Source organism: Hypanus sabinus, assembly GCF_030144855.1.
Source record: "Hypanus sabinus isolate sHypSab1 chromosome X2 unlocalized genomic scaffold, sHypSab1.hap1 SUPER_X2_unloc_1, whole genome shotgun sequence".
Lineage (NCBI taxonomy): Eukaryota > Metazoa > Chordata > Chondrichthyes > Myliobatiformes > Dasyatidae > Hypanus > Hypanus sabinus.
Genome location: NW_026778979.1, coordinates 1058046 through 1130134, shown reverse-complemented (window position 1 = coordinate 1130134; position 72089 = coordinate 1058046). Strand labels below are relative to the sequence as shown.

The following is a 72089-nucleotide window of genomic DNA, read 5'->3' as shown; positions in this document are numbered from 1 at the left end:
GATGGAGAGCAGAGATTTCCTGATCAAACAGACACAAAATCCTGGAGGAACCGAGCGCGTCAGGCAGCATGTGTGGAGAGAGATGGACAGTCCACGTTTCAGGTCGACATCTTCCGTCAAGAGCAGAAATGAATAGGGGAGAGAGACAGCAGAAATGAGTGCGGGAAAGGGGTGGATTAAGATGGGAAGGGGGTGAGTGAATGGATTTAAACAGGCCGCAGAGGCTCTTCGGCCCAACTTGTTTGTGCCGACCAGCTTGCTTTAATGAGCTGGTCCCATTTGCCCATTATTCCTTTCCACCTTTGTTATCCACGTCCCTGGCAAGATGTATTTTAAAACATTGTCACTGTACCCTACTCTACAGTTGATCAAGAGCCCGGTGTACTAAACCATGAATTTTAGTGTCACCCACAAACCTACTAACTGTGTCAGCAACGTTCTGATACAAATCATTAACATGAATGACAAACAACCCGGCCCCAGCACCGACCTCTGCAGGTCACAGGCCTCCAGTCCTCTGTGTTTAAGAGACACTTGGACAGACACTCCAACAGGCAAGGCATGAGAGAGACTGACCTAATGCTGGCCAATGGGATGAATGTAGATGGGTAAATTGGTCAGCACGGAGGTGATGGGTCAAAGGGAACATTTCTATGCTGTACGCAACGCCGTGCAGATAATTCCAAACGGACAGTGACCCCTGACCTTTAACTCCTCAGACAGGGGAAACATCCTCCCTGTATCCTGCCTGTTGATCCCTGAGAGAATTTTGTGTTTCCCTGAGATCTGCTCCCATTCTTCTAAACAGGGAACAGAGAACACAGAACAGTACAGCACAGGAACAGGCCCTTCATTCAATGTTCACATTCATTGAGTGTGAAGTGGGAAGTTGAAGGTTCAAGATAGTAAAGAAGGTGATAATGGGAACCAGTAGGGGAGAGATGAACGGGGGATTGAACCAGAACCAGGTGGGCGAGGGGTGGAAAGCCTGTGAGTGAACTGTGTGTGTAGACGTAACAAGAAGTTTGAGGGGAACAAAGATGGGGGATGACCTATTTTTTGTCGACAGACAAAAGTTTGTTTCCTTTGTCCCCTTTCCCACAACCCAATCGCCCACAACCCCTCATTAGGACACGGGATGGAAATGCACAGATCCTTAAGCAACACAGGTCCAGATGAAGGGTTTCAGCCCAAGCCGTCGACTGTCTACTCTTTTCCATAGATGCTTCCTGTCCTGCTGAGTTCCTCCAGCATTTTGTGCATGTTAATCTACATTAAATATACTCAATTATTTGTCCTCTATTCTCTGGCGAAAGGAATTCCTCCTCGACTCTGTTCTAAATGAGCATCCTCCAGTCGGAGGCTGTGCCATCTGGTCCTCGACCCACCCACATCCCCCAGAAATCAACTCTCTCCAGACAGGAGACCAGGCAAGACCTTCACCAGGACCTGTGTAGCTCGGATTACCAGCATCCGCAGATTTTCTCATGTGTGCAGGGTGCCGAAGCTTCACTGCCGCATCAGACAGCCTCCAGGCCCGAACTCCATCCTCGGCCTGCCCGCCGCCAGACGCCTTGGCCAGGTGTGGCTGGTCATGGGTGGGGTGAGAGGACAAGGTCAGGGCCGGAGGTCCCTGTGCCAGGGCCGCGGCGGTCGCAGTCTGGACAGAGCGACCGACCGAGAGGCCCGCGCCTGCGCCCTTTGTAGGATCTATCGACAGACAAAAGTTTGTTTCAGCAGATCATAGCGCGGTAGCTGCTCTGATACTTACGAAACCTTCAGCCCGAATTAGGTTGGCTGTGAATATTTTAGCACCGGATTCCCCAAGAAAATTCGGTGTGCTAAACAATTTCAGCGGCAGCACCCATCTGTCCGAGTTCGGGGCCAGCAGCATCGGGTATTCCCGCCGGCCGCGCGTTTAAGCGACTGATGACCTCACGTAGGTTCAAGTTCAACAGTGGCTGTGACAGGGAACGAGGAAAGGTGCAACTAACTCGTATTGTTTCCTCGCGGCCCGGTGGTTGGGGACCACTGAAGTACACCGTGTGGGCACAGTGGATTCTGAGTGGGCTGGGTGTAGGGAGAGATGTGTTTGGTGGTAGAATCCGGCTGGAGATGGTGAAAGATGTCAGGATAAGTTGGATATAGAGGATCGTGTTGCTGTTGTTTGGACTTTGGAAATTCACTTGACGGTGGGGTCAGTATCGAATTTAGGTTGATTTTACCATGTACATTTTAACAGCTTCTCTAATCGGCATGAAGCGGTGCTCTCTGTGTTCCTGCGCATCTCTACAGACCAGACAGATCAATGTCTTGTCCGTTTCACAAAACAGCTTCAGTTCTTCCTCATGTTCCTCGCAGTGACGTTTACTTTCCTTCCCTTTCGGGTTCAGGCTTAGATTCCGAACTTTTTGTGTCAGATTTGCTAAGGCCCGATTCACCCTGAGGGTGCGGTCAGCAAACACCTCTCTACATTCCGGGCAGGAGTTTCTCCCCTCCCTTTCCCAATACTGTGTGATACAAGAGCGACAGAAGTTGTGTCCACACTCCAGTGACACCGGATCGGTGAAGAAATCCAGACAGACGGGACAAATTACCTCCTCGGTCCAACTCTCGGCCGGTCCTTTCGAAGCCATGTTAACTCCAGCACTTTCCTGATTTAGAATGCTTCCACTTTCGGGGAGCTGCTGATCCCCTGCACGCTGCAGTGTCGGGCACTGACCGTGGTTTTGCTGGATGTGTACATTGGGGAAAAATGTGGCTATTTCCGTATCAGGGTGGGATCAGAAAAATGTTAAACAGGTGGGAACAGTAAAGAAAACGTGGCCCTGGACTGCCTAAGCCCGGCTGTGAAAGGAGGAGGGTTGGGCTTGTGAAAAAAAAAACAGTGCGACAGAAACGTCAACTGAATCTCCAAAGGCCTCATCCCTGGGATCAGACGGACCATCCCTGGGATCAGAAGGACCATCCCCGGGATCAGAAGGACCGTCCCCGGGATCGGACGGACCATCCCCGGGATCAGAAGGACCGTCCCCGGAATCAGAAGGACCATGCCCTGGGATCAGAAGGACCATCCCCGGAATCAGGACCATGCCCTGGGATCAGAAGGACCATCCCCTGGGATCAGAAGGACCATCCCCGGGATCAGAAGGACCATCCCCTGGGATCAGATGGACCATCCCTGGAATCGGACGGACCATCCCCGGGATCAGAAGGACCATCCCCGGGATCAGAAGGAGCATCCCCGGGATCAGAAGGAGCATCCCCTGGGATCAGAAGGACCATCCCTGGGATCAGACGGACCATCCCCGGGATCAGAAGGACCATCCCTGGAATCGGACGGACCATCCCCGGGATCAGAAGGACCATCCCCTGGGATCAGAAGGACCATCCCTGGGATCAGACGGACCATCCCTGGGATCAGACAGACAATCCCCGGCATCAGACGGACCATCCCTGGGATCAGAAGGACCATCCCCGGGATCAGAAGGACCATCCCCTGGGATCAGAAGGACCATCCCTGGGATCAGACGGACCATCCCTGGGATCAGACGGACAATCCCCGGGATCAGACGGACCATCCCCGGGATCAGACGGACCATCCCCTGGAAGACGATTGAAGTCGTGTGGTGAAAAAAGAAGCCACAGGGCGGATCAACCCAGGCCCTGGATTGGGGTCTCTGGCGAGCTGCTGTTGGCGACCTGTAGGCGTGATGGGCTGAAGAAGAAGCAGAACAGAAATGAAGCCGGAGAGAAGAGCCTGGTTCAGTCTGAGGCAGGACTGAAAGGGAGAAGTTCTGAAAAGAGAGGCCCAAGAGACTGCACATGCTGGAACCTGCAATAAGAAACATGATCCTGGAGGAATTGTGTTGAGAAATGTACAGTCGCCCTTCCTGCTCGAGATCCTTCATCTGGAATGTGGATTGTCCACTTCCCTCCACAGATCGCTGCAGTTGCTGCCTGACCCGTTGAGTTCCTCCAGCGGCTTGTTTGTTTTTTGTTATCTTTCTCGGAAATAAATAACAAGTACATGAAATAACTGCAGCGGCTGCTGATGGATCTGAGGTGCTCTCACCGCAAAGGCAAACTTGTGCTTTAGAAAATAAGAAACAGGAGGATGCATCGCCATTCGGATCATGCCTGACCTTTCACCTCAGCGCCACTTTCATGCAAAGTTCCCAACATCGCTGAGACACCAAATTTGCCTTTTCAATTCAGAAACCTTGTAGGGAAAATTCAAAAATATTTGCCGCACTTTGGGTGAGAATCTTTCTCCTCATCTCTGTCCTGCTGAGCTGACCTCTGATTTTGAGTCTGGATCCCTGGTTCCAAACCACAGCCGGGAAACATCATACCTACCGCTACCCTGTCCATATAATCTCTCTAAGGACACCTCCCCATCCTTCTCTCCCCCCAAATCAATCTGGGAAACCTTCTCTTCATTCCCTTCATCCCACAGACTGACTCTCTGGGAGGGAGAACAGACCTGTGCACAGTGTTCCATGTACGCTCTCATCAGGACCCCATATACCTTCAGAGGAGATCTTTATTCTTCTATTCAAACCTTACTTCCCATTCAATGCTCGTCATTTAATATCGAACTCAAACAGTTAACAGACACAACACAGCCTCAGCCATGAATTTAAAGGGCAGGTGTTGCAACAGTTTGAGCTTCATACCGGGGGCCACGGAGTAACCAGGGTATCACAAAGGGAGGAATTTGGGAGTGTTGTATGTCTGAGCCCAGCTGTGCATGTTTGTGTATCAGAATCAGGTTTAATATCACCGGCGTATGTGGTGAAATTTGTTGTTTTGTGACAGCAGTACATTGCAATACATAGTAATAAAAAGTATAAATCACAACAAATATGTACAACATTATATTTAAAAAGTAGTGCAAAAGAGAGGAAAAATACTGAGATAGTGTTCATGGGCTCATTGTCCATTCAGAAATCTTATAGCAGAGGGGAAAAAGCTGTACCTAAAACAGTGAGTGGCTCTTTAGGACCCTGTACATCCTCCTTGATGGTAGCAAAGAGAAGAAGGCATGTCCTGGGTGATGAGGGTCCGTAATGATGGATGCCACCTTTTTGTGGCATCATCTTTTGAATCTGTCCTGGATGCTGTGGAGTCCAGTGCCCATGAAGGAGCTGGCTGAGTTTACAACTTTCTGCAGCATTTTCCGATCCTGTGCAGTGGCCTCTCCATACCGATATATCACCTTTCTCACTTTTCATTGTTTAAGGATGAGCACATTACACATGTGCTGCATTTACTGAAATTATGCAGCGTATTAATTTAAAATAAAGGACCCAGTGATTTCCCGGCGTTGATGATGTTTAAACTCTTCTCAGGCTTCCAACCGGGTACAGGTATCTATTTCAAACAACTTGTCAGTACCAAACTCTGCGACTTTGTCAGGGACGACGCCTGGGCTTGTCTAATCGGGGCGGCTGACGGAAATATATATACCGAGGGAGATGGAGGGTTAATGTAGAACTGGCTGGTCTATGGTGAGAGATGTTTACATTCCAGCAGCCTTTCCCCGACCGTTTCAAGTTCAAGTTCCAGTTTGCTGTGATTCAGCCGTACACCCGCATACTGGCTGAAGCAAAACAATGCCCTGGGTAAATTTCCTACTCTCCCTCTCTAAAACCTCCACGACTTTCCTATCAGGAGGAGACCAGAAATGGCACAAAACTCTCAGTGTCGTCTGACTAGACTTTCAGAGAGCTCCACATTGCCCTTGAGACTAGTGAAGTCCAACACACCACTCGCATTCTTAAACACCCGACCAGCTTCATTGTAAGGATGGGATGATGTGGGCAGCGGGGAAAATATCCCTCTAGGTTTGTCAACCTCCTCGTGGATACACCACATCCCTTCACTATCCCAACTTTGAGATGGCCCACGTCTTCATTATCCAGGTCCCCAAAGTGTCTTTATTGGGATCTTTCTCCTCGTTAACCCCATTTTAAAGTTTTAAGTTACCTGTATGTTCAGCTGGTGGGGTTAATTCTAATGGACTGGGGGAGACAACACAGACTTGCCCCGTCTTGAGGCTTTCTGAAGGGAATCTGCATTTCGGCCCTCAGCCGGGCTCCGTTTAAAGTTGGGATTCTGTGCCTCCCCCTCCCGGAGTGTTCTGCCGAACCCCCAACAGTCCTCGGCTTTGTTTTACCAAACCTGTCTGTCTGCAAGTCCTGACTGTTGCTGGGATACCGGCCTGTGTGTTTGTTTAGTTTGCTCGAGGTATGTAACATAGAAACACAGGAAACCTCCAGCTCAATACAGGTCCTTCGCCCCACAAAGCTGTGCCGAGTAAGTCCCTACCTTAGAAGAAACTAGGCTTACCCATAGCGCTCTATTTTCCTAAGCTACATATACCCATCCAGGAGTCTTAAAATACCCTATTGTTTCCGCCCCCACCACTGCCGCTGGCAGCCCATTCTAAGTATTCACCACAATCTGCGTAAACAAGCTTACCCCTAACATCTCTGTACCTACTTCCAAGCAGCTTAAAGCTGTACCTCTCGTGCTAGCCATTTCAGACCTGGGGAAAAAGCCTCTGATTAACCCCACGATCAATGATTCTCATCATCTTGTACACCGCCATCAGTTAGAGGCATTCCTCAGGTTCAGTTTTACGAGAATAGTTGCCCCTTGCAGTGATTCAAACACTGTGGGAATTATTGACAAGTGGGAGTGATTCACACTGTTATTTTTGTTGAAGCCACTATAATCGATGCAAGGTGTCAGACTCCCATCTTTCTGATCACACAAAGAACCCTGCTCCCGCTAGGGAAGTGCAGGATCTGAAAAACACTGCGGAAAGAGCCTCTTGAATATACTTGTCCTTGAGCGGCATTTCGGGTCCTGGGGAAAGAAGGAGTCTTCCATGCGCTGGGCAGGTCCCTAAAATAACTTCATGACACAAACATAGCGCCGATGGTTTACTGGAAACCCCGAGGAGGTCGGAATACTCCTGGGAAACCTCTTGGGATCGTCATAGGTCGGAAACTTGGGAATGTCAGATGCAGGAACGGACAGTCTCGGGAACTCCGTGAGCTTCTGGGAAACGGCCCAGGATAGAGACATTCCCATGTTTCTGATCGATGATGATCCTAGGAAGTTTCCCGGGACCATAACGGGACCATGCTCTGAAAACCACAGAAACCCTCAGCAGAAGCGGACCCCAGGGGAATAGATAAAGTGAAATCTGTCAGGACCTCAGAGATGTGACAAACGTGCCCTGACACAAGTGGTCTCCCGTCAAGAGCCCTGGTAATCAGGTGATGGTCTAACTCAGAGACTGGGACTCCTACTGGTCGGGTCAACCGCAGATCGTAAAAAAAATACCTGTAGGTCTGGAGTCTCTAAATGGCCAGGGATGTGGGATCTTGGGGACCGTCACGGAACTCCATCCAACAACCAGTAGGTCTTTGGACTGTGGGTGGAAACCCACACGGTGTCGGGGAGAAAGTACAAACTCTTTACAGTCAGCGTGTACTCTATGATCACCTGTTCTGTAAAGTACTGTGCGAACCACCACGATACCGTCCCGTCTCGTACACAGGAGTACGGCCGGATTACAATTATACTTCAAAATGAACTTGAGGATTATTGACAGTACCCGCTATCAATCGGACAGGGGGGTATTTCCACCTTGTCTCTTTCTGCACCGGAATCACTCCGTCTACTCACACTCACGTCCCAGTGGGATTTTGTACCGCTCGGTAAAATCGGCAAAGCTTCTTCTGGACGACTAACGGATCCGGAGCAAATTGTTTTAGTTGTTTTTGTTTATAAAGAATGAATCTCTGTTGGAGCGTTTTTAATGTTAATGTACTGTTCACTTCATGTACAGTGGGTACCGAGCCATAATCAATATTAAAATTCCGCCTCACCCTCATCCTGTCCAATTGTATTTCTAAATCTGAACCACTAAACAAACACACAGGCCGGTATCCCAGCAACAGTAATAACTTGCAGCCGAGGCAGACAGACAAGTTTGGTAAAACAATGCCGAGGACTGTTGGGGGTTGGGCAGAACACTCCGGGAGGGGGAGGCACAGATTCCCAACTTTAAACGGAGTCCATCTGAGGGGCGAACAGCAGATACCCTTGAGAAAGCGACAGGACAGGGCGAAACAGTGCAGTCTCTCCCAGTCCATAACTAATAACCCCACCACTGATAATATTAAACTTTAAAATGGATTTAACGAGGAGGAAGAATCCAATAAAGACCAGTGGCGGGCGGATCTGGACAATAAAGAGGTGTCCAAATCAAAGTGGCAGGGTCAAGGGAGGCGGTATGTCCACTAGGAGATCGGCAAACCTCGAGTGGTATTTTCCCCCTGCACGCATCATCACATTCTTATTACGAAGCTGGTAGGGGGGTTGAAGAAAGCGGATGGTATTCTGGCCTTCATTAGTCGGGGCTGAACTACGTTGCTGGTCTCTAAAAGTCTAGGCAGGGAACACTGAGAATTTTGTGTCAGTCCGGGCCTCATCCTGAATGGACAGAATTGGCAGTTTTTCGAGTGGGTGCATATAAAATTATTCTTTAGTTTTAGCTGCGTGCTGAATCACTTGGAGCGGTCGGGGAAAGGCTGCTGGAATGTAAACATCCCTCACTGTAGACGAGCCAGCTCTACATTAACCCTCCTTCTCCCGCGGCAGATTCCTGCACTTCTGAACGTGAAAATATTGGAGGATTCTGCACAAAACAAATCAAAGCTCATGGAATGTATGAGAAACGATGCAGGAAGAGACAGAGACGGACAAAACAATCAATGTGCAGGGAAAATAAAAGATGCTATTAAAAATAAGAAGACTACATCGAGTTGTAGACTGTGGAAGTGAGTCTGTAGGTTGTGGAATCAGTTGAGATTTGTTGCTGATTTAAATTATCCACACTGCATCAGGAGTCTGACGGCTGTAAGATAACGACTGGTCCTGAACCTGGTGGTGTCAGACCGAAAGGTCTCCATATGTAGTGGTGATAAGAGGGCATATCCTGAATGCTGGGCGTCCTTGATGATGGATAGTGCTTTCTTGAGGCAGTGGTCATTCTGAATGTATTCAATGATCTGGAGAGGTTTGACTGTGATGGACTGGCCTCTGCCCATCACATTCTCTTCACCAGGTTCCTGAAGTAAACATGACTGTAGGCTCTCCATGAATATCAGAACGTGGAACAAATTGATGAATCAGATGTGCAAAGGGAGTTGGGAGTTGATCAAAAGTCTGAAAGTCTATAATTGCAAATATCACTCCACTCTTCAAGAAGCGATTTAGCCGATAGCCTGAGCTCAATGGTTGGGAAGGTGTTGGAGTCGATTAATAAGGAAAAGGTTTCGGGGTACTTGGAGCCCCATTATAAAATAGGCCAATAGCCGCACAGTTTGAGTAAGGGAAATTCCTGTCTGGCTTACCTTTTGGAATTCATTGAGCCAACAACAAGCAAGATGGACAAAGTAGTATCTGTGGATGTTGTGTATTTGGGTTCTCAGAAGGGATTTGACAAGGTGAGGCTGCTAAACAAGGTAAGAGTGCAGGGTATTACAGGAACGATACCAGCATGGATAAAGTATTGGCTGACTGGCAGCAGACAAAGTGTGGGAATAGTGGGAGCCCTTTCCAGTTCGCTGCCACATGGGTCTGTGTTGGGCTCGTTTATTTTCATATTGCATCTCAACGATTTGAGTGATGGATTGGTGGCCAAGTTTGCAGACAATACGAGGGCAGGAAGAGGGCGTGAGGCGCCGGTCGTGTAGAGGAAGCAGAGTTATAGCAGAAGAAATTAGATAGATTAGTAAAGTAGGAATCAGTGCACAATTGTAGGTAGTTTTAAACCCAATAATACAGGAAACATTGGAGAGGGTACAATAAAGGTTCACAATACTGATTCAGAAATGAAGGACTTATATGAAGAGTGTCTGAGCACACTGGTCCAGTATTCACTGGAATTTAGAAGAATGAGGGATGCTAATTGAAACCTACTGAATATTAAAATGGTCTAAAGTCGATGTAGAGTGATCGTTTGTAGTGTTGCAGCCTATGACCAGAGGACAAGGGTTCAGAATAAAGGGACATTCCCTTTGAATGAAAATGGGGAGGAATTTATGAAGAGTGTGGTGAACCTATAACATTTCATTTTACAGATGGTGGTGAAGGCCTCATCACTCGGTGTATTTAAGGCAAAGGTTGATCGTTTCTGGATTGGTCAATGTGTGAAAATTATGGGGAGAAGGCAGGAGGATGTGGTTGAGAGGGCTAATAAATCAGCCAAGATGGAATGGCCGAGCAGAGGTGATGGAGCAAATGTCCTAATTCTGCTCCTATGTCTTATGGTCTAGTGATCTAATTGATTCTGGAAATGAATTGTCTAACCGACTTTACTTGAGGTACAGGCGCGGGGAACTGGAATTGCTGACACTGTAAGAAATGGTGTTGGTAGAAAACAGGAAGCTTAAAGGTCCCTCATGCAGACCTTAGCACAGCAGGACAACAGTGAAAGCTGATGTACCTGAGCATGAAGTTGGTACAGCTTTTACATTCCCATTTGACAAAATTACCAGTCGAGCTCAATTTTGATAACAGAAAGAATTCATGAAATAATAGTCTAGGTCCAAATGATTGAATAAAATATTTGTGCACAGGTCTAACAGTACAAAAAATTCTCTATGACAACAACTGGTGTACACCATAACGTCATTAGTGAAGTTCCTGAAACTTGGGTATTGTCACTGTTCCAATATTCTGTAAGTTGGGGAAATCAATATTCATGCTGTAATGTAGCTCTACAGCACTAACAGGCCATTCAGCCCGTCTAGTCCTTACTGAACTATTATTTTGCCTGGTCCCACCGACCTGTACTGGCACATACCCCTGCTACACATGTAGTCATCCAAACCTCTCATCAATGTTGAAATTGATCTTCCGCTGGCAGCACATTCCACACACACCACACTCCCAGTGAAAAAGTTCCTGTAAATTTTTCACATTTCACCCTCAATCTACCATCTCTAATGTTGAATTTTTGAGGATGTGACAAAGTGTATTGAAGTTAGAGCAGTGGATGGGTGTATTTAGAGAGTCAGGAGGCATGGGATGCAGGGAGACAATGCTGTGTGGATACAGAATTGGCTTGTCTCCCAGAATTAACTTATAGAAGGCAGAGGGTGGGTGCATATAGAGGGTATTTTGCCCAGAGGTCAGGGACATGATGTGTTCTGCAGGGATCTGAGCAGAACAATTGTTCCATGCGATTTTATAACGGTCAAATGCACACAAAAAGCTGAACGAACTCATCAGATCAGGCAGCATCTATGGAGATGAATAATGAGTTAATGTTCATGCTGGAAGGTTGGAGACTTGTCAGCCGGAGTATGATGTTTCTCTTCCAACTGGGGAGACCATGGGCAGGCATGTTTTAATGGGAATGGGGAATCGCAGCAGATCAGGCAGCATCTATGGAGATGAATAATAAATCTACGGTTCAGGTCGAGACCCTTCTTGCGGACTGGAAAGAAAGGTGGCGGAAGGGAGAATGAGAATGGTTTGGGAGGGGAAGGAATGCAAGCAGACAGCTAATAGATAAGTGGGTGAAGGAAGAGAAATGAATTAAGAAGGTGGGAGGTGATAGGGAGAAGAGATAAACAACTGAAGAAGGAATCTGAGAGGAGAGGAGTGCGGGCAATTGCAGAACCGTAAGGAGGAGAGGTATCTGAGGAAGGTGTGGAGATGTGAGGAGAAGACAGGAGGTGAAAGGAAAGCCAAACTGGAGGAGGGGAGAATTTTCTGTAAGTTGGGGAAATCAATATTCATGCTGTAATGTAGGTAGCTGGAGTATGATGTTGCTCCTCCAACCGGGGAGTAGGGTCATCGTGACAGAAGGCTAGTCCATGGACAGGCATGTTGGAATGGGAATGGGGTGAGGAATTACAATGGGTAGCCAACAGGAGATGCTGTCCATCAGACCACATGACATAGGAGCAGTGTTAGGCCATTCAGTCCATCGAGGTTGTTCCGTCAGTCCTTCATGGCTGATCCCAAATCCGAATCAACTAAAATACGCCTGCTTGCTTGTCATATCCTTTGAGGTCCTGACTAATCTGGAAATATCCATTTCCGCTTGAAATGTACCCAAGGACTTGATCTCCACCACATTCCACGGATTCGTTACTCTGACTGAAAAGAAACAAATCTTCCTTCCCTCTGTTCCTGGACAGGGTCAGTGGTGCTGTGAGGATTACATTCCTGGACTTCTCTAGTGCCTTTAACACCATCCAGCCCAGGATCTTAAGGCACAAACTAACGGAGATGGGAGTAGACTGACACATGGTGGCTTGGATAACGCACTACTTGACAGACAGACCTCAGTATGTGTGGTTGTTAGACTGTAGGTCTGACACGGTGGTCAGCAGCACAGGAGCGGCTCAGGGGACAGTGCTCTCTCCGGTCCTGTTCACCCTGTACACATCAGATTCCAATATAACTCGGAGTCCTGCCGTGTGCAGAAGTTCGCTGATGACACGGCCATAGTGGGGTGTGTCAGGAATGGTCAGGAGGAAGAGTATAGTAAACTGATACAGGACTTTGTGATATGGTGCAACTCAAACTACCTGCGTCTCAATATCACCAAGACCAAGGAGATGGTGGTGGACTTTAGGAGACCTAGGCCTCATATGGAGCCAGTGATCATTAATGGAGAATGTGTGGAGCAGGTTAAGACCTACAAGTATCTGGGAGTGCAGTTAGATGAGAAGCTAGACTGGACTGCCAACACAGATGCCCTGTGCAGGAAAGCACAGAGTCGACTGTACTTCCTCAGAAGGCTGGCATCATTCAATGTTTGTAGTGAGATGCTGAAGATGTTCTATCGGTCAGTTGTGGAGAGCGTCCTCTTCTTTGTGGTGGCATGCTGGGGAGGCAGCATTAAGAAGAGGGACGCCTCACGTCTTAATAAGCTGGTAAGGAAGGCGGGCTCTGTCATGGGCACAGAACAGGAGAGTATGACATCGGTGGCAGAGCGGAGGGCGCTGAGTAGGCTATGGTCAGTCATGGAAAACCCCGAACATCCTCTGCACAGCACCATCCAGAGACGGAGAATCAGCTTCAGCGTCAGGTTGATGTCGATGCAATGCGCCTCAGACAGGATGAAGAGATCATTACTCCCCAACGCCATTCGGCTCAACAATTCAACCACCAGGGGCAAGACATGTTAAAGTGCCAGGGTTAGGACTGAGCTTAAGTTACCACTCAATGCACTTTAGTAAACTATTTAAGAACTTTTTAAAAGCTATTTATTAATGCTTTTTGGGAGGGTGATTTTAGATGCATATCATATTTAAATACTGTATGTAATTAGTTTTGCTACAATAAGTGTATGGGACACTGGAAAAATGTTGACTTTCCCCTTGGGGATGAATAAAGTATCTATCTATCTATCTATCTATCTATCTATCTAAATGGTCTCCCCTCAATTTTGAAGCTCAGCCCTTTAGTTCGGGATACCCCCACCACAGGAAACATCTCTCCGCATCCACCACTTTTCAACATTCAGTACGTTTCTGTGAGATACCCTGAATTTTTCTAAATTCCAGTGAGCACAATCCCAAAGCTGCCAAACGCTCCTCATTCGTATATCCCTTAATCATCCCCATGAACCCGGAATCATATGTCATGGTGAATATGGAAAAATTACTGAACAAATATATTCTCAGTAGGTATCAGGTCTGATCACTGCAGAGGAGACTGGAAAGAGACCCTGTCCCCAACAATCTCACAGGTGAAGGGTCACCTCTCCTGGGGGATACTGCTTCTGACCTTGAATATTGGTATGTGAGTAGGTGAATAGGCATTTGTAGCACGTTGAGATCTGACGTTGATTATAAGCAGAGTTTGGCCAAATATGTTATTTTCTATGGAGTTCTGGAGGCTGAAGGGAGATTTAACAAATCTTTGTACGATCACAGAGTTATAGAATAGACAACTGGCGTAGTTGTCCCAGGACTGAAATATCACAGAGCAGCAGGCATGCATTTACACTGAGGGGAGTTAATTTGAATGGAAATATGCCCGGCAAGTTTTTGTTCACATATTTTGGTGGGTACATGAAATGCCCTTCCAGGGCTGATACTCGAGGCAAGTATGACAGAGGCTATAAAATCCCTTTTAAATAGGTGTTTGAATGAGCAGGGAATGGACAAGTGAGGATATTATATCAGCCAATTGCGTTAGTTTAGTGGGGCATTAAATGATACTTTAATGATATGTTTCTGGACTTCATTATTCAGTGTTTGATGTTGATCGGAATGTTGTTCCACCCTGGGACTGGTTACAGCAAATCCGGCTGATTATATCAGTTCTTGTGAAATCTTCATCACCATCCACACCCTCATAGCAATAAATCAAACCTACATACTTTCATGACAGTTCAACGCAAATTTATTATCAAAACCCGCATACATTACCACATACCTCATGGGCAGATTCCATTTCTTGTAGCCGCTTAGAAGAAAAATAAGCACAACAGAATTTAATAAACACTACACAGGTAGAGTCAAAGATGGAGAAACAACCAATGTACATGGAAAATAAATTTGCAAATAAAAAATATGAGGATGAAATTGAGTTGTAAATTCCTTGAATGTAAGTCTGTAGATTGTGGAACGAGTTGAGATTTGTTGGTGATTTAAGTTAGCCACAGTGGTTCAGGAGCCGGATAGTTGTAGGGGAACAACTGGTCCTGAACCTGGTGGCGGTGGACCATAAGGGTCCAGTATCCCTCTCCCAGATGTAGTGACGAGAAGAGGGCATGTCCTGAATAGTGGGCGTCTTTTGTCAGTGTTCCTTGGGAATGTATACAATGGTGTTGTCGGGTTTGTCTGTGATGGACTGGGTTGTAGCCACCCCTTTCTCTACACTTTCTCTTCACTAGATTGCTTAAACATGACAGGAGGTCGTCCAGGAATACAATACCTCACATCTGCGATAGTTAGTCATAAATATTCATAATGACCTCTCTGGGTATTAAAAGCTGTCTTCCACTCATCCCCTTTATGAATGCGAAATAAGTCAGAAGAGTTCCTCAGGTTCAGTTTTGTGACAATACTTGGAATAGTCTTGGGAAATTTCCTGGGTCGTTACAGGTCAAAAACCTGGGAATGTCAGAGGCAGACTCAGAAATAGGGATTACAGTGTCGGGAACGCTTTAACCTTCTGGGAGTCAGCCCAGGATACTGCCATTGGACCATAACGGGGCCATGCTATGAAAACCATGGATACCAGTGGATGAGGGGAATAGATGAGGTGAAATCTATCGGTAACCTCAGGGTCCATCAAACATGACACACTTTTCCTCGCTCAAGTGATCTCTTGTCAAGAGCAGAGGCTCTCAATGGACAGTCGAACTTAAAGGTTGGTACTCCTACTGGTCGGGTCACCCGCAGATCTAAAAAAAACCTGTGGAAACAAAGTCTATAAACGGCCGGAAGGGCCAGTTCCTTGGTTCCAAGGCCAGGTTCCCCAGAGACTGTGGGATGAGGAGGTATCTTCGAGACCGTCACGGAACTCCCTTCACCAACTGTTATGAAGGATGAACAACTCTGATGGGCAGAAGGGTACAGAGTTGCCCATGTCGCCCCCCCCCCCCGGGAGAATCACAAACTGTTACTGTTACCACGCTGATAATGAGAGAGAAAGAGAGACAAAGGGAAACATTTTGGGACTGGAACATCGCTTTAGATAAGGGACTGAGAACACCGGGAGAGAGAGACTTGTTGACCCACCATATTATGACTCCTGAAAGACTTATGGCTCCAGAGAGGGCTGTTTACTTGGTACCATTCTGTTCATTAAAATTCCTCAGTGGACAGCCGGAGTGTGTTGGTTTGATGGACTAAGCCATTCAAAACTGATTGACACCTGAGACCCCGTGAGTGGGGATAAAAGTGAGGTCTGGGGAGACACCCCTCAGACACACCATGAGACACACTAGTGAGCACTGCTTGAGTGTTGGATCCCACGAGAAGGTGTGGGGCATCGGGGACCGAACAACTCACAGTTTAACTCACAGTGTTATAGCAGGGTCTAGCTGAAGAATAGAGGGGTCATACATGAATGGGCACAACACAGCGACGGATCATGAATGGGCACAACACAGCGAATGGGCACAGCGAATGGGCACAACATAGCGACGGATCAAGAACGTAAAGGAAGGTTTGACTGACTGTAGCTGTCACTGTTTTCTCTCTCTCTCTCTCTCTCTCTCTCTCTCTCTCTCTCTCTCTCTCACTCCAACGATTAAAACACAAGAACGAACAACTTCCTCAGCACGTATGAACTGAACTGAACTTTATATTCACATATGACAATTCATTATCCCCTAGACCTCGATAAGTCTTGTTTATTATTGATTATTATTATACCCACACTTTTAGGTTTAGTATTGCTAACGTGCATTGTTGATATTGATTTGTATATTTTACTAATAAACACTGTTTGAATATAGTACCACCAGACTCCAACGGATTCTTCTATCTTTGCTGGTCAGACACCCAGTTACGGGGTACGCAACACAACCAGTACACCTGTGGACTGTGGGAGGAGATCGGAGCAACCGGAGAAACCCACACGGACACAGGGAGAATGTACAAACCCATTAAAGGCAGCGTCCTATCTGAAACCCTGTACTGTTTGGACCCGGTACTGTAAAGCATTGTCACCACTACGCTACCGTGCTGTCTCGTAAACCGGAGTACGGTCGAATGACAATTATACTTCAGGATGAACTTGAGGATCATCGACTGTAGCCGCCATCACTCGGAAAGGAGGGGGCTTCCACTGTGTCTATTCTGCCCCTGAATCACTCCGTCTACTCACACACACGTCCCAGTGGGGTTTTGTACCGCTCGCTAACATCGGAAAACATTCTTCTAAACGACACTAAGAATCTGGAGCTAATTGTTCCAGTTGGTTTTCTTTGTAAAGAATAAATCTCTGTTGGAGCGTGTTTAATGTCAATGCACTGTTCACTTTCAGACACAGAGGGTCCTGAAACAAAATCAATATTAAGATTCCGCCTCACCAGCACCCGATCCAATTGCATTTCTAAACTCGAACCCCTTACACACCTGGGGCGGAATAAACCAACACACAGGCCGGTATCCTAGCAACGGTAAGGACTTGCAGCCGAAGCAGACAAACAGTGCCGAGACCTGTTGTGGGTTGGGCAGAACACTCTGCGGGGGGGGGGAGGTGGGGGGGGGGAGACAGAGAACCTCATACTGAGCATACACGGAACTTTAAACACTTGAGACAGGGGGCCCTGAAACAAAATCAATATTAAGATTCCGCCTCACCAACACCCGATCCGATTGTATTTCTAAACTCGAACCCCTTACATACCTGGAGCGGAATAAGCCAACACGCAGGCCGGTATCCTAGCAACAGTCAGGACTTGCAGCCGAGGCAGACAAACAGGTTTGGTAAAACAATGCCGAGACCTGTTGGGGGATGGGCAGAACACTCCGGGAGGGGAGGGGGTAATACAGAAGCTCAGGTTTACACGGAGCGCGTCTGAGGGGTGAAAAGCAGATCTCCCTGACAGTGTGTAACTGTGGGGACTCTCCCAGTCCGCGAGTAATAACCCCACACTGAGCACACACGGAACTTTAAACGTTGAAACGGGTTGAGTGAGGTGGAGGATCCCAATAAAAACACGTGGGGTGCCTGGGTAATGAGGCCGTGAGCCTAATCAAAGTGGCAGGGTGAAGGGAGACGGTTTATCCACCAGGAGCTCACAAACAAGGGGGATATTTCCCCGCTGCCGCATCATCACATCCTTACCGTGAAGCTGTAGTGTGTTTCAGAATGCGGACGGTGTGTTGGCCATCAGTCGTGGCATTTATCTCAAGCACCCTGTTGCAGCTCTCCAAAAGTCTAGTTAGACAACACTGAGAATTTTGTGTCGGGTCTCGTCTCCTCCTGATAGGAAAGACGTGGATGTCTTTCATAGGAAATTTACCAGGGCATGTTTAGTATTCGCTCTATCTTGGTGTACGGCTGAATCACGATAAGCTGGAACTTGAACCTGAAGCGGTCGGGGAAAGGCTGCTGGAATGTAAACATCCCTCACTGTAGACCAGCCAGCTCAACATTCACCCTCCTTCCCCCGCGGCAGATTCCTACACTCCTGAATGTGAAGACATTTGAGGATTCTGTACAAAACCGGGCCCCAATGGTTATACTGCCCCTCTGGAATGATGAGCTGGATTGTTGTTCCCTGTGAGACTGGCCACACTCAGGGTGGAAGGCTGATCATCAGCAGACATCCTACCATCGTGATGTAGGAGCCACACAACCTGTTTAAATGACAAAAACACAAAGTAAAAAGCAAATAAAAATATATCTGAATGGCTGCTGCCTGTCGGTTACTGGTTCATATCCGCTTTACCTGGGGTAAATCACCGTGAGACGGCAGAAATGTTGGATCCACTGTCAGAGAGCCGCTACTGACCGTGGTGAACATAGAATCATAGAACCGAAACAGACCATTCGGCCCATCGAAATGGTGCCGAACTGCCATGGTGCCTAGAACCATCGACCTGATACTAACTCTCCAGACCCCTCTTATCCATGCAACTATCCAAATTAACGTTGTAATCAAATCCGTTTCCACCACTCGCGCCAGCAGCTCAGTCCACACTCTTACTACCTGAGTGAAGTTTCCCCATCTCACCTTCCCGTTAATCATTTCGATAAAAAATGGCTGAAATCGCTTCTCACTTTTATGCAAGAGCTCTTTCATAAAAAGAATTGTCTGTCTGTATCCAGTATACAAACGACATAAACACATTTACCCATCCCCCTCACCAGAGACATTAAATATTCCACCGTGTATGTTGGGAAATGCACCACAAAGCAAACCCGAGCGTATCCCCTCTGTTTAAAACCCTTTTATGAACACATTGAATTGAGTCCATTCAGCCGAACGACAGCAGGACGGCGAGTGTGTAAGGAGTGTATTTACCGAACGCTCTCTGTCACAAACCGAGTGGCCAAGTCCTGCTCCTATATATTATGGTCTATGGTTAGAGATCCCTCAAAGTAGCTGGTGAAGTTGGTAGACAAACAACTATGTTACAAAGGATTGGGCCGTTCGGCCCATCGAATCTGCCCTGCCGTTCCATCGTGATTGATTTCTTCTCCTGTCGGATCTCTCTTCAATTTCTGATCCCACTGTTCCACAGGGAGTCAAGGCAACCTTATTTTCAATATTTTACCTTGTCTTAGAGGACAAGCACAGAAGTAGTAAGGAAACCATATACAGAGCTGAGAAACGATGCTGATGCTATGAACTGCAAGGCAAAGAAATAGGTTCTCCAACCTGAATTTGGCCTCATCATGGCAGTAGAGGAGGCCATGTATGGACATATCCGAATGGGAATATGAAGCAGAGTTGAAATGGGATGCAACCGGGAGATCCTGTCTGTTGTGCCGGATGGAGTGGAGGTGCTCGACGAAGCGATCCCCCAATCTGCGTCGGGTCTCGCCGATGTAGAGGAGGCCGCACCGGGAGCACCGGATGCAATAGATGACCCCAACACACTCACAAGTGAAGTGTTGCCTCACCTGGAAGGACTGTTTGGGGCCCTGAATGGTGGAATGAAAGGAGGTGTAGGGACAGGTGTAGCACTTACACTTGCAGGGATAAATACTGGGTGGGAGATCTGTGGGGAGGGACGTGTGGACCAGGCAGTCGGGGAGGGAACGATCTCTGCGAAAAGCAGAGAAGGGTAGAGGGGGAAAGATGTGCTTAGTGGTGGGGTCCTGTTGAAGGTGGCGGAGGTTGCAGAGGATAATATGTTGGATCCGGAGGCTGGTGGGGTGGTAGGTGAGGACGAAGGGAACACGGTCCCTGTTGTGGTGACGGGAGGATGGGGTGAGGGCCGAAGTGCGGGAAATGGAGGAGATGCGGGTGAGGGCATCATTGATGATGGCAGAAGGGAAACCACGATTCTTAAAGAAAGAGGACATTTGACATACCTGGAATGGAAAGCCTCATCCTGGGAGCAGATGTGGCAGAGATGGAGTAACTGGGAATACGGAACAACGTTTTTGCATTTGGCAGGGTGGGAAGAGGTATAGATATAAATAAGAGATTGGGTTTCTTATGTATATTATTTTGATAATAAGATAAAAAGACTATTCACAGGATACAAATGAATTAATTAACAGGCTAGAAAACTCTTTGCGGGCTTCCAGCCGGGTGCAGGTGTGGATTTAAACGATATTCCGATGACAACCTCTGCCACCCTCATCAGTGATGATGCAGGGACATATCTGGTCCAATGATGCCCAGGCTTCATCATCTGGAGTCATTTCAACTCGCCTGCAGTTGCTGGCGTCTATCCACATACTTTAAACTTCTACCTGATCTGCTGAATTACATTCCCGCCGAGCTTCCAGGGGTTCCTTATGCGGTTTCCTGACCAGGACCCGGTCGCCATGAATCAGGGTTTGTCCTCCCGCTAATGGACCACTTCAAGCAGCAGAAACCGTCCGAGAATCAGACTGAACCGATCTGTCAGTTTTGCAAAATTATCCACTAAACCATTTGACATAACATGTCTATCACCCTCTCTGAGATCGAGAGCTTCCTGTAGTGACAGAGGTCGTCCCGTCACCACCTCTAATTGCCTACATTTCCTTCTCATTGTTGGGGCTGCCCTGATGCTCCATTTTCACCAAACGGGGGCCATGGTACATCTTCCTTGTGAGAGTTGGTCAGCCGTTGTTTGATGATGCCCATTTATTCCATCAACTTGTCTTCATCACTCTGGTGGATGTGGACAATGAAAAGCCATTCAATATTAATCATTCAACATAATAATTGACAAATATTTCCAGTGAGATATGTCTCTGGTTTAAAGTGAATGGGCCGCAACCATCCCATCGAGGAATATTGTCCTGAATGGGGGTTCTGACTGTGTGTGTGACAGTAGGTTTTCTTGCTGGGATGGCTTCTACCCATCCTGTAAATGTGTCCACTGCTGATAGATATGAATATCCTTGGCTCGTTGGTGAAGTGACGTCATCCACTTGCAGATGTAAAAATGCATCAGGTGGGCAGCAGAGCTTGGTTGAGGTAGCTTCCCTGGTGATCCAGGTCTGTTTTCTGTATCATACATCTCTCAACTGTCAGTCGGGCTTGCATCATAAACTATGGATTTCACCTCCATTGGAAAAATCTGTCAATTACCTTCTGCACTCGAGTGCGTCCTCAGGAGTGGATTAGCTGAGTGAGATAAGGAAGCAGTTCAGCTGGCATCATCAGACTATGAGTATTACTCCAAACCCAAACCCCATCGTCATTTAATAACCCACCATTTTCCATCCAGTACCACTGTTTTTGAATATCTCACACGGACGTCACTTACCGGGTTTTCTTCCATTTCTTCGATTTTCTTTAATCCTTCTCTTACAGCGTTTTTGCAGTTTTGTCTGCAAATGCATTTCCACAGCTTTGCTCAGTGGTTATTTTAGAGTGACCTTTACTTTTTAACACTCAGACTTCTGACTTCATGACTTCTATAAGTTATCATGTTCGTTCAACATTCTTGATTGGAATTACTACAGCTGTAAGAAATCCTCTTTATCTCCATGAATTTCCAAAGTCATGAATCGCTCGGAAAGCATATTGAGAATCCGTGTAAATATTTGTTTATTTCCTTCTGCTAGCTTACAGGCTTCAACTAAAGCTTTAAGCTCTGCCTGTTGTGCCAAGGTACCAGGAGCCATCTGTCCTGATTGCATTACTTTTCTGTGACACCAGGCTGACCAGCCATTCAAAATGTCTACCTAACAAAGCAGCTCCCCAATGGGTGTCAGGCCTGGTCACTGCATAGGAGACTGGAAACAGTCAGTGACCCCGAAACACGCACAGGTGAAGTGTCACTTCTCCTGGGGGTGACTGTTCGGGACCTTGAATATTGCTATGTGAGTACATGAATAATCAGGTTGTGCTGTCTTTACGACAGTTATTTAGTTTATAATATTTTCGCTTAGTAATTCATTCGATAGTATTTTCTAGTTAGAATTAGAAGTGTTTAAAGTATATTCATTGCATTTAAAATATATCGGCATGCGATGACGTCACATCCGGTTTCGCCGCGTCTTGTGGGAAAATACCGGTTTGAAATTAGCGCGAGGGTGGGGGCTTACCACGAGGCAGACCCGAGCAGAAGTTGTTTTGCAGGCATGAGAAATCACAGTGAGAGCAACGCTGTAAGTTAATAGATAATCGATATATTGAACTAAGATGTTAATGCCGATCCTGTTAGAAGTAACGACGGTAGATAATGTTTATGCTTTCGTTAGTTAAAGAGTCGCGGATAGTTTGCATGGAAGTGTATTTAAAGTAGTCAATGGAGCAGGTAAACTCTCCCTGTATACTGCACCTTAGTGTAATGTAGTTATAGTCACCTTTGCAAGTATTTACACTTGAAATGTGATATTAAGGAAGGAACAAATACTGTATCAATCTTGTATTGTTTTATCAACAGTTTTCACCATATGTTAATGTGAAGAGTGAACAGTAAATGGTTAATCTTACTGCGATCTGGTCCTTATTAACTGTGGTTTATCTCGACGTTAAATTCGACGTTATCGTGACACGCGAAGGAGAACGTTACAGTGAAAAAGCGGCATTATCAGGTGTTTCAAGTGCTGCAATGTCAGCTCAATCCAGCATCAAGTCGACGCCGCCCAGCGACAAGGGCAGTAAACCGACATCAAGTAAGCCCACCCAGGCGTTATCAGGTGTTCCAAGTGCTGCAATGTCAGCTCGATCCGGGATCAAGTCGATGGCGCCCAGCGACAAGGGCAGTAGAACGACATCAAGTAAGTCCACACAGGCAAGAGCCAAGGCAGAAGCCGCCAAGGTGCGACTGCGTTACGCCAAACAAGAAGCAGTTTTGAAAATGAAACAGGCCGCCAGAGAAGCCGAAATCCAGAAAGAAAGTGCCGCCAGACAAAGAGAAGAGGCTGCCAGAGAAGCCGAAATCCAGAAAGAAAGGGCCGCCAGACAAAGAGAAGAGGCTGCCAGAGAAGCCGAAATCCAGAGAGAAGGGGCCGCCAGAGAAGCCGAAATCCAGAGAGAAGGGGCCGCCAGAGAAGCCGAAAAGGCCGCCAGACAAAGAGAAGAGGCTGCCAGAGAAGCCGAAATCCAGAAAGAAAGGGCCGCCAGACAAAGAGAAGAGGCCGCCAGAGAAGCCGAAATCCAGAAAGAAAGGGCCGCCAGACAAAGAGAAGAGGCTGCCAGAGAAGCCGAAATCCAGAGAGAAGGGGCCGCCAGAGAAGCCGAAAAGGCCGCCAGAGAAGCCGAAACCCAGTTGGAAATGGCAAAAATATCGACAGAGTTGCAAGTGCTGCAGTTAGAAAGAGAAGAAGAAGCTGCCATGGTGGAAGCAGAGTACATAGAAGAAGCTGAAGGGTCGCGTGATCTGACCGAAGCAAGATCTACTTTAGAAAGGACCAGACTGGAACGCACAAGCGACTATGTACAATCTCAAATAGACAGGCAGGCTCGTCTCCCCTCTCCATACATATTCGATAACTTCCCCAGCTACGAGGAACCTCAGAGAGTCACGATTGCATCACATCCATACGAGGAAGGAAATTTACCCTCACGGCTCCGTGATGAAGTCAATAATGAAAGAACCGACAACGCTCCTTCACCCCCACAACAGGACGGCGGGGAGGGAGAGGCTCACTCCAGGACAACAATTGTCAGCTCGAACTGTACAGAAGTTTGCGGTCAAACTCAGTCAAGCCGTTCTTGTTCCGAGATCTGCCTCACTGAGGTGTACCCTAAAGAAGCACAACAAGACATTACCAAGCGTAAAGTAACCGACGAGACGCTAGGTAAGTCAGTTTTCGTTCAAACCCAGCACAGAAACAAACTTGCACAATCAGCTCAAGATACCATTTCTTTAAAACCCAAAGACACCAAGGTCTTCAGAGATGAAGCAAATAATGGGGTTGCCCCATTGCCTTTCAGAGAACCACGCCAGCGCTCACCAGATAACAAAGAGCAGGCAGTCAAACGGTTCACGTCCTTACGGAAAACCCGGAAAAGGAAACCTGAGATACAGCAACGCACCCGATTGGCCCACGAGGTACTGTGCACCCTAATGGCAGAGGTCACAGCCATTATAAACGCACAATCATTCCTACCTGTGTCTTCTGACCCAGAAAACCCGTTTATACTTTCGCCATCAATGCTCCCTACACAGAAGGCAGCTACACCTCCTCCACCAGGAGACTTCTCAGACAAGGATTTGTACACAAAGCAATGGATACAAGTCCAGGCTCTGGCAAATCAGTTCTGGCCTCGCTGGAGACAAAAATATCTACCTTTGTTGCAACAGAGACAAAAGTGGACAGAACCCCGAAGGAATCTTCAAGTTGAAGACTTAGTCCTGCTCAGGGACAAGCAAATCGCCCGCAACAGCTGGCCAATGGCCAAAATCACTGCTACATTCCCTAGCGGGGATGGACATGTCAGGAAGATCGAATTGAAGACTACCGACCAAGGCGATGTGAAAATTTACCAAGGGCCAGTTACAGAAGTTATTCTACTTCTACCCAATGACTGATTTAGAGACTAAGTTTTGTACTCTGCTCATTGTGACCTTACGAAGGTCAAGCGGGGAGTGTGCTGTCTTTACGACAGTTATTTAGTTTATAATATTTTCGCTTAGTAATTCATTCGATAGTATTTTCTAGTTAGAATTAGAAGTGTTTAAAGTATATTCATTGCACGTAAAATATATCGGCATGCGATGACGTCACATCCGGTTTCGCCGCGTCTTGTGGGAAAATACCGGTTTGAAATTAGCGCGAGGGTGGGGGCTTACCACGAGGCAGACCCGAGCAGAAGTTGTTTTGCAGGCATGAGAAATCACAGTGAGAGCAACGCTGTAAGTTAATAGATAATCGATATATTGAACTAAGATGTTAATGCCGATCCTGTTAGAAGTAACGACGGTAGATAATGTTTATGCTTTCGTTAGTTAAAGAGTCGCGGATAGTTTGCATGGAAGTGTATTTAAAGTAGTCAATGGAGCAGGTAAACTCTCCCTGTATACTGCACCTTAGTGTAATGTAGTTATAGTCACCTTTGCAAGTATTTACACTTGAAATGTGATATTAAGGAAGGAACAAATACTGTATCAATCTTGTATTGTTTTATCAACAGTTTTCACCATATGTTAATGTGAAGAGTGAACAGTAAATGGTTAATCTTACTGCGATCTGGTTCTTATTAACTGTGGTTTATCTCGACGTTAAATTCGGCGTTCGTGACACGCGAAGGAGAACGTGACACAGGTGTAACACCTGTTGAGATCAGACGTAGATTGCATGCAGAGATTGGACAAACCTGTGCTGTTTTCTTTCGAGCTGCGGCACCTGAAGGGAGATCTGACCAATGTTTGTAAGGTTACAGAGTCATAAATAGACTAGACACAGGACTGAACAATCACGGACTAGGTAGCATGCAATTACACTGAGAGGGGTTAAGCTGTATGTAGATATGTGGGGCAAGTTTTTGTTGGCACATTATGGTGGGTGCATGAAATGCCCACTAGCCCCATCCTCATCACATTCTACAGCTGCATCACTACCTGGTTCGGAAATTGCACCACCTCAGATCGCAAGACCCTGCAGCGGATAGTGAGATCAGCTGAGAGGATCATCAGGGTCTCTCTTCCCGCCATCATGGACATTTACACGACTCACTGCATCCTCAAAGCAAGCAGCATTATGAATGACCCCATGCACCCCTCATACAATCTCTTCTCCCGCCTGCCATCTGGGAAAAGGCTCTGAAGCATTCGGGCTCACATGACAGACTATGTAACGGTTTCTTCCCCCAAGCTATCAGACTCATCAATACCCAGAACCTGGACTGACACCTGACTGCCCTATTGTCTTGTTTATTATTTAATGTAATGCCTGCACTGTTTTGTGCACCTTATGTAGTCCTAGGTCGGTCTGTAGTCTAGTGTAGTTCTCCCTGTGTTGTTTTCTACGTCGTTCAGTGTAGTTTTTGTACTGTTTCATGTAGCAGCATGGTCCTGAAAAACGTTGTCTCATTTTTACTGTGTACTGCACCAGCAGTTATGATCGAAATGACAATACAAATTGACTTGAGTTTTGTTTCAGAAATAAAAGGGTTGACTAAAAGGGAAAGTGACAGAAGAGAGCAGTAGTGATAGGGGATTCGACAGAGAGGGAACAGACAGGAGATTCTGTGGACATGGACGGGACACCTGGATGGTATGTTGCCTCCCAGGTGCCAGGGTCAGGGATGTCTCAAATTGCATCCGCAACATTTTGGAGAGGGAGCGGTAGCAGCCAGTTGTCTTGGTACATATTGGTACCAGCGACATAGGAAGGAAAAGCAATGAGGTCCTGAAAAGAGAATCTCAAGAGCTCGGTAGAAAGTTGAGAAGCAGGAACTCACAGGTAGTAATTTCTGGATTGCTACCTGTGCCACGCGTCAGTGAGGGCAGAAACAGGATGATTTGGCAGATAAATACGTGGCTGAGAAGCTGGTGCAGAAGGCAGGGCTTCAGGTTCTTCGATAACTGGGATCTCTTCAGAGGGGATGGCCTGTTCAAAAGAGATGGGTTGCACTTGCAACCGAGGGGGACCAATAGTATCACAGGCAGGTTTGTTAGAGCCAGTGGGGAGGGTGTAAACTAACTTGGCAGGGCGGGGTGGGAGTCAGAGTGAAGGGACTCAAGGTAGGATGGATGGTAAAAAAGTAAAGATAGCATGCAGTCAGATTGTCAGGATGGGCAGGCAGGTGATGGGACTTAGTATCAAATCATTAGGGATGCAAAAGCAGAAAGGGCAGCAAATACAGAGCACAAGGTGTTGTATCTAAATGTGCGTAATATAAGAAATAAACATATAACAATCACAGCACAGAAACAGACCATCTTGGTCCTCCTAGTCCATGCCGAACTCATAATCTCAGCTAGTCCCACCTACCCGCACTCAGCCCATAACCCTCCACTCCTTTCCTGTCCATATACCTATCCAATTTTACCTTAAATGGCCTCTACTACTTCTACAGGAAGCTTATTCCACAAATAAGGTGGATGATCTTGTTGCAATATTACAGATTGCCACGTATGATGCTGTGGCCATCACTGAATTGTGGCTGAAGGATGGTTCTAGTTGGGAGTGGAATGTCCAAGTTTACACATTATATTGGAAGGTAGGCAGAGGGTGTGATAAGGCCTTACCGGGAATGAATGGCATCAAATCAGTGGAAAGATGTGACATAGAGTCAGAAGATGTTAAATCACTGTGGGTTGAGTTCAGAAACTGCAAAGGTAACAGAATGTTGATGGCATTTATACACAGGACTCCAGTTAGTGAGGCTAGAAATAGGAAGATAACGCAGCTAAATACGTGGCTAAGGGGTTGGTGCAGAAGGGAGGTCTTCATGTTTCTGGACAATTGGGCCTTGTTCCAGGGAAGGTAGGACCTTTTCCGTCGGGACAATTTGCACCTGAACTGGAGGGGGCCTAACATCCTTGCGGGAAGGATTGCTAGTGCTGCCACGGGAGTGGGGGGTGGGTGGGTTAAACTAGATTTGTGGGGGGAGGGGAACCAGAGTGTTAGAGCAGATAGTGAGGTGGAGGAGGATAAAGGTCATGCGAGAGCTGCAAGTATAGCGCAAGAATTAAAGCCAGATCTAACATATAAAGAGGCTTTGAGATTGTTACGTATCCCGTAACTGGATAGCTCACCAGCAAAGATAGAGAGGTCCGTTGGAGTCTGATGGCACTATTTTCAAATGTTTTATTCAAAAGGGGAGCACAAAACGCAGGGTTAATACAAACATTCAAATCTTATACGGCAGTACAACTCAATCTAAAACGCGGGTATAGCAATAATCATCATTATGAAATAATCTCGACTGTTGTCTAGGGGATAATATCTTGTCCGTTGGAAATATAAAAGTCACTCAGAAGGTTGCCGGCCTCAGCCCTTTGAAAATCGCTGGGTTTCACTTGGGGCAACCGAGAGAGAGAGATTGGGGGGAGAAGAGAAAGAAACTTGCCGAGTCTCGATGAATCTTCCGTGAAATCGGGGAAGCGTTGGTTCCCTCTCCCCGATGTTAGTTCAAAGCGGTTTTCTGTGATTCCAGCCACAAATTCCAATCCCGGAATCTAACGCACGTGGCTTCCTTCAGAATGGCATCCCGCTGCTGCGGGATCACTCTCTCGTGTCTTCTGGGTGCGTCTAAGGGGCTGTCCCCCTGAGACTCTCCTTTATACTTCCTCACGGGGACGCAGGTGTCAATCAGGTTGGGATGATGCAATCTCTCTCTCAACCAGCCCACCTTGCCCGAGGGCTTTTCACGTGGTCTCCATGAGACAATAGTTGCTGGCATCTTATTCTGTATCCCTGGTGGGACGTGCAATTTTTTCACGTTTTTCTCTTTCTCACTTCCTGGGTCTACTGACCCCCCCCCCCCCCCCCAAACGGGTGCTCTTGCGATTCTCACAAAGGAGGGGGCTGGGATCATAACAGAGAAAAGAGAAACAGAATAAAGGGTCTAAAGCTAGTAAGGTTGAAAGCCTAAAGTGTGTGTACTTCAATGCAAGAAGCATCAGGAACAAAGGTGATGAGCTGAGAGCTTGGATACAGATATGGAATTATAATATAATGGCCATTACGGAGACTTGGCTGGCACCAGGGCAGGAATGGATTCTCAATATTCCTGGATGTCAGTGCTTTAAAATGGATGGGGGGGGGGAAGGGGTGGTGTTACTGTTCAGGGATATTATTACAGCTACATAAAGGGTAGGTAATGTAGCAGGATCCTCTTTAGTCAGTATGGGTAGAAGTCAGGAACAGGAAGGGAGCAGTTACACTATTGGGAGTATTCTATAAGCCCCCTGGTAGCAGCAGAGATACCGAGGAGCAGTTTGGGAGGCAGATTTTGGAAAGGTGCAAAAATAACAGGGTTGTTATCATGGGTGACTTTAACTTCCCAAATATTGATTGGCGCTTGTTTAGTTCCAACGGTTTAGATGGGGCAGAGTTTGTTAAGTGTGGATTCCTGGATTCCTGTCACAGTATTTTGACAGGCCAACTAGGGGGAATGCCATACTAGATCTAGTATTAGGTAACGAACCAGGTCAGGTCACAGATCTGTCAGTGGGTGAGCATCTGGGGGACAGTGACCATCGCTCACTGGCCTTTAACGTTATCACAGAAAAGGATAGAATCAGAGAGGACAGGAAAATTTTTAATTGGGGAAGGGCAAATTATGAGGCTATAAGGCTAAAACTTGCGGGTGTGAATTGGGATGATGTTTTTGCAGGGAAATGTACTATGGACATGTGGTCGATGTTTAAGGATCTCTTGCAGGATGTTAGGGTAAAATTTGTCCCGGTGAGGAAGATAAAGAATGGTAGGGTGAAGGAACCTTCGGTGACAAGTGAGGTGGAGAATCTAATCAGATGGAAGAGGGCAGCATACGTGAGGTTTAGGAAGCAAGGATCAGATGGGTCTATTGAGGAATATAGGGTAGCAAGAAAGGAGCTAAAGAAGGGGCTGAGGAGAGCAAGAAGGGGGCATGAGAAGGCCTTGGTGAGTAGGATAAAGGAAAACCCCAAGGCATTCTTCAATTATGTGAAGAACAAAAGGTTGACAGGAATGAAGGTAGGATCGATTAGGGATAAAGGTGGGAAGATGTGCCTGGAGGCTGTGGAAGTGAGCGAGGTCCTCAATGAATACTTCTCTTCAGTATTCATCAATGACCGGAAACTTGATGATGGTGAGGACAATATCAGTGAGGTTGATGTTCTGGAGCATGATGATATTAAGGTTGAAGAGGTGTTGGAGTTGTTAAAATACATTAGGACGGATAAGTCACCGGGGCCTGATGGAATATTCCCCAGACTGCTGGGGAATAGGGTAGTTACAAATCCTTATGGGGTTTTAGCTTTCATAAGTTGAGGGAAAGAGTTTAACAGTCGCAATGTAATGATGCAGCTCTATAAAACACTGGTCAGGCCTCTCTTGGAGTACTGTGTCCAGTTCTGGTCGCCTCACTATAAGAAGGATGTTGAAGCATTGGAAAGGGTATAGAGGAGATTTACCAGAATGCTGCTTGGTTTAGAGAGTATGGATTATGATCAGAGATTAAGGGAGCTAGGGCTTTACTCTTTGGAGAGAAGGAGGATGAAAGGAGACATGAATGAGGTATACAAGATATTAAGAGGAATAGGTAAACTGGATAGCCAGCGCCTCTCTCCCAGGGCACCACTGCTCAGTACATGGCTTTAAGCGAAGGGGAGGGAAGTTCAAGGGGGATATTAGAGGAAGGTTTTTCACTCAGTGAGTGGTTGGTGCGTGGAATGCACTTCCAGAGTCAGTAGTGGAGGCAGATACACTGGTGAAGTTTAAGAGACTACTAGACAGGTATATGGAGGAATTTAAATTGGGGGGTTATGTGGGAGGCAGGGTTTGAGGGTCAGTGCGACATTGTGGGCCGAAGGGCCTGTAATGTGCTGTAATATTCTATGTTCTGCTCCACGAGGCGAGGAAAGAGATTGCTGAACCTCTGGATAGGATCTTTATGTCCTCGTTGTCCACGGGAATGGTAGCAGAGGATTGGAGGGAGGGGAATGTTGTCTCCTTGTTCAGAAAAGGTAGTAGGGATAGTACGGGTAATTATAGACCAGTGAGCCTTACGTCAGTGGTGGGAAAACTGTTGGAAAAGACTTTTAGAGCTAGAATCTATGGACATTTAGAAATCATGGTCTGATCAGGGACAGTCAGCCTGGCTTTGTGAAGGGCAGATCATGTCTAACAAGCCTGATAGAGTTCTTTGAGGAGTTGAGCAGGCATATAGATGAGGGTAGTTCAGTGTATTGATCTACGTGAATATTAGTAAGGCATTTGACAAGGTACCACACTGTACGCTTATTCAGAAAGTCAGAAGGCATGGGAACCAGGGAAATTTGGCCTTGTGGATTCAGAATTGGCTTGCCTGCAGAAAGCAGAGGATCGTGATGGAGGGAGTACATTCGGAAAGAAGGGTTGTGACTAGTGGTGTCCCACAAAGATCGGTTCTGGGACCTTTAACTTTTCGTGATTTTTATTAACGGCCTGGATGTTGGGGTAGAAGGGTGGGTTGGCAAGTTTGCAGATGACACAAAGGTTGGTGCTGTTGTGGACAGTGTTGAGGATTGTCGAAGATTGCAGAGAGACATTGATAGGATGCAGAAGTGGGCTGAGAAGTGGCAGATGGAGTTCAACCCAGGGAAGTGTGAGGTGGTACACTTTGGAAAGGACAAACTCCAAGGCAGAGTACAATGTAAATGACAGGATGCTTGGGAGTGTGGAGGAGCAGAGGGATCCCTGAACACAGATCGCTGAAAGCTGTCTCACAGGTAGACAGAGTAGTTAAGAAAACTTATGGAGTGTTAGCTTTCATAAGTCGAGGGATAGAGTTTAAGAGTTGTGGGGTAACGATGCAGCTCTATAAAACTCTGGTTAGGCCCCACTTGGGTGAACCATGTCCAGTTCTGGTCACCTCATTATAGCAAGTATTTGGAAGCATTGGAAAGGGTACAGAGATTTACCAGGATGCTGCCTGGTTTAGACAGTATGGATTATGATCAGAGATTGAGGGAGCGAGGACTTTACTCTCTGGAGAGAAGGAGGATGAGAGGAGACATGATAGAGATATACAAGATATTAAGAGGAATAGAAGAGTGGACAGCCAGCGCCTCTTCCCCAGGGCACCACTACTCAGTACAAGAGGACATGTCTTTAAGGTAAGGGGTGGAAAGTTCAAGGGGGATATTAGATGAAGGTTTTTTGACTCAGAGAGTGGTTGGTGCGTGGAATGCACTGCCCGAGTCAGTGGGGGAGGCACTTTAAGAGACTACAATTTAAGAGACTACAATACAGGCATATGGAGAAATTTAAGTTGGGGAGCTTTCAGACAGGCAGGGTTTAAGGGTCAGCACAACATTGTGGGCTGAAAGGGCCTGTACTGTGTTGTATTGTTCTATGTTCTATGTTCAAAGCAAAGATTAATGGGAAGATGGACGATTGGAACATTTTTAAAAACCTATAGAGAGCAACTAGAAAAGGGAAAAGATGAAATCTGAAACCAAACTAGAAAATAATATTGACGTGGATAGTAACAGTTTTCTCAAGTATGTTAAAAATGAAAGAGAAATGACAGCAGATATAGGAACGCTAGAAAATGAGGCAGGAAAAATAATAACAGGGGACAAGGAGATGGCTGATGAACTAAATAAGTACTTTGTGTCAGTTTTCACTGTGGAAGACGCGAGCATTATGCCTAATGGTGTAATGCGTGAAGGAAGATAAGTGGGTGCAGTTACTGTTACAAGAGAAAAGGTGCTCAAAAAGATGAAAGACCTGAAGGTACACAAGTCACCCGGACCAGAGGAACTGCACCCTAGTGTTCTGAAAGAGGAGGCATCAGAGATTGTTGTGGAATTAGAAACGGTGTTTCAAAAATCATGGTGCCAGATGACTGGAAAATTGCAAATGACACTCCACTCTTTAAGAAAGGAGGAAAGCAGCAGAAAGGAAATTATAGACCAGTTAGTTAGCCTGACCTCAGGGGTTGGGAAGATGTTAAGAGTCAATTGTTAAGGATGAGGAAATGGAGTACTTGGTGACACAGGACAAGATAGTCCAAAGTCAGAATTGTTTCCTTTAGGTAAATCTTACCTGACGAATCTGTTGGAATTCTTTGAGAAGATTACAAGCAGGATAGATAAAAGGGATGCTGTGGATGTTGTGTATTTGGACTTTCAGAAGGCCTTTGACAAGGTGCCACACATGAGGCTGCTTACCAAGTTAACAGCCCATGGTATTACAGGAAAGTTACTAACCTGGTTGCAGCATTGGCTGATTGGTAAGAGGCAGCGAGTTGGAATAACAGGATTGTTTTCTGGTTGGCTGCCAGTAAATACTGGTGTTCCACAGGGGTAGGGATTGGGACTGGTTCTTTTTAGGGTCTATATTAATGATTTAGATGATGGAATAGATGGTTTTATTTCCAAGTTTGCAGATGATTCGAAGATTGGTGGAGGGGCTGGTACTGTTGAGGAATCAGGTAGGATGCAGAAGGACTTATACAGACCAGAAGAATGGGCAAGGGAGTGGCAAATTAAATACAATGTTGGAAAATACCAGGTCAGGCACTTTGGTGTAGAAATAAATGTGTGGAATATTTTCTAATCGGGGAGAAAATCCAGGGATCTGAGATGCAGAGGGACTTGGGGGTCTTTGTGCAGAAAACCCTGAAGGTTAACTTGCAGGTTGAGTCAGTTTGTTGGTGAGGAAGGTAAATGCATGTTAGCATTCATTTCAAGAGGTCTAGAACACAAGAGCAAGTAGGTGATGCTGAGCATTGATAAGCCATTGGTGAGGCCTCACCTTCAGTATTGTGAGCAGTTTTGGGCCCCTCATCTGAGAAAAGATGTGCTGGCATTGGAAAGGGTCCAGAGGAGGTTCACAAGGATGACTCCAGGAATGAAATGGTTATCATACAAGGAATGTTTGATGGCCCTGTGTATGTACTCGCTGGAATTCATTAGGATGAGGGAGGATCCCATTGACACCTTGTGAATGTTGAAAGGCCTAACAGTGTAGATCTAGAAAGGATGTTTCCCATGGTAGGAGAGCCTAGGACAAGAGGGCACAGCCTCAGAATAGAGGGGCATCCTTTCAAAACAGAGATGCAAGGAAATTTCTTTAGCCAAAGAGTGGTGAATTTGTGGAATTTGTTGCCACATGAAGCTGTGGAGGCCAGATCATTGGGTGTATTTAATGCAGGGATTGACAGCTTCTTGTTTGGACATGACATCAAATGTTACGGGGAGAAGGCCAGGATCTGGGGATGAGGAGGAGATTTAAAACAGAGGATCAGCCATGATTGATGGTGCAGCAGACTCGATGGGCCAGATGGCCTCATTCTGTTCTTATATCTTACGGTTCTTCTGGTCTTATGGACTATTTTCTAAATGGAGAGAAATTTCAAAAACTGAGATGCAGAGGAATCTGGGAGTCCTTGTGTAGGAACAACTGAAGGTTAATTTGCAGGAGTCTGTGGTGAGGAAGGCATATGTGAAGTCACCATTCATTTGTAGAGGACAAGACTATTAACGCAAAGATGTTGAATCTTTATAAAGCACTTGGAGTATTGGGAGCAGTTTTGTGCCCCTTATCTTGGAAAGGGTGTGCTGAAACTGGAAAGGGTTCAAATGTGGTTCATGAAAATGATTCCAGGATTAAATGGCTTGGTATATGAAAATCATTCGATGGTTCAGGGTCTGAATTCACCGGAATTCAGAAGAATGAGGGGTGACCTCATCAAAACCTAATGAATACTGAGACAGCTTGATGGAGTGGATGTGGAGAAGTTGTTTCCTCTGGTGGGGATGTCTATGGACACAGCCTCGAAATAGAAGGGTGTTGCTTTGGAACAGAGATGAGGAGAATTTCTGTAGTAGAGAGAATTGAATCTGTGGAAATCTTTGCCTCAGGCAACTTGCGAGGCCAATTCATTATGTACATTCATCAGCACATTTAACCCCGAGAAGCATTTTCCTGCGGACATACTTAGAAAAAGTATAGAATAGTAACGATAACAGAAGCAGGCAGTGAAAGATCAGCCAGAGTGCTGAAGGTAACAAACTGTGCGAATGCAAATACAGAAACAGGATAAATAACAAGAGCAAGAAATAACCGCAGCGGCTGCTGATGGATCTCCGGAGCTCTCACCGCACCCCGACAGGCTGAAGGCCAAGGAAGAACAAGGCGCAAAGGTCAACTCGTGATTTAGAAAACAAGAAACAGGAGCAGGCGTTGCCACTCGGCCCGTTGCACTGTTCTGCCCCTCACTCAGAACGTTCAACGTTTTGAACATCGTCAAGCCCCTAAATATGTCCGTTTAATTTAGAGAACTTGTGGAGAAAACTCCAAATATTCACTGCACTGTGGGTGGGGAAATTTCTCCTCATCTCAGTCCTGCTGAGGTGACCTCGGATTTTGAGTCTGTGATCCCGGGATCCACTGCCCAGCCAGGAGAAACATCATTCCTGCCCCTACCCTGTAAATACCCTGTGAGACTGTGTCTGTCTCAGTCAGGAAGCTTCTCCATGTGAACCTTGTGTTTATGAAATTGGTGACAGTTCTTTCAGACCAGCAGCTTTGACCACAAGAACATCAGACAGTGGTCAGCACGGAATGTCCTGCAGTTACTGCAGGAGAAGGACTGGATGGACACAGTGGAGTGGTTCCCTGAGCAGACAGTCCAGACCATCTGGCAGAATGCCTCCTCACCAGATCTCACCAACAGGCACCAGGACATCACCTGTCTGGCGGCGAGAGGGCCCCTCCCAGTCTGATCCTTGCTGCATGCCTGGAGATCACTCCCACAGTGCGCTGTCCCGAGATTACTGCAGTGGAGACGAGATGGTCACTCAGCACTTTGCGGACTGTGGGCTGGTGAAGATTTGTGAATAAAGATGCAAGGGCCTGTGCCACAGTTGCTGCGTGACAGAAGGCTCACTGATCCTCGGGCTGTTCCCAGGACGCACAGGAATTGCGAAGCCCAGTTGTACAGGAATGCTGCCAACTGACACATTCCAAACTACAGGGACACCATTGGGACTACAGAGATCCTCTACACTGGACAGGGAGTGGCGGGGTTGGCTCAGGAAGCCTCACAGTTATTGTAGTAGTGAACCACCCCAGGGGGGGACATGGCTTCTCCTTTCAGCTCAGGACTTCAATCGTCTTCCAGGGGAAGGTCCTTCCGACCGCAGGGATGAGGCCTTTGGAGTTTCAGCTGACGTTTTTGTCGCACTGGGTTTTTACAAGATGGGGTTGCTCACACACTAAACATAGAAATGGCCAGAATTTCCACTGAACACATCCAGCAAAACCATGTTGATTCCCGGAGCAAACACGAAGAAATCTGCTGATGCTGGAAATTCAAACAACACACACAAAATGCTGGTGGGACACAGCAGGCCAGGCAGCATCTATAGGGAGAAGCACTGTCGATGTCAGGACTGACTGAAAGCAGAGATAGTAAGAGATTTGAAAGTAGTGGGGGGAGGGGGAAATGCGAAATGATAGGAGAAGACCGGAGGGGGTGGGGTGAAACAGAGAGCTGGAGAGGTGATTGGCAAAAGGGATACAGAGCTGGAGAAGGGAAAGGATCATGGGACGGGAGGCCTCGGGAGAAAGAAAGGGGGAGGGGGAGCACCAGAGGGAGATGGAGAACAGGCAGTGATGGGGAGAGAGAGAGAGGGAAAAAAGACAAACAACTAAATATGTCACTGATGGGGTAAGAAGGGGAGAAGGGGCATTAACGGAAGTGAGAGAAGTCAATGTTCATGCCATCAGGTTGGAGGCTGCCCAGGTGTTGTTCCTCCAATCTGTATGTGGCTCCATCTTGACGGTAGAGGAGTCCATGGATAGACATATCAGAATGGGAATGGGACGTGGAATTAAAATGTGTGGCCACTGGGAGATCTGCTTTCTCTGGTGGGCAGAGCGTAGGTGTTCAGCAAAACGGTGTCCCAGTCTGCGTCGGGTCTCACCAATATATAAAAGGCCACACCGGGAGGACCAGACGCAGTATACCACACCAGCTGTCCTGATGAAGGGTCTCGGTCCGAAACGTCGACAGTGCTTCTCCCTATAGATGCTGCCTGGCCTGCTGTGTTCCACCAGCATTGTGTGTGTGTTGTGTGATTCCCGAGTCTGCAGCGCGCGTAGTGGACAATCGCGGTACTGCAGAGTATCAGCAGCTCCCGGAACGTGAAAGCATTCTGAATCAGGAAGTGCCGGAAGTTAACATGGCTTCGAAAGGAGAGACCGAGAGTTTGAGCGAGGAGGTAATTTGTCCTGTCTGCCTGGAGTTCTTCACCGATCCGGTTATACTGGAGTGTGGACACAACTTCTGTCGCTCTTGTATCACACGGTGTTGGGAAAGGGAGGAGGAATACTCCTGCCCGGAATGTAGAGAGGTGTTTGCTGACCGCACCCTCAGGGTGAATCTGGCCTTAGCAAATCTGGCTGAAAAAGCTCGAAATCTAAACCTGAATCCGATAGGGAAGGAAAGTAAACTTCACTGTGAGGAACATGAGGAAGAACTGAAGCTGTTTTGTGAAACGGACGAGACACTGATCTGTGTGATCTGTGCAGCTGCGCAGCAACACCGAGAGCATCGATTCGTGCTGATTAAAGAAGCTATTAAAAACTATAAGGTAAAAGCTAACGTTAATTTAACACTTAACACGTTTCCTTTGTCCTACATATTAGCCTCTATAACCAACACATCATTCTCTGCAACTTCTGCCATCTCCAACGGGATTCTAACATCTCTCTGTCTCACAGCCCACCTCCGCACCCCGCAACTCTCCGCTGTCTATACGGATCGCTCCCCGTACTGTATCGCCCTGATCCACTCGCTCCTCCCCACTGATCTCCCTCCTGGCACCGACACCTGGAAACGGGACAGGTGCTACATCTGACTAACCTCCTCCCTCGTCAGCATTCAGGGCGGCAAACAGCCCAGTCCCTCCCGTTTCTTCCATGGTCGATTGTCCTCTCGTATTAGATTCCTTCTTTTCCAGCTCTTTACCTCTTCCACCTGTCCCCTCTCAGCTTCTCACTTCATCACCTGATGCACCATCAATAACTCTCGGAGACAGGAGGCGAACGATAGGCTTCTATTAGCAGCAAAGTCCACGACACGACATCCTGGAGACTGAGGGAGGAGCAATGCCTCCGATCACCTTTCTACAGGGGTCTGTGGGAGGAGCCACAGGGGCTGTCAGCAGAGGGGCGTGTCCACACAAGTATACATAGTTTACCACATCACCCTCTCCCACGATCCCCCTCACGTTGCCTCACCCGTCACCTGTCAGCTGGTTCTCATCCCCAACCTTTTTCATTCTGGCTTCTGTCCCATTCCTTCCCAGCCCTAATGAAGGGTCTCATCCCGAAACACCGACTGTTTATTTCCCCTGAATAGATGCTGCCTGACTCACTGAGTTCCTCAGGCATTTTGTGTGATAATCGAGTTTGATCACCTGTTTCTTTTGATGCATCTTTGTTTCTATTCCTTCACTCTCTGACTTCCAGGTTCAGCTAAAATCTTCCTTAGACTCTCTCACAAAAAATAAATCAGACTTCCAGGAAAAGGAGCAGCAACAGAAAGAGATGATTTCCGGAGTTCAGGTGAGGCTTCCTGAGCGGAATTTCTGATATTACAGTCGAGTTTTGCTCCTTTTAATGCAAAATAGCAGAGTATCGCAGCTCCAGTGACCTGGGTTCGATTCTGACCTCTGCTGCTGTCTGTGTGGAGCTTGCATGCTCTCCCTGTGCCCACGAGAGACTCCGACACATCCCAAGGTCATTCCGGATGAATGGCTAATTACCGTTACAACCTGTAAAGGTGGGGAGGGTGTTTGTGAATCAGATGGGAGTTTATGGGTCTATAAGTGAGAATAGGTTTCAGGAAAACGTGAGGGAATGGTGTTATCGGGAATGCTCTCAGAAGTAGCATGGACTCCAATAGACCGAAATTAACGACAAAAGGAAACAGAGCACAGCAATGCAGTATATTAATCTTCACCTTTCATCCAACAGGAACAGTCACACAGCCTTCAGTCCCACATCACATCCCAGTTTGCTGAACTGCGCCAGATTATCACTGAGAAAGAGCAGAGCTTACTCAGGGATCTCAGGGAAGAAGAGAAGCGGATTCTCAACCTAATGGAGAAAAATCTTATAGTTCTTCAAGAGAATATAAGGATTATTCAGGAGGAAATCACTAAGTTAAAGGAACAGTTGGATCAAAAAGACAGCGTGATATTTCTCAAGGTGAGGGATTATATTTCAATTTGTTCCTCTCAGAGGGCACTGAATGAACAGTGGTATATTCAAAGTAAACACAACACCGAGGCCAATTCTGAAAAATCAATTGCCGTTGCTGGCGACCTCACACAAGTTGTTATACCTGCATGACGCACCCCCCAATCACTCCAATAATGACATTTGAAAATGTCCAAGGTACGCTTTCAGTCCTTCATTAGCAAAATACAATCTTGAAGCGATGAAACTTCAGGGTAATTCATTGTAAAGTAAGCTGCAACACAGCGGTCAAGAACAGAATGACATCTGCCCGTCCCCAGCTCAAAACCGCACAGAACAAAGTACAGATACGTAACTTTTTCCCTTCACTTTTACCATGTCCCCACTCATGTGACAAGTTACCATAATAGATAGATAGATAGATAGATACTTTATTCATCCCCAAGGGGAAATTCAACATTTTTCCAGTGGCCCATACACTTATTGTAGCAAAACTAATTACATACAGTATTTAACTCAGTATAAATATGATATGCATCTAAAATCACCCTCCCAAAATGCAGTAATAAATAGCTTTTAAAAAGTTCTTAAATAATTTAATAAAGTAAATTGAGTGGTAACTTAAGCTCAGTCCTAACCCCGGCACTTTATCATGTCTTGCCCCTGGTAATTGAATTGTAGAGCCGAATGGCGTTGGGGAGTAATGATCTCTTCATCCTGTCTGAGGAGCATTGCATTGACAGTAACCTGCCGCTGAAGCTGCTTCTCCGTCTCTGGATGGTGCTGTGCAGAGGATGTTCAGGGTTTTCCATGATTGACCATAGCCTACTCAGCGCCCTCCGCTCTGCCACCGATGTCATACTCTCCAGTTCTGTGCCCACGACAGAGCCCGCCTTCCTTACCAGATTATTAAGACGTGAGGCGTCCCTCTTCTTAATGCTGCCTCCCCAGCACGCCATCACAAAGAAGAGGGCGCTCTCCACAACTGACCGATAGAACATCTTCAGCATCTCACTACAAACATTGAATGACGCCAGCCTTCTGAGGAAGTACAGTCGACTCTGTGCTTTCCTGCACAGGGCATCTGTGTTGGCGGTCCAGTCTAGCTTCTCTTCTAACTGCACTCCCAGATACTTGTAGGTCTTAACCTGCTCCACACATTCTCCATTAATGATCACTGGCTCCATGTGAGGCCTAGGTCTCCTAAAGTCCACCACCATCTCCTTGGTCTTGGTGATATTGAGACGCAGGTAGTTTGAGTTGCACCATATCACAAAATAAACACGTAACACAGAATACAATGCAGACGGAAAACAGATGCCATGCTCCTACACACAGCATTTACAAATGGCAGTAAACTGTTTCTCACCAGACAATTGATGCATCTATTCAGGGATGTTGTTGTCCCATAATAATAAGATTAAGGGATTGGACACACTGGAGCCAGGAAGCATGTTCCCACTGATGGGTGAGTCCAGAACTACAGGCCGCAGTTTAAGAATAAGGGGTAGGCCGGGGGTCGGCAACCTGCGGCTCCCGAGCCATTTGTGGCTCTTTCACCTCTGTGCTGCGGCTCCCTGTGGCTTTGGGAAATAATTGGTCAGTATTTAATTAAAATGTATTTTATGTTAGTTTGTTAGCTTTTGAAATGTAATTCTAAATTTGAAGATTATGGTGATCTTGTACAATCTAAGTGTGGCGACACATTTCCTCACAATTAGCCAGCATTCCGGCTAAGGGAGATAGCCTACGGGGGTTTGTGAGTACGCGTCTTTTGCAGCATCTGCGTCCATGGGGGCTGGGTTGAGGGAGGCTTAAAAGCAAGGCTGTTTAGTTCGAATAAAGTTATTCGACTGCAGTTTACTGACTGCGTGAGCACACTGCTACAACGTGTTTTTATTGCTATTAATATACGTCACCACTGCCAATACCTGACACCCGCCAGTGCGCGATTTCTTTAATTTTTCGATCCAAGGTAAGCCAACTATGGAGAATTCTAAAAAAAGAAAAGTGACTGAAGAAAACAGAACGTTTAATGATACGTGGACAGATTCATTTGCTTTCACTGTTGACGAGACTGGTTTACCGGTATGCTTAATATGCAATGAGAAACTAGCAAACAACAAAAAGTCAAATGTCGCAAGGCATTTCCAGAGTAAACACGCAGCCTTTGCTCAAAAATATCCGGATGGAGATGAGAGAAAAAAAGCCGTTTCGGAACTGATGCGGAAGGTTGATCTGAGCAAAAATCATTTCAAGAAATGGATGAAGTCTGGAAAATCAACGACATACGCCAGTTATATTGCCGCTCAGGAAATAGTCAGGCACGGGAAGCAGTTTACAGATGGTGAATATATAAAAGAATCTTTCATTAAGATTTCAGAACATCTATTCACGGACTTTAAAAACAAGAGTGAAATTGTGCAGAAAATCAGGGATATGCCCCTCTCTGCAAAGACGGTCAAAGACAGAACCATAAAAATGGCAGAAGACATCACAAGACAGCAAATTAAAGACATCAATTCAGCTGTGGCCTACTCGATTGCCTGTGACGAGTCTAAAGACAAAGGTGATATTGAACAAATAGCGTTGTTCTGCCGGTATGTAAACTCTGCCGGGCCACAGGAAGAACTGATTGAGTTGATACCTCTAAAAGACCAAACACGGGGGGAGGACATCTGTGAGGCTGTCTTGAATTGTTTAAGAGCCAAAGGAATAAAGACCACCCATCTGGTGTCAGTAGCTACTGATGGGGCTCCGAATATGACGGGAACGCACAAGGGATTTGTGGCTTTACTGCAGAAGTCGCTGGACAGAAAGCTGCTGACTTTTCACTGCATCTTGCACCAAGAGGCACTGTGCGCTCAAACATTTCCTCCGGAATGCACAGAAGTAATGGATGTTGTCATTCAGATTGTCAATAAAATAACGGCAAAAAGTTTAAATCACCGTCAATTCCGTTTGTTACTGGACGAGATGGAAAGCGCATATTCTGATCTCCTGCTGCACAACAAAGTCCGGTGGCTGTCCAAAGGGGAGGTGCTGAAACGCTTTGTCGCGTGACTGGAAGAAGTGAAAATTTTCCTGGGCAGCAAAGGGCTCACCTTTCCTGAGCTGGAACAGCCAGAGTGGCTGGAAAAGCTACACTTCATGGTAGACATGACAGCGCACCTGAACACGCTGAACACAGCTCTTCAGGGGAAAGGACGCACTGCCCTGCACATGTTGGAGGATGTTTTGGCATTCGAGTGCAAGTTGACAGTGCTTGCCAGAGATTTACAGAAAGGCACATTGTCTCACTTCTCCAATTTGAGAGAGTTCAAACAAGGTCACAACATGATAAATTCGGAGTATTTACATTCTGCAATCATCGCAATGCAAACGTCGTTTGGGAAACGCCTCTGTGAGTTCAGAGAGGAAAAAAACACATTATCCTTCCCGGTCACTCCCTTAAGCATCGATCCTTCCCTACTGAATACGACTGCATTGGCAGGTGTGAGTCAACCTGATCTTGAGATGGAACTGGCCGACATAGCCGACAAAGACATATGGGTGTCCAAGTTTAGACGCTTGACAGCAGACCTTGAAGATGTTGCCCGTCAGAAGGCCGTTCTTGCTCAGAATCACAAATGGAGTGATATTGAAAACCTTCCAAAACCGGACAAACTTGTGTTCGAAACATGGAATGCTATGCCCGACATTTATGTAAACATGAAAAAGTATGCGCTTGGAGTCCTGTCGATCTTTGGATCCACATATGTATGTGAGCAGGTGTTCTCCAACATGAACTTTATTAAAAACAAACATCGCGCACGCCTCACAGATGACAGCTTGCGATCCTGTGTAAAGATGAAGGTGACGTCATACAGCCCTGATGTGCAGACGCTGTGCGCTGAGGTCCAGGAGCAGAAATCCCATTAACCAAGTATGATAAATATTTTAATTGCCTATTATTTTATGTATATTCATATTTTTTCATTGTTCAGTGAAATAGTCCTTTTATTTTTCAGGCTGACAGCTGGCTGATGTTATTTTTGGTTTGCTGCTGGCGGCAAATTTAAGTTTGGCGTTTTTCATAAATACAAGAAGGACTCAAATAGACGTTGAGTATTTTACTTAAAAGTAACCTTCAACCCAACGTCTTTTTTTCGGAGTTCAAAATGTTTTTGTTGCATGCAGAAATGTAATTTCGTTTTCTCTGCAGGAGTTCATCAATTTCATAAATGCAACACATTATAGTTTGTTTATACATAGCATAAAGGCAAAAAAAAAAACGTTGTATGCAGTGTTATTTCATTTTAAATGTCAAACGGGTTTTGCGGCTCCCAGTGTTTTCTTTTCTGTGGGAAATGGGTCCAAGTGGCTCTTTCAGTGGTAAAGGTTGCTGACCCCTGGGGTAGGCCATTTAGAACAGTGCTGCGGAAAAGCTTTTTCACCCAGAGATAGATAGATAGATAGATGGATAGATAGATACTTTATTCATCCCCAAGGGGAAATTCAACATTTTTCCAGTGTCCCATACACTTATTGTAGTAAAACTAATTACATATAGTATTTAACACAGTATAAATATGATATGCATCTAAAATCACCCTCCCAAAAAGCATTAATAAATAGCTTTTAAAAAGTTCTTAAATAATTCACTAGAGTGCATTGAGTGGTAACTTAAGCTCAGTCCTAACCCCGGCACTTTAACATGTCTTGCCCCTGGTGCTTGAATTGTCGAGCCGAATGGCGTTTGAATGGCGAGTGGTGGATATGTGGAATGCTCTGCCCCAGAAGGCAGTGAGGGCCAAGTCTCTGGATGCTTTCAAGAGAGAGTTAGATAGAGCTCTTATAGATCGTGGGGTCAAGGGATGTGGGGAGAGGGCAGGAATGGGGTACTGATTGTGTATGATCAGCCATGATTACAGTGATAGGTGGTGCTGACTTGATGGGCCGAATGGCCTACTCCTGCTCCTATTGTCTATTGTTTATTGTCCCAAAACTGGACAGCCACAATTTCTATACATCCCAGGAGAGAATGCAAATTTCTCTGAAGTTATTTACACTGATTATAACACAGAGCTGCTGACTGTGTCCGTAATTCTACATTAAGTATCCTCTAAAACTCTCATTAACTCCCAGTTCCTCCCACAGGCTGTGAGTGTATCTGGTGCGGTGGATGTGAGGCTGTCTTTCTCAATAAGAAAAAACAAAGAATTTGACCCACACATCAGAATTATCTTCTGTATCTGGTTTCCATCAGAAACTATTGGGAAGCTATTATTGTCTCTTTACTTTTATGGATAACATTCAAATGATCTTTCAATCCTTCAAAACATAACCAGACCATTCGGCCCATTTTCTCCTCTCAATCTCCCTCTTCAGAATCCTCCTGCCACCTGCTCACCACAACCAGCAACAGTGCCCTGAAATCTCTGGTCCCTCACGTGTTTATCCAGCCTCCCCATTACATTCAATCTCTGCTGATCCATTTCAACCACTCCTGTTGCAGTGAGTTCCACATCCTCTTCACTAAATTTTTTGTGGAATTTATTAAAATCCATTCGGAATTACATCTCCCCATAAATAGAGGTATCTTCTCCACCTGCACACAATTAAATCCATCACTGATCTTAAATTCCTCCATCCTATCACACTGACGTCATATCCAGATGATAATCCACACCCTGTCCTGTCTTCCCTGTCAGTTTCATCCTCTCGGTAATGGTCTGACATTCAGAAACTTTCCCTGTCATTTACCCCATGGTTCTGTATTGTACGTGTGTGTGAGTGATTGTGGGAGTGGGAATTGTCAACACCTTGTAATGATTTGGATGAAATTCAGGATGTGGACAGTAAGTCCAAGTCTAATCAGATTTATGTTTTATTTATTTCAGGAGGAAGCTCGTCGGAACAGAAGGTAGGACAGGCTCTTTACTGAAACCCTGAATGGATTTGTAAAATAGTTCAGAATAGCAAATTAAAACCAACAGTTTAATATTTACAGGATTAATGACGATGTCCAGGAATTGTCAGTGACAGATGAGACCCTACCGGTTGAAAAATTCGATCACCTCTATTTGTTGAAAACAGTGCTGAGAGAAACGCTTGATTCTATTAATCAAGGTAAAACTTACAAAGATTCAATTCTTCTTGTTTATGAAGCTCAAATTAGTTCCAATTTGAGGCAAAGATTGTCTGTAATACTGGGCTGAAGGGGATCTGAAGTTTATTTCACATCAACCCCACCGACTGGGAGGCATAACTGTCACATGGTCAGCAGGAGATGTCAGACCCCTGGACACATCAGCACAGGGTCACAATACAACCAATACATGGGACTGGCAGATGAACCACTGTGTCCTGATCCCAGACAAATCCACTAACACACCAGGACATAAGTTTGGATCTACCAGAGGAGCTGGGAATTTAATACTGACGATGATATTGTAGGGAATAAAAGCAGGTATCAGTGTGGTGACAGGGATTGTCAGGAAAATACACAAGTCCTTCATGTGCCCTGTAAGTGCAGACTCTGACTGACACAGGTCTTCCACCTTCCGGATCAGCATCTCTCACTGTTGTTAGAGGCAGAAGAGGGGATTGAATAATCAGGGGAACAGACAGGAGAATCTACTGATGTGAACGGGACACCCTAATGGTATGTTGCCTCCTGGGTGCCAGGGTCAGGGATGCCTCGAATCGTGTCCGCAGCATTTTAGAGAGGGAGGGAAAAGAGCCAGATATCTTGGTAAATTTTGGGACAATGACATTGGAAGTAAAAGCAAAGAGGTCCTGAAAATAGAATTTGGAAAGCTTGGTCAAAAGCTCAGAAGCAGCACCCCCAGGGTTGTAATTTCTGGATTGCTGCCTGTGCCACGTACTGATGAGGGTAGAAACAGGACAATTTGGCAGATTAACGATGGCTGAGAAGCCGGTGTAGGGGACAGGGATTCAGGTTCCTGGATCATTGGGATCTCTTCTAGTGGAGGAATGACCTGCTCAAAAGGGATGGGTCGCACCGGGACCCGAGGGAGAACCATATCCTCACAGAGGTTTAATGGAGCTGTTGGGGTGGGTCTGAACTAATTTGTTGGGGTGGGGGTTGGAACCGGAGTGAAGGGCTAGGACTGATTGTAAAAATGCAAAGATAGTGTGCAGTCAGACCGCCAGATAGGGCAGACAGATGAGAGGACAAAATTGCAGCCAGCAGGGTGAGTATCAGTGCATTAGGGATGCAGAATTAAAAAGGGTAGCAGATACAGTACACCAAGTGTTATATCTCAATGTTTGAAGTATGAGAAATAAGGTGGATGATCCTGTTGCACTATTACCGATTGTCAGGTATGAAGTTGTGGCCATCACGGAATCGTGGCTGAAGGATGGTTGTCGTTGGGAGCTGAATAATCAAGATTACACAATGTATCGGTGGAATAGGAAGGTCGGGTGAGGGGGTGGCGTGGCTCTGCTGGTAAATCAGTAGGAAGATGTGACATAGGATTGGAAGATGTTGAATCCTTGTGGGTTGAGGTAAGGAACTGCAAAAGTAAAAATGCCACTGAAACCAGTCATATACAGGCCTCCCAACAGTCAGTGGGTTGAGGCCCACAGATTACAACTGGAAATAGAAAAGGCTGATGAAAAGGACAATGATATGATAATCATGGGAGATTTCAACATGCAGGGTAATTGGGAAAATCAGGTTGGTAAAGGATCTCAAGAGAGTGAGTTTGTTGAATGCAATGTGATGGCTTTCTAGAGCAGTTTGTCGTTGAGCCTACTCGGGGAACAGCTCTACTGGATTGGGTGTTATGTATTGAACCAGAGGGGAGTAGTTAAAAGAAACCCTTAGGAAGCAGTGCTCACAACGTGACTGAGTTCAACTTGAAATCTGATAAGGAGACAGTAAAGTCTGCCATTGTAGTATTTCAGAGGAGTAAAAGAAATTACAGTGGTCTGAGAGAGGAGTTTACCAAAGGAAATTGGAAGCAGATGCCGGCAGTGATGAGTGCAGAGCAGAAATGGTGTCAGTTTCTGGGAAAATGCGGAAGGTGAAGGATAGGTGTATTCCAAAAATAAATAAATACTCAAATGGCAAAATAGTAAAACCGTGGCTGACAAGGGAAGACAAGTTATTGTAAAGGCAAAAGAGAGGGAATACAACAAAACAAAAATTTGTAGGAAGACAGAGGATTGGAAAGCTTTTAAATATATACAGAGAGGAACTAAAAGAATGATTGGGGGGGGGAATAAACAATAAATTGATTTGAATTGAATTGAGTTAATTACTTACATCCTTCATATACATGAGGATTAAAAAATCTTTACGTTTGTCTCCACCTAAATGTGCAATGTGCAATTTATAGTACTTTATGATGGATAATATGTACAACAGACTAGAAACATAGTACAACATAGAAATACAGTTGTGTCAGCATGAGTTAAGCAGTCTGCTGGCCTGGTTGAAGAAGCTGTCCTGGAGCCTGTTGCTCCTGGTTTTTATACTGTGGTACCGTATCCCGGATGGTAGCAACTGGTACAGTTTGTGGTTGGGGTGACTCTGGTCTCCAATGATCCTTCAGGCCCTTTTGACACACCTGTCTTTGCAAAACAAGTTAGCAAACAATATCAAATTGTTTTTCAAGTATTGTAAAAGAATAAAACAGAGATGAATGTGGATATAGGACAGGTAGAAAATGAGGCCGGATATATAACAACGCGGGATAAAGTGATGACAGATAAACCAAATATTTTGCACCATTCTTCACAGTGGAAGACACTAGCACTGTGACCGGTGTTGAAGAGTGCGAGGGAAGAGAAGTGAGTGCAGTTACTGTTACAAGGGAGAAGGTGCTCAAAAAGCTGAAAGCCTGAAAGGCAGATAAGTCACCCGGACCAGATGAACTGCACCGTAGTGTACTGAAAGAGGTTGCAGTAGACATTCTGGAGGCATTTGAAATGATCTTTCAAAAATCATTGGACCCTGGCATGGTGCCAGAGAACTGGAAAATAGCAAATGTCACTTAGCCCTTTAAGTAAGGAGGAGAACAGCAGAAAGGAAATTATAGATGAGCTAGCCTCACCTCTGTGGTTGGGAAGAAATTGGAGTCAGTTGTTAAGTATGAGGTTATGGAATACTTGGTGACACTGGACAAGGTAGGACAAGTCAGCATGGCTTCGTTAAGAGAATATCCTGCCTGACAAACCTGTTGGGATTCTTTGAGGAGATTACAAGCAGGATAGATAAAGGAGATGCAGTGGATGTTGTATATTTGGAATCTCAGAGGGCATTTGACAAGTTGCCACACATGAAGGTGGTAACCAGGTTAAGAGGCCAGGGTATTACAGAAAAGTTACAGGCACATTCAGAGCATTGGCTGATTGGTAGGAAACAGCAAATGAGAGTAAAGAGATCATTTTCTGGTTGGCTGCCAATAACTCGTGTTCCACAGGGGTCAGCGTTAGGACACCTTCATTTTACGCTGTATATCAAGATTTAGCTGATGGAATAGACCATAAGATTTTGGAGCGGAAGTAGGCCATCCGGCCCATCGAGTCTGCTCCACCATTCAGTCATGGACAGATCCAATTCTTCCAGACATCCCCACTCCCCTGCGTTCACCCCATGCCCTTTGATGCCCTGGCTAATATAGAACCTATCTATAGTTGCCTTAAATATGACTTGGCCTTAACAGCCACTTGTGGCAACAAATTCCACAGATTTCCACTCACTGACTAAAGTAGTTTCTCAGTTCTAAAAGGACGTCCTTCAATCCTGAATTCATACCCACTTGTCCTAGAGTAGATGGCTTTGTTTCCAAGTTTGCATACGATACTAAACTGGGTGGCAGTGTAACATGCGAAGAGGACGTTAGGAGAATACACGGAGACTTGGATAGGCTGAGTGAGTGGGCAGATACTTGGCAGATGTCATTCAATGTGAATAAATGTGAAGTTATCCACTTTGGAAGCAGGAAAAGAGGGCAGAGTATTGTCTGAACGGTGTCGAGTTAGGTAAGGGAGAAATGCAAAGAGACCTAGGAGTCCTAGTTCACCAGTCAATGAAGGTGAATGAGCAAGTGCAACAGGCAGTGAAGAGGGCAAATGGAATGTTGGCCTTTGTTACAAGGGGAATTGAATACAAGAGCAAGGATGTTCTTTTGCATTTGTACAGGGCCCTGGTGAGACCACACCTGGAATATTGTATACAGTTTTGGTCTCCAGGTTTAAGGAAGGATATTCTGGCAATTGAGGAAGTGCAGCGTAGATTCACTAGGTTGATTCCTGGTATGGCAGGGCTGTCTTACGCAGAGAGATTGGAGAGATTGGGCTTGAACACACTGGAATTGAGGAGATTGAGAGGGGATCTGATTAAAACGTTTAAGATAATTAAAGGATTTGATAGGATTGAGGCAGGAAATATGTTCCAGATGTTGGGAGAGTCCAGTACCAGAGGGCATGGATTGAGAATAAGAGGTCAGTTATTTAAAACAGAGTTGAGGAAGGGCTTCTTCTCCCAGAGAGTTGTGGAGGTGTGGAATGCACTGCCTCGGAAGATGGTGGAGGCCAATTCTCTGGATGCTTTCAAGAAGGAGCTGGATAGATATCTGATGGATAGGGGAATCAAGGGATATGGGGACAAGGCAGGGACTGCGTATTGATAGTGAATGATCAGTCATGATCTCAGAATGGCGGTGCAGACTCGAGGGGCCGAATGGTCTACTTATGCATCTATTGTCTATTGTCTATTGATACAAAGATTGGTGAAAAGGCCAGTAGCATTGAGGAAACAGTTAGGCTACACAAGGACTTGAATGAGGAGAATGGGAAAGAAAGTGGCAAATGATATACAATGTTGGAAAATGCATAGTTATGCATTTTGCACTTTGGTCATAGAAATAATGTGCAGATTTTTTTTTTAATGGGGAGAAAACCCAAAAAGCTAAGATGAAAATTGACTTAGCAGACATTCTGCAGGACACCCTAAAGGTTAACTTGCAGGTACAGTCAATGGGGAGGAAGGCAAATCCAATGTTAGCATTCAATTCATGGGGTTTAGATAGCATTGAATCCAAGAGCACGGTGTGATGCTGAGGCTTTATAAGGCACTGGTGAGGCCTCATCTTGAGTATTGTGAACAATTTTGGACTCCTCATCTAAGAAAAGGTGTGCTGGTATTGCAGAAGGTTCATTTCATAAGGATGATTCCGGGAATGAAAGGGTTATCATTTGAGGAACGTTTGATAGCTCTGTGTCTGTACTCGCTGGAATTTAGAAAGATGAGGGGGGATCTCATTGAAACTTTTTGAATGTTGAAGTCCTAGACAGAGTAGATGAAAGGATGTTTCCCATGGTGGTGGAGTTTAGGACAAGAGGGCACAGCCTCAAGATAGAGGGGGATCTATTTAAAACATGCGGAGAAATTTGTGCCAGCAGCTGGTGAATTTGCGGAACTTGTTGGGTGTATTTAAGGCAGAGCTTGATAGATTCGAGACTGTCACAGCATCAAAGGTTACGGGGAGAAGACCAGGGAGTGGGGCTGAGGAGGGGAGAAAAGGATCAGCCATGATAGAAAGGTGGAGCAGACTCGATAGGCAAATGGCCTAATTCTGCTCCTATGTCTTATGGTGATCAGACCACTACACTGAAGCATTGTGAGAATGAGCTCGGACACACCAACAAGCATTGACATGGGTCAAGATTTCATCTCGGGAGAAGCACACACAGCATAACCGGCCTGGCAAAGCTCCCTCACACACATACACAGGAAGGATTGTCAGATTGTAGTCAGAGCCTCAGCAATGTACGTTGTTATTTCCCTCAGTAACCTGGAAACCAGTCTCTTCAGAGACAGTCATTTATTCATTTAAACAACTCAATCACGTCACACATTGTCAACACACACCAGACATGTGATGACACACTGTGACATGCAAATTCAATGTGTATACACACCACACGGAAACTTACCACAATACGCGCACGCACACACACACACACACACACACACACACACACACACACACACACAGATATACTATTAGAGTGTGACACACGGCAACAGAAAAAGGCACAAATTCCCTTTTAGGATTGAAACCTGCCGTCCTTACCCGGTCTGTCTGTTCTGTGGCACTGGGCTGCCCTCTGACGTGACGTCACATCAACACTTCACAGACAGACTCCGGGGTGAGATTCCTCAGGAGGATGATCTGGGAGGGTTTGATGGATGTTGAACTCACGGCCCACTTCATCAATCTGCAAGACTAAGATGTCTTCTTGAGCATGGCCCATTTGTGTGTGTTTGCCCCCCATCCCTCTAACCATTTCCCATCTGTGTACCTGCCCAAATTTATTTTAAAATATTTTTATTTTTACCTGTTTCTACAGTGTTTGAGGGCAACTTCCATTTACCAACCTCCCTCTCTGTGAGAATGTTACCCGATAGACCACTCAGAAAAATTTCCCGACTCACTTTCAATCTGAGGCCTTTGGTTCTGTACTCCCAGTTCTTGGAAATAGAGACGTTATTTAAGCCCCTTATGAGTTATTTACCTCGATAAGGGGTCATACCTGAACATCCTACACTACAGCTGAATAGCCCAAGCTTATCCACTCTCTGTTTTTAACCCAGGCCCCCAGTCCTGGTAACATCCTCCTGAAGCCCCCTGTCCAGTGTAATGACATCCTCCCCATATTCGGGAACCGGAAATGCAGACAATACTCCAAGTGTGGTCTATCATCGACATCAAAGGCCTTGCTAAATTTCATGTGGACAGTGTGGAATAGGCTGATGAATACAGGACTGAAGGTGTTTTTTTAGATTGGGACAAGAAGGGCGGCGTGGGAGCTAAATTCTGAGGGAAGGCAGTTTTTTTAAAAAACTTCGCATACAAGCACAGCGAGACGGCGCAGGACAGCGCGTAGAGTTTAAAAAGACCACCACACTATGCAGCGGGCAGCGGAGTGGGTGGCAGCAGAGTGTAGGGCTTTGGCTCAATGGGCTTAGGCGGTAATGGGAAGATGCGAGAGCGAGGAACCGACTCTTTTTCTCCCCTTGGCAAATCGGCCCGACGGACGGGGAACAGCAGGGCACATTAGCTAACGGTTTAAAAAGTTCATGTGCTTGTAAGTGGGTGAGAAGACCTATCTTTCTTTGTTTCATTCCTGTAGAATTAGGTAGCATGTCTGCAGGGTTAGTGCTTTGTTCAGGGTGTCAGATGTGGGAATCCTGGGAGACCTCCAGCCTCCCAGACAGCCACATCTGCACCAGGTACACAGAGATTCAGCTCCTCGGAGACCGTGTTAGGGATCTGGAGCTGCAGCTTGATGACCTACTGCTTATTAGAAAAAATGAAGAGGTGATAGACAGGAGCTACAGGGAGGTAGTCATCCCTAGGCTTCAGGGATCAGAAAACTGGGTGACTGTCAGGAGAGGGAAGGGAAATGCCCAGATAGTGGTGAGCACCCCTGTGGCTGCCCCCCTCAGCAACAAGTATATCATTTTGGATGCTGTCGAGAGGGATGACCTGACAGGGGACAGCCACGGTGACCGGGTCCCTGGCACTGAGCCTGGCGCTGTTGTGCAGGAGGGAAGGTGGGAGAAGAGGAATGCGGTAGTCATAGGGGATTCCATAGTCAGGGGAACAGACAGGAGATTCTGTGAGCCTGATAGAGATACCCACATGGTGTGCTGCCTCCCTGGTGCCAGGGTACACGATGTCTCGAACCGGGACCAGAAGATATTGAAGGGAGAGGGCGAGCAGCCAGCTGTCTTGATACACGTTGGTAACAATGACATAGAGAGGAAAAGGGAGGAGGTCCTGAGAGGAAAAGGGAGGAGGTCCTGAAGCGAGATTTCCGGGAGTTAGGAATGAAGCTGAGATGCAGGATCTCCAGGGTAGTAATCTCAGGATTGCTACCTGTGCCACGTGCTAGCGACGGCAAGAATAGTAGGATCAGGCAAATGAATTCGTGGCTGAGAGACTGGTGCAGGAGGCAGGGCTTCAGATTCTTGGATCATTGGGATCTCTTCAGGGGGAAGTATTACCTGTTCAAAAAGGATGGGTTACACCTGAACCATAGCAGGAATGTTTAATAGAGCTGTTAGGGAGGGTTTAAACTAATTTGGCAGAGGGATGGGAAACCGGAATGATAGAGTGGAGGAGGGGGAAAACAGAAATAAATCTAAGATCGTGATCAGTAAAGATGACAGGAAGGACAGGCAGGTGATGGGGCAAATTTGCAGAAACTGGGATGAGTTGCAGTGGAATCAAAACAAAAAGTATCAAATGCTGGACTTAAGGTGTTATGCTTAAATACACACAGCATAAGGAATAAGGTGGATGATCTTGTCGTACAGCTACAGGTTGGCAGGTATAATTTTGTGGCCATCACTGAGACGTGGCTAAAGGATGCATGTCTGTGAGAGCTGAACGTCCAAGGATACACGGTGTATCGGAAGGATAGGCAGGTAGGCAGAGGGAGTGGCGTGGCTTTATTGGTAAGAAATGGATCTTAAATCATTAGAAAGAGGTGACATAGGATCAGAAGGTGCAGAATCTTTGTGGATTGAGCTGAGCAATCGCAGGGGTAAAAGGACCCTGATAGCAGATATCTACAGGCCTCCTAACAACTGCAGTGATGTGGACTACAAATTACAACAGGAAATAGAAAAGGCTTGCCAGAAGGGCAGTGTTATGATAATTGTGGGGGATTTTAACATGCGAGTGGATTGGGAAAATCAGGTCGACACTGGATCTCAAGAGAGAGAATTTGTAGAATGTCTATGTCAGAACAGCTTGTTGCTGAGCCCACTAGGGGTTCAGAGATACTGGATTGGATATTGTGTAATGAACCAGAGGTGATTAGAGAGATTGAGGAGAAGGAACCGTTAGGCGGCAGTGATCGTAACATGATTGAGTTCAGTGTGAAATTTGAGAAAGAGAAGTCGAAATCCGATGTGTCGGTATTTCAGTGGAGTAAAGGAAATTACAGTGGCACGGGAGAGGAACTGGCCAAATTTGACTGTAAAGGGACATTAGCGGGACGACGGCAGAGCAGCAGTGGCTGAAGTTTATGCGAGAAGAGAGTAAGGTGCAAGACAGATATATTCCAAAAAAGGAGAAATTTTCGAATGGAAAAAGATGCAACCGTGGCTGACAAGAGAAGTGAAAGTCAAAGTAAAAGTAAAGGAGAGGGCATTCAAGGAAGCAAAAATTAGTGGGAAGACAGAGGATTGGGAAGTTTTTAAAAGCTTACAAAAGGAAACTAAGAAGGCCATTAAGAGGGAAAAGATGAACTATGAAAGGAAGCTAGCAAATAATATTAAAGAAGATACTAAAAGCATTTTCAAGTATATAAAGAGTAAAAAGCAGTTGAGAGTTGATATAGGACTGATAGAAAATGATGCTAGAGAAATTGTAATGGGAGATAAGGAGATGGCTGAGGAACTGAATGAGTATTTGCATCAGTTCTCCCTGAAGAAGATATCAGCAGTACACTGGACACTCAAGGGTGTCAGGGAAGAGAAGTGTGTGCAGTCACAATTACGACAGAGAAAGTACTCAGGAAGCTGAATAGTCTAAGGGTAGATAAATCTCCAGGACCAGATGGACCCTTGTGTTTTGAAGGAAGTAGCTGTGGAGATCACGGAGGCATTAGCAATGATCTTTCAAAAGTCAATAGATTCTGGCATGGTTCCGGAGGAGTGGAAGATTGCAAATGCCACTCTGGTATTTAAGAAAGGGGCAAGGAAGCAAAAAATAAATTATAGACCTGTTAGCTTGACATCGGTGGTTGGGAAGTTGTTGGAGTCGATTGTCAAGGATGAGGTTACGGAGTATCTGGAGGCATATGACAAGATAGGCCAAACTCAACATGGTTTCCTTAAAGGAAAATCCTGCCTGACAAACCCATTGAAATTTTTTGAGGTAATTACAAGTAGGCTAGACAAGGGAGATGCAGTGGATGTTGTGTATTTGGATTTTCAGAAGGCCTTTGACAAGGTGCCACACATGAGGCTGCTAAACAAGATAAGAACCCGTGGAATTACGGGAAAGTTACATACGTCGATAGAGCGTTGGCTGATTGGCAGGAAACAGAGAGTTGGAATAGAGGATCCCATTCTGGTTGTCTGCCAGTTACCAGTGGTGTTCCACAGGGGTCCGTGTTGGGGCCACTTCTTTTTACATATATCAATGATTTGGGTTATGGAATAGATGGCTTTGTGGCTAAGTTTGCTGATGATACAAAGATAGGTGGAGGGGATGGTAGTGCTGAGGAAACAGAGAGTCTGCAGAAAGACTTGGATAGATTGGGAGAATGGTCAAACAAGTGGCAAATGAAATACAATGCTGAAAAGTGTATGGTCATGCACTTTTGTGGAAGAAATAAACGGGCAGACCATTATTTAAATAGAGAGAGAATTCAAAGTTCTGAGATGCAACGGGACTTGGGAGTGCTCGTGCAGGATACCCTTAAGGTTAACGTCCAGGTTGAGTCGGTGGTGAAGAAGTCGAATGCAATGTTGGCATTCATTACCAGAGGAATAGATCATAGGAGCAGGGATGACATGTTGAGGCTCTATAAGGCAGTGGTAAGACCTCACTTGGAATACTGTGTGCAGTTTTGGGCTCCTTATTTACGAAAGGATGTTCTGACATTGGAGAGGGTTCAGAGAAGATTCACTAGAATGATTCCGGGAATGAGAGGGTTAACATGTGAGGAACAGTTGACCGCTCTTGGACTGTACTCCGTGGAGTTTAGAATGAGGGGGAACCTCACAGAATCATGTCAAATGTTAAAAGGCATGGACAGAGTGGATGTGGCAAAGTTGTTTCCCATGATGGGGGAAGTCTAGTACGAGAGAGCATGACTCAAGGATTGAAGGGCGACCATTCAGAACGGAGTTGCGAAGTAACTTTTTTAGCCAGAGGGTGGTGAATCTGTGAATTTCTTGCGGCAGTGGAGGCCAGGTCATTGGGTGTATTTAAGGCAGAGATTGATCGGTATCTGAGTAGCCAGGGCATCAAAGGTCATGGTGAGAAGGTGGAGCAGTGGGACTAAATGGGAGAATGGATCAGCTCATGATAAAAGGGCCGAATGGCCGGCTTCTGCTGCTTTGTCTTATGGTCTTATTTAAATGCACCAGTATACGGAATAAGGATCTTGTAGCACAGGTAGAGTTTGACAGGTACAAACTTAGGCAGGTATGACTTTGGTTGAAGGAATAAAGACTTAGACAATACTGAAAACAGGGCGAAATACAAAAATCAGATGTGTAAAGGGACGTGGGTATCCTTCTGCAGGATTCCCTGAAGGTTAACTTGCAGTTTGTGTCAGTGGTAAGATTGACAAACTCAATGTTTGCTTTCATTTCGAGAGGATTAGAGTACAAGAGCAAGGATGTAATTCTGAGGTTTTATAAGGCATTGATCAGACCACACTTGGAGTATTGTGAGCAGTCTTGGTCCCTCCTATAGGAAATCATGTACTGCTATTGGGGGGGGGGGGGTCACAAGAATTATTCCGGGAATGGAAGAGTTAACACATGAGGAGTCTTTGTTGATTCTGGGCCTGTACTCACTGGAGTTTAGCAGACTAGCTGATTTATTATCCCTCTCAACCCTATTCTCCCGCATCCTCCCCATTACTTTTGAAACTCTGACTAATCAATCTGTTTACTTATTAACTTCTGCTTTAAAAATCAAACAGGAGAAAATCTGCAGATGCTGGTAATCCAAGCTACACAGGTCCTGATGAAGGGTCTCGCCAGATCTCTCTGACTCCTGTCTGGAGAGAGTTGATGTTGGGAGAATGTGGGTGGGTCGAGAACGGTAAGCACAGCCTCCGACTATAGGGATGTCCATTTAGGACAGAGATGAGGAGGAATTCCTTTATCCACAGGATAGTGAATCTGCCACAGGCAGCTGTGGAGGCCAAATAATTCAGTATATTTAAAGCAGAGTAACACACACAAATTGTTGGGGGAGCAGCAGGCCGGGAAGTTTCTATGGAAAAGAGTAAACAGTCGACGGTTCAGACTGAAACACTTCATCAAGATCTGTGTTGCTTAAGGATCCCTGCAAATTCATCCTCTGTCCTAATGAGGAGCTGCGGGGGATGAGGATGTGGGAAAGGGGACAAAGTCATCCTGCTACTCGAGTCTCCCCCTGATCCCAGGGGCCTCGCTGTCCGGGTCTCCAAACGGATCCCCAGGGCTGCGCTACCCGAGTCTCACCCCGATCCCCGGGGCCCCGCCGCTCGAGTCTCCCTACGATCCCAGGGTACGCGATGCCCGGGTCTCCCCCCGATCCCCAAGGCCGCGCTGCCCGGTTCTCACCCCACTCCCCGGGGCCCCGCTGCATGAGTCTCCCCAACGATCCCCGGGGCCGCGCTGCCCGAGTCTCTCCCCGATCCCCGGAACCCCGCCGTCTGAGTCTCTCCCCGATCCCCGGGGCCGCGCTGCCCGAGTCTCTCCCCTGATCCCCGGGGACTGTCTAATTCTCTGCTTCTCCCCCCAGTCTCTGTCACACTGGATGTGGAAACAGCGAGTCCGTGGCTCGAGGTGTCTGAGGATCGGAAGAGTGTGAGATGGACCGGGACACGGAGAAATCTCCCTGACACCGGGAAGAGATTCACACACTGGGATTGTGTGCTGGGATCAGAGGGATTCACATCGGGGAGATATTACTGGGAGGTGGAGGTGACGGAGATTGGGGGCTGGTGGCTGGGAGTCACCGCAGAGTCTGTGAGGAGGAAGGGATGGTTCAGTCTGAGGCCGGAGACCGGATTTTGGGTCATCGGGCGGTATTGTGATGTGTTATATCGGGATTGTGACGAGTCCCGTGGTCTCGCCTCCCCCGAGTCCCTTCTCGCTGCCAGTCCCATCCCCGGGAGGGTGGGAATTTACCTCAGTTACGAGTCCGGGACAGTTTCATTTTACAACGCGGAGACCAAGTCCCATCTCCACACCTTCACTGGGAATAAATTCACGGGGAAACTTTATCCTCTCTTCCGGACTGTGGATGGAAACCAGTGGCTGAGAATCTGTTCCGGTTCCGCTCCGCGTCTGTAAACGCGTCGGGTCCCGGGACCGGCGTCAGGAGTAAAGTCCGTGTAAATATAAATGTGCGGAGAGTGCAGCTAAATATGTGGCTATATATGTGGAGGGAGGGCTTCATGTTTCTGGACAATTGGGCTTTGTTCCCGGGAAGGTGGGGCCTGTTCCGACGGGACGGTTTGCCCCTGAACTGGAGGGGGATTAACATCCTTGCGGGTAGATTTGCCAGTGCTGCTGGTGTGGGGGGTAAAAGAGATTTGCAGAGGGATGGGAACCAAATTGTTCGAGCAGATAGTGAGGTGGAGGAGGATAAAGGTCATGTGGGGACTGCATGTATAGACAAAAATCAAAGGGTTGTACATTAGGTTGTAAATTAATTTTCAGAACTTTAGAAATTGTAGAAAACAAAGATTTTAATGAAGAACATGACCAGAACATATGTGAAAAAGTGGCTACTTCAGTTTTACACCTATCGCAATAATTGTCTATGTTAGGAAATATTTTGGAATATCTGTCCTTTGTTAAATAGTAACTGTTAACAATTTTAAATTGAATTAAACACTGATTGGCACATATCAAAGAGGAATTGACCATCTTCATTAACAAAGGTCATATTAAGTTCTCTCTCCCAATCTTGTTTAACTTTTACTGATTAAGGAGATCTGTTTTTCTTTTCGCAGATTTATTTATTTTTATTTTCATTTATTTTGTGATGGTCGATTGATGACTTTTGAAGAGTTAATTAGCAAATATTCTCTCTCTTATACACACTTACTGCAATATCTTCAGGTTAGTCATTTTGTACAAAATAATTATCTAAGTTTCCATATATGCAAGAATCTGATTTGTTAGATACTATTTTGAATATGAATCCTTTAGTAAGAGGATCCATTGGTAGAATTTATAATTTATGTTTAATACATTAATACAAAAAGATAACCTCTCACCTAAGGTTTATACATGATAGAAATATTCATTGTTTCAGACGTGATAGAGGGGGAGGGATGAAAGAGGGAGGAGTGGCATTACTAGTCAGGGAAAACATCACAGCTGTGCGTAGACAGGACAGACCGGAGGGCTTGTCTGCAGAGGCCATATGGGTGGAGCTGAGGAACGGGAAAGGTGTGACCACACTAATAGGATTGTATTAATAACCGCCCAATAGTCAGAGAGAATTGGAGGAGCAAATCTGTATAAAGATAGTAGTCCAATGTAAGAAACAGGAAGTTGTAATAGGGGATTTTAACTTTCCACATATTGACTGGTACTCCCAAACTGTAAAAGGGCTCGGTGGCTTGGAGTTTGTGAAATGTTTTCAGGAAAGTTTTCTAAATCAATATATAGAGGTACCTACGAGAGAGGATGCAATACTTGATCTCCTATTGGGAAACCAGACAGGTCAGGTGACAGAAGTATGTGTAGGCGAACATTTTGGGTCCAGTGAACATAATGTCATCAGTATCCAGTTAATTATGGAGAAGGATGGGCCTGGTCCTCGAGTTGAGGTTCTCAATAGCAGAAGGGCTAATTTTGTGGAAATGAAAAAAGATCTAGGAAGAGTGGATTGGGATAAGTTTTTTTTTCCCTGAGAAGGATGTGTTCAGTAAGTGGAAGGCCTCCAAATGTGAAATTTTGAGGGTGCAGAGTTCGCATTTTCCTGCCAGGATTAAAGGCAAAGTTGACAGGCATAGGGAACCTTGGTTTTCAAGGGATATTGGCAATCCGGTTAAGAAAAAGAGAGAAGTATATAGCAGGTAGAGGCAACGAAGAGGAAATGTGTTACTTAAAGAGTATAGAAAACGTAAGAAAATACTAAAGAAGGAAATCAGGAAGGAAAAAAAGAAGACATGAGGTGGCTTTGGCAGATAATGTGAAGGAAAACCTGAAGGGTTTCTACAAGTATATTAAGAGTAAAAGAATAATAAGGGACAAAATTGGTCCCCTAGAAGGTCAGAGTGGTCGTCTATGTGTGGAGCCTCACGAGATGGGGGAGATCTTAAACAGTTTTTTTTGCATCAGTATTTACTCAGGAAACTGGCACAGTGTATATGGAAGGAAGGGAAACAAGCAGTGGTGTCATGGAACATTTGTAGATTAAAGAGGAGGAGGTGCTTGCTGCCTTACAGCGCATATAGGTAGATAAATCCCCCGGGCCTGACTTGATATTTCCTTGGACCTTGAGAGAGACTAGAGTAGAAATTGCAGGGCCCCTGGCAGAAATATTTAAAATGTCCTCAGCCATGGCTGCAGTGCCGGAAGGGTAGCTCTTGTTATTCCATTGTTTAAAAAAAAGGCTCCAATAGTAAACCAGGTAATTACAGGCCAGTGAGCCTGACATCAGTAGTATGTAAATTATTGTAAGATGTTCAGAGAGATTGGATTTACAAGTATTTGGACAGCCAAGGGCTGATTAAGGATAGTCAGTATGACTTTGTGCATGGTAGATCGTGTTTAATGAATCTTGAAAAGTTTTTCGAGGAGTTTACCAACAAAGCAGGTGAAGGAAAGGCTGTGGATGTTGTCTACATGAACTTCAGTAAGTCTTTTGATAAGGTCCCACATGGGAGGTTAGTTCAGAAAGTTCAGACATGAGGTATCCATGGAGAGGTTGGAGAGATTGAAAGAGTGCAGAGATTTACTAGGATGTTGCCAGGTCTTCAGGAGTTGAGTTACAGGGAAAGATTGAACAGGTTAGGACTTGATTGCTTGAAGCGTAGAAGAATGAGGGGAGATTTGATAGAGGTTTACAAAATTATGGGGGATACAGACAGAAAATGCGAGTCGTTTCTTTCCATTTAGATTAGGAATGACAAATATGAGAGGACATGGTTTTAGGGTGAAAGGGGAAAGTCAATTGGACGAGCGGAATAAAGTTTCCGCACAGACTAGATGCGCCAAGTAGCCTGCTCTCTGTGCTGTAGAGTTCTATGGTTCTATGGAGTGAAATAAACACGACATGAGAATTGTCGATTGATTAATTTTAACTCATTCACCGCATCCGTCACCTGAACAGAAACACCGGGGATTCAGCAGCAGCCGCGGGCGGCGGGTCCTGAGCTCCCCCGGGTCCTAAAGTCCACCCGTAATGAGACCGGTTAAATGGGCCAAGTGGGAGCGGTGCTGACCGGAAAAGACAGTGAAGATTGTTCATTAAGTTCATCTGCCATTTCTTTGTCCCCCATTATTACTTCACCAGCATCATTTTCCAGTGGTCCAGTATCAACTCTCATCTCCCTTTCACTCTTCATGTAACTGAAAACTAAACTTGTAGTATCCTGATTTATATTATTGGCCAGTTTGCCCTCATATTTCGTCTTGACCATTCTTATGGCTTTTTTTGTTGACTTTTGTTGGATTTTAAGAGCATCCCAATAATCGAACATCCCAATCACATTTGCTACCCTGTATGTCATTTCCTTAGGTTTAACACAATCATTACATACCTTTTCCAGCTCAAACTGTGAATTGATTTAACATCAGTCCCCTAATTTATCTAATGTCATTTCACCCTTCTAAAATCCACTCTAATAAAACACTTTATCACCACTCTTTCCAAAATATAACTCAAGCGCTTGATTTCTATACATTCATAAGTTTACATAAATGAGACATTCACGATATAGGCCCTTAACTAGAAGGATCAAATGGGGATCTCCCAGGTTTTAGAATAGGCATTTTCCATGAGGAAAGTAGATGCACAATTCAAACATTTAATATATTCACAAAAGCGAATTATATACAATTATAATTTCAAATATCACTCTTTCCTGGGAACACCAGACCTGCATTATTAATAGACTTCTTAAATTCATACAACGAAATCTCTCCATCAGTGATACTATCATTGCTACAGCTGACTTCCAGCACTGAAAAACATATCACTACAGTGTTTAACTTCTTCACTTAAATTATCCTGATTATGAATCTCAGCAAATGACCCAGCCAGTAACACAACCTTCCCTGTTTCAGTAGGAATCATTTTGACCTTATTAATCAACACTGGAATATTATGATTCCCACAAAACCGCTATTTTCTAAATCATATCCCAAACAATTCCAAGTTTGATATCCCTTCCAATATTATCTCCATATAGCCTCAAGTAAATCACCTACTTCCTCACCACGGCCTTTGCCCTTTTATTGTTAATAATGTCACTCGCAGACTGATGCACCATCGCATAAAAACTCACATTTCTCCCAATTTGCTTCCTGTCCCGTTATAAATCCAAATCCAAACTCATAAAGACAGGAAGGCTGACTGACGTTCACATAAACTAATCACCCTCTGAGTTCCCATTTGAGCGACAGGCACTACAGCCAATGACAGCAGGGGTTAGTATTAAGTTTGAGCTACGATAGGCTGGAGGAAATCGGCCCATGATCAGCCCCTCCTCTTCCGCTCCATCGCCATGGCGGAGATCAGCGAGTCGCTTCTGTCGGTGTCGCCGGCCTCGGCGCCCACAAGGACGGGTGAGATTCCCCTTCGCGCCTCGGTGGATCTGTTTCGGTGGCTGACGAAACATGCTTTGACAGGGAGCGAGCGAGGACAATGACTACAACTCCCAGAAGGCCGCACTGATGACGTTGTGGTGTTGTTTCGGGGTAAGGTATAAAAGCAAAATGGAGGAAAATGTAATGTATTACGTTTTCTGTACTGTGTCGTGCCTTCAATAAACAATTAAACTAAAAGAGAGATTCCAGCGAGAAATAGATAAAACATAGAACAATACAGCACAGTACAGGCCCTTCGGCCCACAATGTTGTGCCGACCCTTAAACTCTGCCTCCGTAACTAAACTTCCTCCATATACCTGTCTAGTAGTCTCTTAAACTTCACCAGTGTATGTGTCTCCACCACTCACTCGGGCAGTTCATGCCACGCACCAACCGCTCTCTGAGTATAAAACCTTCCTCTAATATCCCCCTTGAACTTCCCTCCCCTTACCTTAAAAACATGTCCTCTTGTATTGAGCAGTGGTGCCATGGGGAAGAGGCGCTGGCCATCCACTCAATCTATTCCCCTTAATATCAACTATACCTCTATCATTTCTCCTTTCATCCTCCTTCTCTCCAGAGTGTAAAGCCCTAGCTCCCTTAATCTCTGATCATAATCCATACTCTCTAAACCAGGCAGCACTCTGGTAAATCTGCTCTGTACCCTTTCCAATGCTTCCACGTCCTTCTTATAGTGAGGTGACCAGAACTGGACAGAGTACTCCATGTGGCCCAACCAGAGGTTTATAGAGTTGCATCATTACATCGCAACTCTTAAACTCTATCTCTCGATTTATGAAAAATAACTTTCTTAACTACTCTTTTTACCTGGGAGGCAACTTTCAGGGATCTGTGGACATGTAGCCCCAGATCCTTCTGCTCCTCCACACATCCAAGTATCCTGCCATTTACTTTGTACTCTGCCCTGGAGTTTGTCCTTCCAAAGTGTACCACCTCACACTTCTCCAGGTTGAACTCTATCTGCCACTTCTCATCCCTCTCCTGCATTCTATCAATGTCTCTCTGCAATCTTCGACAACACCAGCAACCTTTGTGTCTTCTGCAAACATGCCAACCCACCCTTCTACCCTCACATCCAGGTTGTTAATAAAAATCATGAAAAGTAGGGGTCCCAGAACTGATTCTTGTGGGACACCACTAGTCACAACCCTCCAATCCGAATGTACTCCCTCCATCACAACACTCTGCTTTCTGCAGGCAAGCCAATTCTGAATCCACCTGGTCAAACATCCCTGGATCCCATGCTTTCTGACTTTCTGAATAAGCCTACCGTGTGGACCCTTATCAAATGCATTACTAAAATCCATGTAGATCACATCCACTGCACTACTCTCATCTGTATGCCTGGTCACCTCCTAAAAGAACTCCATCAGGCTTGTTAGACACGATCTGCCCTTCAGAAAGCCATGCTGACTGTCACTGATCAGACCATGATTCTCTAAATGCCAACAAATCCTATCTGTGTGAATCTTTTCCAACAGCTTTCCCACCACAGATGTAAGGCTCAATGGTCTATAATTATCTGGACTATCCCTACTACCCTTTTTGAACAAGTGGACAACATTCGCCTCCCTCCAATCCTACGGTAGCATTCCCGTGGACAATGAGGACATAATGATCCTAGCCAGAGGCTCAGCAATCTATATCCTTGCCTCGGATGCAGAACTGGGAAGTGGAAGATGGAGTTCAACACAGATGAAGAGATTCATTTCTGCAGGTCAAATTTGAACACAGAATATAATATTAATGGTAAAACTCTTGGCAGTGTGGAGGGTCAGAGAGATCTTGGGGTCCATGTCCGTATGACGCTCAAAGCTGCTGTGGAAGTTGGCAGTGTTGTTAGAAAGATGTCTGGTGTGATGGCCTTCAGCAACGGTGGGATTGAGTTCAACAGCTGTGAGGTGATGTTGAAGCTATATTTCTCCTAACCTGTACATAAGTAATTGTAATAAGATGATGAGAGTCTTTGACCATGTGGATAGCCAGAGGCATTTTCCCAGGCTTGAAGACACTAACACGAGGGGAAGTAGTTTTAGGCTGCTTGGAAGTCAGTACTGAGGGTATCTCAGGAGCAAGTTTCTTACAGAGAGTGGTGGGTGCATGGAATGCACTGCCGGCAGCGATGGTGGAGGTGGATACAATAGGATATTTTAAGAGACTCTTAGGTAGGTTCATGGAGCTTAGAAACATAGAGGGATATACGATCAGGAAATCCTAGGCAGTCTCTAGAGTAGGTTACATGGTCGGTACAACATTGTGGCTGAAGAGCCTGTAATGTGCTGTAGATTTCTGTGTTCTGTGTCAAAGACAGGCAGAGGGATTAGTTTTTAAGTATTTAAGTGTTTTGTAATTTAGTGTAATTTTGTATCTTTTCTCTGCAGAGCTGCTGTTAAAAAAACAATTAGAAAAGACAATAATGTTAAAAATCTGACTCAGAATGTTTAAAGGAGATTTGTGTTTCAAGTTTTGTTTTCCATTCCCATCGTGGTGCGTGTCTGGAGTGAATATCGGGTGGTGGTGGAGGCAGATGTGAAAGAGGCTATTAGATACCACGTGAATGTGAGGCGAATGGAGGGATGTGTTCCTTGTGTAGGCAGAAGGGATTGGTTTAGTAAGGCATGAAATGACCAGTTCAATTGGTTCAGAACAACGCAGTGAGCAGAAGGGCCTGTTCAAGGACAAGTACAGCAAGCAGAGCAGGTAAACTGGATAAAGTGATCCCACTCAGAGAACAGACTGTGACGTCAGTGGATATATGTCGTCATCACAGTTCTCTCACCAAAGATACTTCACTGCTGGATAAAATGAAGTTTGTGATGTTTATAACCAATGTGGTGAATTGTACTGATCAGGCATCCCATCCTGCTGAGGAAATTAAAATTATTGTGAAAGCTGCAGAAAGGTATCTCGGTGTAACTGGTGTTATGTGGGAAGCTGTAAATGATGCTCTGAGTTGTGGGGGTTTCTGCATCCCAGTCTACTTGTGAAGATATGTAATGGGATTGAAATATTGAAGTGAAATGCAAGAAGCCTGATTTTACATGGCCAACACTTTCAGCAGTTTATTTCTGATTTGTCAGATTCTTCCGATGTTATATCTGTTCAGGAAACCTGCACATTTTAATTTTTATTCCTGTGCAGGATTATATTGTCGTTTGGCTAGTTAGACAGGTTAGTTGGTAGAGGGGTGGTGTTGTCAGTTTTATAAGGAAAGGGGCAGAGTATAGTGTTGTGAATGGGAATAAAATGTATCATGAACTTGTAGAAAATCTTGATTCAACAGGTATGTGTGAAATTTTCTTTTGTGGAAGTATTAACTTTCTAAATCGTATTTGAAGGTTTGGCCATCCACTTTTCTCATGGAAAATGGTTGTAGTAGTTCCCATTCTAAAACATGGATCTCCCCGTCTTATCCTCCTTCTTGTAGACCAATGTCATTAAAGTCTCATTTTTGTAAACTTGTGGAATGTATGGTAATTGAGGGTTTGAATTATATTTTCGGTAAAAGAGATAATTTCACGTTTTATCAGAGGGGAATTTGGAATGGTAGAATAAGACCAGAAGACAAAGGAGCAGAAGTCGGTTATTCGTCCCATCGAGTCTGCTCTGCCATTTTATCATGAGCTGATCCATTCTCCCATTTAGTCCCACTCCCCCGCCTTCTCACCATGACCTTTGATACCCTGGCTACTCAGATACCTAGCAATCTCTGCCTTAAATAACATTGGAATCAGTTTGGGTTTGGAAGATCATATTAGGAAAGTACAGTTAAATAAAGATGTTGTAATAGCAATATTTTTGATATTGAAAAGGCAAATAATATTTATTGAAGGACGGACTTTTGATTAATTTTTGGAAATGCAATTGAGAGGGCTATTGTACAATTTTTTCTGATTGTTTCTATTTGTATGTCTTCTAAAGGTCTGGATGGGCAAGTATGACATTGAATTCATTTTTATATTTGGAAGATGGTATTAGTAAAGCCAGTTAAATATAGATGTTGTAACAGCAGTATTTTTACTATTCAAAAGGCAGATGGTATTCATGGAAGGAAATTTTTTTTATGAAATTTTGGAAATGAGGATGGAGGGGCTATTATCTAACTTTGAGTTGTTTTAATTGAACGTTTTGTGTCAGGTATGGGTGGGAAAGTTATATTCAGGTTGTCATGAGATAGAGACTGGGATCCCACAGGCAGTATTTATTATTTTACATTATAATTAATAATATTTTTTTCTGAGATAGGTTTTTCATTGTGTAAATCCCTATATGCAGATGATGGAGGTTTATGGATTAGAGGTAGAAATTTCACTTTGACTCTATATATGATGCTTTAGCAATTAGTAAGGTCGAACAGTCGGCGAATAGATGGGATTTAAGCTTTCAGTAGCAAAAACACAAGTTATGTGCTTTACAAACAGGATTAATGGACCTGCACTTGATTGGAAATGATATGGTCAAACTCCTTAAAAGGTGTCAATGGTGAGATTTCCAGGCATGTGGACGGATAATAAGCTGACATGGAAGCACCGGATCAGAAAATAATTGATAAATGTAAAGAAACTTTAAATACTGTTTGTTATCTCTGTGAGTATTCTGGTGTGTTGCATGAAAATATTCATTGACCAATCTCGTTTGTTTAATTGGATCTGTTCTGGATTATGTTTGTGGTTTATAGATCACCTTCCTCTTCAACTTTATGATGTTTGGGTGTGATACAAGTACAGGCTTTAAGATTGTGTTGTGGTTAAGTCAGGTCGTCCCCTGTTTCGACTTTACTGGTTGAAATGGGACAATTGCCCTTCCAGGGACAGAGGTGGCAGTTGATGTTAACAAATTGGATTGAACATCCTGTGCTGAAGGGTGGTTGGAGACATCACAAGAAGAGTGTTTTTTGTTTTGGGTGGCTGGGTTCTTATCACGCTGGGACTATGGGTGTATTGGATGATACAATATGTCCCACTGTAGCTTTCTCGGTAACCCCACTTTGTTGTTTTTTCCAATGACTGTAGTTAATTTTAGGTTACACAACTGGATTCTGTTCTGCCTGAGAGAGTGTTGGTTCACGAGTATATTAATGAAAGTTATTATCATACGGTCAGCATTTTACAGATGGATTAAAACATAATTTAACTGGGAATGTTGGTGTGTCTGTTCTCATTTCTTGTGTGTGCCTGAGTTGCAGGCAATGATAAAGTAAACACTTACCAGCCATTTGTGTGAATACGAAGCAGAATTCTTTGCTTTGATATTAGGGTTACAGTGTGTGGAGGAAATTGGTCCTTGCAAACTTGTAATTTGTTCAGATTCTCTTTCGGTTTCGATGAGCCTTAAAACAGGACATTCTAGCAGTAGGTCAGATTGACTGTTGGAAACTCATCAAGCATTATTTCATATTCAAAGTTCGGTTCATATGTCTGCACCTTATGGACCCTGCACATCGCACTGTTGAGGGAAATGATGGAGTTGACTGTTTAGCAACAAAACCTGTTAGAAGTTCAACTGAGGATATAGACATTCCACTTTGTAAATCAGAAGCTAAGGGGATGGTAGGGTTAAGAGTTAAGGACTTATGGCAAGATCTGTAGTAAAATTGACACAAGGACTGATGCCTTTACAGAATACATAAACAAGTTGGGTTTTTGGAAGAAGGGCTTAAAACAGGAAGGGAAGGAATGATATTGACACGACTTAGAATTGCCAACACTGTGCTTAATATTGCCTTGTATCTAATTAGAAAACTTCATTCTGTGTCATAGGACCATAGAACCAGAGAACACTACAGCACAGAACAGGCCCTTCAGCCCTCCATGTTGTGCCGACCCATATAATCCTTTAAAAAAGTACTAAACCCACACTACACCATAACCCTCTAATTTTCTTTAATCCATGTGCCTCTCCAAGAGGTTCTTAATTACCCCTAATGTTTTAGCCTCCACCACCATCCCTGGAAAGTCATTCCAGACACTCACAACCCACTGTGTAAAAAACTTACCCCTGATATCTCCCCTAAACCTGCATCCATTAATGTTGTACCTGCACCCTCTGGTGTTTGCTATTGGTGCCCTGGGAAACAGGTACTGACTATCCACCCTATCTATGCCTCTCATAATCTTCTAGACGTCAATCAAGTCCCCTCTCATTCTACGCTCCAAAGAAAAAGGTCCCAGCTCTGCTAACCTTGCTTCATATGACTGTCATGTACATTTGTATCGGGACGTTACTCCGGGGATGTCGGCTTAACAGAGGTGGCTGACGGATGTGGGAATAGCAGGAGAGACATGTCCCACCGAAGAAGTTCTCCAATGGTGGTGGTGGGAATCCGTGGCTGACAAGGGAAGTTAACGACTGTGTTAAGCCTAAGGAAATGGCATATAAGGTCGCAAAGGTGAGTGGGATGTTGGATTATTGGGATGCTCTTAAAATCCAACAAAAGGCAATGAAAAAAGCCATAAGAATGGTCAAGACGAAATCTGAGGGCAAACTGGCCAATAATATAAATCAGGATACTAAAAGTTTAGTTTTCAGTTACATGAAGAGTGAAAGGGAGATGGGAGTTGATACTGGACCACTGGAAAATGATGCTGGTGAAGTAGTAATGGGGGACAAAGAAATGGCAGATGAACTTAATGAACAATCTTCACTGTCTTTTCCAGTCAGCACCGCCCCCACTTGTCCCATTTAACCTGTTTCAGTTCGTGTGGACTGTAGCACCCGGGGGAGCTCAGGACCCTATTCTATTCTGTTGTTGGATGCGGTGAACGAGTTAAAATTAATGGATCGATAATTCTCATCTCATGATTATTTCACTCTCCGCATATTTACATTAACAGTGATCTTACTCCTGACGCTGGTCCAGACCTGGAGCGGAACCGGAGCAGACTCTCAGCCACTGGTTTTCATCCCCAGTGGCAAAGTAAGGATAAAGTTTCCCCGTGAATTTATTCCCAGTGAAGGTGTGGAGATGGGACTTGGTCTCCGCGTTGTAAAATGAAACTCTCCCGGACTCGTAACTGAGATAAACTCCCACCCTCCCGGGGATGGGACCGGCAGAGAGATGGGACACAGGGGAGGTACGAACCTTCATCGTATCATAATTCTGAAGTAACACGTCATAATACCGCCCAATGACCCAGAATCCGGTCTCCGGACTCAGTCTGACCCGTCTCTTCCTCTTCACAGACTCTGCGGCGACTCCCAGACACCAGTCCCGATTCCCCGCCACCTCCACCTCCCAGTAATGTCTCCCCGATGTGAATCCCTCCGAATCCCAGCACACAAGCCCGGTCTGTGAATCTCTTCTCGGTGTCAGGGAGATTCCTCTGGGTCCGGGTACATCTCACACTCTTCCGATCCTCAGACACCTCGAGACACGGATTCGCCATTTCCACATCCAGGGTGACAGAGACTGGGGGGAGAAGCAGAGAATTAGAGAGTCCCCGGGGATCGGGGGGGAGACTCGGACAGCGCGGTCCCGGTGATCGGGGGGAGACTCGGGCAGCACGGTCCCGGAGATTGGGGGAACACTCGGGCAAAGTGTCCCCAGGACCAGTGGAAAGCCCGTGGGCTTTAGGCGCAGTTGGGTTGCCGACAGGCAACCTTTCCCAGGGAAGCAGGTGGGCAACTAATATCTCTCCGATATCATTCCGCTGGACAGAGAGCAGAGATTTCCCGATCAAACAGACACAAAATGCTGGAGGAACCGAGCAGGTCAGGCAGCATGTGTGGAGAGAGATGGACAGTCTACGATTCAGGACGACATCTTCCCTTAGGAACAGAAATGAACAGGGGAGAGAGACAGCAGAAACGAGTGCGGGAATGCGGTGGATTCAGATGGGAAGTGGGTGACTGGATTTAAACAGGAGGTCACAGAGGCTCTTCGGCCCAACTTGTTCGTGCCGACCAGCTTGCCTCAATAAGCTGGTCACATTTGCCCATCATTCCTTTCCGCCTTTGTTATTCACGTCCCTGGCAAGATGTATTTTACAACATTGTCACTGTACCCAACTCTACAGTTGATCAAGAGCCCGGTGTACTATACCATGAATTTTAGTGTCACCCACAAACCTACTAACTGTGTCATTTACATTCTCATACAAATCATTAATATGAATGACGAACAACCCGGCTCCAGCACCGACCTCTGCAGGTCACAGGCCTCCAGTCCTCTGTGTTTAAGAGACACTTGGACAGACACTTCGACAGGCAAGGCACAGAGGGAGACTGACCTAATGCCTGCCAATGGGATGAATGTAGATGGTAAATAGATCAGCACAGAGGCGATGGGTCAAAGGGAACATTTCTATGCTGTACACACCCCCGTGCTGATAATTCCAAACGGACAGTGACCCCTGACCTTTGACTCCTCAGACAGGGGAAACATCCTCCCTGTATCCTGCCTGTTGATCCCTGAGAGAATTTTGTGTTTCCCTGAGATCTGCTCCCATTCTTCTAAACAGGGAACAGAGAACACAGAACAGTACAACAGAGGAACAGGCCCTTCATTCAATGTTCACATTCATTGAGTGTGAGGTGGGAAGTTGAAGGTTCAAGATAGTAAAGAAGGTGATAATGGGAACCAGTGGGGGAGAGATGAACGGGTGATTGAACCAGAACCAGGTGGTGGAGGGGTGGAGGGGTGGAAAGCCTGTGGGTGAACTGTGTGTGTGGACATAATGAGAAGCTGGAGGGGAACAAAGATGGGGGATGAGTATTCCTTTGTCCCCTTTCCCACAACCCAATCACCCACAACCCCTCATTAGGACACGGGATGAAAATGCACAGATCTTTAAGCAATACAGGTCCTGATGAAGGGTTTCAGCCCAAGCCGTCGACTGTCTACTCTTTTCCATTGTTGCTTCCTGGCCTGCTGAGTTCCTCCAGCATTTTGTGTGTGTTAACCTACTTTCAATATACTCAATTATTTGTCCTCCGCAGCTGCCTGCTGCAGATTCACTATTCTCTGGCGAAAGGTATTCCTCCTCGTCTCTGTTCGAAATGAGCATCCTCCAGTCGGAGGCTGTGCCATCTGGTCCTCGACCCACCCACATCCTCCAGACATCAACTCTCTCCAGACAGGAGACCAGGCAAGACCTTCACCAGGACCTGTGTAGCTTGGATTACCAGCATCCGCAGATTTTCTCATGTGTGCAGGGTGCCGAAGCTTCACTGCCGCATCAGACAGCCTCCAGGCCCGAACTCCATTCTCGGCTGGTCCGCCGCCAGACGCCTTGGGCAGGTGTGGCTGGTCATGGGTGGGGTGAGAGGACAAGGTCAGGGCCGGAGGTCCCCGTGCCAGGGCTGCGGCAGCCGCAGTCTGGACAGAGCGACCGACCGAGAGGCCCGCGCCTGCCCCCTTTGTAGGATCTATCGACAGACAAAAGTTTGTTTCAGCAGATCATAGCGCGGTAGCTGCTCTGATAGTTACGAAACCTTCAGCCCGAATTAGGTTGTCTGTGAATATTCCCCAAGATTCCCCAAGAAAATTCGGTGTGCTAAACAATTTCAGCAGCAGCACCCATCTGTTCGCGATCGGGGCCAGC

At 45.6% G+C, this 72089-nt stretch overlaps 1 protein-coding gene across 1 annotated transcript; it reads left to right on the top strand.

The window, feature by feature from the left end:
• Nucleotides 1-36965: 36965 nt before the first annotated feature.
• LOC132385678 (zinc-binding protein A33-like) lies at nucleotides 36966-58106 on the top strand. The gene is made up of 8 exons (XM_059957881.1): nucleotides 36966-37103; nucleotides 37203-37376; nucleotides 38257-38352; nucleotides 38764-38997; nucleotides 44871-44893; nucleotides 44981-45038; nucleotides 52682-52754; nucleotides 57495-58106. The coding sequence occupies exons 1-8, from the start codon at nucleotides 36966-36968 to the stop codon at nucleotides 58046-58048; spliced, it is 1350 nt and encodes a 449-aa protein (XP_059813864.1). The 3' UTR covers nucleotides 58049-58106.
• Nucleotides 58107-72089: the final 13983 nt, after the last annotated feature.

Coding starts and splice junctions, on each gene's coding strand:
- LOC132385678 (XM_059957881.1), top strand. CDS start 36,966: ATGGCTTCGAAAGGAGAGACCGAGAGTTTGAGCGAGGAGGTAATTTGT. Junction 38,998..44,870: donor ACAGCGTGATATTTCTCAAG/GTGAGGGATTAT, acceptor TATTTATTTCAG/GAGGAAGCTCGTCGGAACAG. Junction 52,755..57,494: donor AGCCAGCTGTCTTGATACAC/GTTGGTAACAAT, acceptor TTCTCCCCCCAG/TCTCTGTCACACTGGATGTG.